The 69,447-nt window shown below is 47.8% G+C and overlaps 7 protein-coding genes across 7 annotated transcripts; 4 read left to right on the top strand and 3 right to left on the bottom strand.

Annotated features, from left to right (window-relative positions):
- Positions 1-10,766: 10,766 nt before the first annotated feature.
- On the top strand, positions 10,767-25,781 carry LOC128726063 (synaptotagmin-5). Its single transcript, XM_053819845.1, has 6 exons — positions 10,767-10,861; positions 22,829-23,084; positions 23,175-23,356; positions 23,462-23,814; positions 23,899-24,019; positions 24,370-25,781. The coding sequence occupies exons 2-6, from the start codon at positions 22,885-22,887 to the stop codon at positions 25,032-25,034; spliced, it is 1,521 nt and encodes a 506-aa protein (XP_053675820.1). The 5' UTR covers positions 10,767-10,861; positions 22,829-22,884; the 3' UTR covers positions 25,035-25,781.
- Positions 15,190-16,199, top strand: LOC128722635 (trypsin-1-like). The gene is given in 3 exon segments (XM_053816310.1): positions 15,190-15,336; positions 15,422-15,446; positions 15,449-16,199. Coding segments are annotated over 3 exon segments (894 nt in total). The 3' UTR covers positions 16,171-16,199.
- Positions 25,782-25,950: 169 nt separating the features above from the next.
- LOC128723502 (cryptochrome-2) lies at positions 25,951-27,678 on the bottom strand. The gene is made up of 2 exons (XM_053817250.1): positions 27,440-27,678; positions 25,951-27,364 (listed from the first exon to the last, which is right to left on the bottom strand). The coding sequence occupies exons 1-2, from the start codon at positions 27,676-27,678 to the stop codon at positions 25,951-25,953; spliced, it is 1,653 nt and encodes a 550-aa protein (XP_053673225.1).
- Positions 27,679-27,885: 207 nt separating this feature from the next.
- On the top strand, positions 27,886-29,082 carry LOC128722632 (serine/threonine-protein phosphatase 2A activator). The gene is made up of 3 exons (XM_053816308.1): positions 27,886-27,898; positions 27,958-28,466; positions 28,545-29,082. The coding sequence occupies exons 1-3, from the start codon at positions 27,886-27,888 to the stop codon at positions 29,064-29,066; spliced, it is 1,044 nt and encodes a 347-aa protein (XP_053672283.1). The 3' UTR covers positions 29,067-29,082.
- Positions 29,083-29,281: 199 nt separating this feature from the next.
- On the top strand, positions 29,282-30,105 carry LOC128727792 (probable NADH dehydrogenase [ubiquinone] 1 alpha subcomplex subunit 12). Its single transcript, XM_053821735.1, has 4 exons — positions 29,282-29,418; positions 29,534-29,711; positions 29,776-29,860; positions 29,943-30,105. The coding sequence occupies exons 1-4, from the start codon at positions 29,324-29,326 to the stop codon at positions 30,014-30,016; spliced, it is 432 nt and encodes a 143-aa protein (XP_053677710.1). The 5' UTR covers positions 29,282-29,323; the 3' UTR covers positions 30,017-30,105.
- Positions 30,106-30,527: 422 nt separating this feature from the next.
- On the bottom strand, positions 30,528-34,938 carry LOC128722629 (thioester-containing protein 1 allele R1-like). Its single transcript, XM_053816305.1, has 8 exons — positions 34,932-34,938; positions 33,307-34,838; positions 33,088-33,240; positions 32,874-32,971; positions 32,518-32,813; positions 30,854-32,448; positions 30,632-30,785; positions 30,528-30,568 (listed from the first exon to the last, which is right to left on the bottom strand). Exons 1-8 carry the CDS (start codon positions 34,936-34,938, stop codon positions 30,528-30,530), a joined length of 3,876 nt encoding a protein of 1,291 aa, XP_053672280.1.
- An 8,038-nt stretch (positions 34,939-42,976) lies between these two features.
- On the bottom strand, positions 42,977-49,955 carry LOC128722944 (protein amalgam). Its single transcript, XM_053816637.1, has 9 exons — positions 48,958-49,955; positions 48,565-48,683; positions 47,295-47,480; positions 46,791-46,989; positions 46,214-46,345; positions 45,681-45,800; positions 45,430-45,600; positions 44,997-45,200; positions 42,977-43,242 (listed from the first exon to the last, which is right to left on the bottom strand). The coding sequence occupies exons 1-9, from the start codon at positions 49,025-49,027 to the stop codon at positions 42,977-42,979; spliced, it is 1,467 nt and encodes a 488-aa protein (XP_053672612.1). The 5' UTR covers positions 49,028-49,955.
- Between the last annotated feature and the right edge of the window lie 19,492 nt (positions 49,956-69,447).

Below are 69,447 nucleotides of genomic sequence, written 5' to 3'. Positions count from 1 at the left end.
CAGCAATAAGCCACCCGGGTCGGTTGGATCGTCCTTGGTGGGTGATGGATTAATTTTCGCCCCACAAGCACAACCGGAAAAGCCGACTCGAGGAAGTTTACGAGCGTCGCATTATTGTGGTCCACTGAGACGGGGCCCGGTGGGATGTGGTAGAAGGAAAATACGCACATATGAAGGAGAAAAAAAAACACCCCTTAGGAACCAATCACCATCGAGACGGGCGCGAGTTAAAATGCCAAATAATACCACCCCTAAATAAGGGGCAAAAAATGGATCGCCCAAAATGGGGGTATTACGCCACAAATAGCGGTGGTGGAGAGAAAAAATAACCACCCCGAAAATAATGATTCCTCCACCCGCGCTAGTGAAACTTAATACCCACCCCCATGGAGGTGAGGGCCGAGTGAAAGGTTGCATCGGGACAGCTATAAATAAACGCGCGCCCCGTGATAAAACGCTCGCTGCAAAGATCACGCGTTCGCGCGAAAGGACGTTTGGACGATTTTGATGAGCGCGGCCAGGGGACCCCCAGCTCAGGCGTCATTAGAAGGCGCTTAGCGGTTGGTTTTCGGTGTCATGGAAGGATGTCGCTTGCCGGGCCGCCAAATTTGCCGAGTAATTGAACCATCTGCCGGCAAGGAGGTAAATATAAACACGCGCACACATACGAAAATAATTCCGAAATTGACCCGCGGAATGTCTCCGCTTGCGATATCGATCCGCATTTCCGGCGTAAGGGCGAATCTGGAACCCGGAACGAGTGTCCCTTTCCTGGTGGTGGCGGAAAATGGAAGACGCACGCGTGACGTCAATTCTCGTCCCCAACGGAACGGGGACAGGGATCACAGAAGGATGGCGATTGGTTGATGGGGTCGAGAAAACTAGATCGCGACTATTACGACTCATCAAAACAGTTTTCGCTGCGATGCGCATTTCGTCGTGACCGTCGATGGACGGGACGAAGCCAAGGTGTCAATAGTGGGGGGGGTGGGCAATAAAATCTAATGCCATTTCCATTTTGCTGAACAACTTCAATTCCAGCACCCCAGAAAGAGGGTGGAATTTTCCGTACACCCGTGGGTACGTGACGCAAGCTGCGGTGGGGGGTGTTGCACGGGTGTGAAGTGCATCCGCACCCTCAAACACTCCTTGCGAGAGTACCCTCTGCGATGGTGTGGGTGCGCTTTTTCGTTGAGCTGAATGCACTCGAGCTGGTTCAATAAAATCCCAACGGAAACGACCAGCGGACGTTGAAGCTGAAACCCCTCAGAGGTTTGACACTATGCACGTGGCCCGGTTGCATTCTTCTCGGACGTGAAAGAGCGAAACAAAAAAACATAAAAATCCCAACAACAAAAACAGTACTAAAGGGTCAACTAGTGGACTGGGACCGAGGACCAACTTTGCGCTGGCTAACTTGTGCTGGCAAGAGTCGAAACAGCAATTAGCTGCTTTTATCATCGCGTGTTTTATTCTTCCTGCGTTTTATTTTATACGAACTACCCAACCCATCTCTAGTTCGCGACGCCATCGTTATTTCGTTGTCTCGTGCCATCGGCACATGTCTGTTTAGTTTAATATGCTTCGTTCTTGCGTGGATAAACACATTTTTTCTCCCTTTTTCTCTCGAGCACGCGCGCGATGCAATTAGATTAATGAAGCGACGACGGACTCGGTCTCGCATCGGGCTTGAAGCAGCTGTTCAAAAGGGCACCGGGGCTGTTGGTGGGTTAGTAAACAATCATTATTACCTCGCAAATAAATCAATCAACCGACAGGGGTCTGGACTGACCGCGTGGTGTGATAAAGCTGGCGATGTAACGTGGCTTCCTCGCGGACGAACTCAGAAGGGGGTGCGTTTTTCTCGCCCCTTGCTAGCGTCTGTTCTGCCTATTGACAGCCTGGAATGAGAACGAAACCGAAGAACGTTTTAGTGAAAGAGTTGCTGATTGGGAAAATGTGTTTATCCATACGAAATTCCCCAACAAATGGGGTAATCTAATCATCTACACTGTCACTCTTTCGCGCTCTCATCCACCCTCAGCTAAGCTTGTGTTCCAATTTTAGCCGAGCTTCGGAGGCATCCAAGTAGGCTGTGTTTTATGTTTTAGCATTCTTGTTCGAAAAGAAAAACACGCACACATCGAAGCAGGCGAATAAAAGGACGCTCGATGCTCAATTTTGACGCTATTAAAATGTGCGCCCTGTTCTGAAGCGCGGTGTGGTTCTGGGAATTTAATCTTTGCTGGAATTATCGGCACGTGAGCACGCAAACAACGGGAAATGAAAGGATCTCGTCAGCGACCTTGTCAACGCAGGAGCGAAAGAAAAATACTAATAAAAATACAACACAGATGCTTCCCGCGGCTGTTGTTGCTCTAATGAAGAAGCGCATTAAGGATCTGCGACAGCCAATTTCCTTCCAAAACACGGGTCTTCCTTTCTCTCTCGTACTCGCTTTCACCACCATTTTGTTGTCGTTTTTTGTGGGTGCAGCCAGGCGCACCTTTCGCGGATTTCCTCTAGGGGTTTCCCGCGAGGGCTTTATCGCGCGAACCACGAGCACGCGCCCATTGATCACGCATTCTCGGAACTCCTGCGACGGAATGGAGATTGATAAAAAGCTCCCAACCGTGCGGGAAGACAGGGAGCAATCGAGTGTCTTCTTATTTAAATTACATTTTTCGTGCGCGAAATGTAACGAAAAATTGAGGCAGCTTCGCCAAGGAGGGGGTTTGATTTGATTTTGCTTGCCACGTTAATAGAGCCATTCAGCGGTTGTTAGCGAGCTCGCATTGGTGGCGTTCTCTCGTTCCTGTAGTTGGCCGCCAGCGGCGGTCCTATGGCTTGCCCACGCGCCCCATCAATTGACAATTAAAATGTCACCCGTCGCCATCAGGGAACATTCGGCCCGCAGGCCATTTAACGGTTTGCCAGCACTCGTCGAGCGAATAAAACCACCTATCGCACCGTCCAGCCGTAAACTATCGGACGAGCCGGGTTTGTGCTGTTTATTTTGAATCTCTACACCCCCTACAGGGTGTGTGCGTGTGTGGCAAAAAGGGATGTGGCCAAAAGCAGACCATGAGCCGGGTGAGGAAGTTTAGCGGCTGCTCAGAATGCGTTCGGTCCATGCGATGTTACGCGCCATTTTGTGCTAACGTCACTGCCGCCCGGCTAAGCCGCCTGCCGCGGGCGTAATTAGCGTGTGTGCGTTAACCTGTCCAATAAAGTTACGTAAAGGACAGGTCCGGTCGTAAGGGTGGGCGCTTCCACAATGGATGCTGACGCGCGTACGCACGCGGACGCTAAGAGAACCGGAACAAGCAGCGGCGTGGATAAACCCAACAGAGGTTAGGTGCGGCTTAGATGAAGGGAATTGATAAATCGGCCACGATCCATTAGGCACTTAGAACGGCTTGAGCCATATTCAATTTTGAGCGGGTGATTCAGCAAACGTGTACGGTGTTTGAATCATAGTGAAATTGTATGCACCGTTGCAAGCTCCAGCACAAAAGGGCGCAATTGTGCATGATTCAGGAAGGCTACGATTACGATACGGGATAATCTCGTATGCACTTTCATAGTGAACCCACTTGAATCTCCTGTTTGAATCTAACAAATTCATTGTGACTAAGCTCAATAGACCTGTTTCATTTCAGAAACATAGAGCAGACGCCATTACCGAATGGGTCCTGATAAGATAAAACGTGCGTCAAAACTCCTGAAGTATTAAACGAATATTGATCGGTTCATTACGTGGGAAGGCTTCCTTCTCTCATGCAACAAAGTACGCTATGACCACGCGGATAGTTACTAGGCAACCGAAGTGCTCTTGAGAGCCAAACTCGAATCGGAAATAGTTACGTGACGCGTGCTTTTTAACGTTTCAGTAGCAAAATTAACGAGCCCACCCAGCCGCAAGGTGGTCAGCGATTATTCACAGCTTTTGCGAATCTCCTCCCCGACAGCGTGGACAGTCTGGTGACCTTTTAGCATTTTGTAACCAAGGCTGGGCTGGCAGAAGAGAAGATAACCCAAACACAGAAGCGATTCGCGCGCAATTCGACGCCAATCGGTGGCCCACACCCGGCTTTTTATGCGGCGGGATTTGCATAAAAACACAATAGCATTCATAACCGATCATCGCTGGCAATGGGCACTGGCACGTACCCCCCCCCCCCACACACACACACCCGCCTGCCTGGCACTCCACTATCATTTGGGTATGGGCAGAAAAATGCCGAAAAAAAATGCTCGATCCTCCAATGTCGTCCCGATCGGTGAAACCACCCCAAGAAGCCCTGGGGGCGGGCTGGGAGTCCTCGGCGCTGGCTTATTTATGCCACCATCCTTGAAAGCCCGGCCCGGGACCCAATCACAACCCCCTACCCCTTTTTGGGGTGCGATTCGGTGGAAGGGAAATAAAAATTGTCTGAAACTTCACGACAATCACCCAAAAACGGTCGAAATCGCGCCGAAGGAGCGCAAAACCTGTTTGCGCTCCGGTCCGGGTTTGCTCGGGCTTGAAACTGGAATTCGGTGGTACCAGTCAATAGTCACTGTCGGGCGGGCGGGCGGGGTGGTCAAATAGGGGTTGGCCAAACGGAGCGGCTGGCCACGAAGCGAAGGGCTCGCACCAGCGAAGATTTAAGGGCTGGCGCGCGATCTAAGGTCATTGCCGTCGGTGTACGGGATCGGGAGAAGCTGAACGGTGCAGCTGTTCTTTCCAACCCTCCTCTCGGTCCCGAGGGTGTAAGAGAACGTACGGCAACCCAAATTGACGCTAATGCACCCCACCCCGTCGAAGGTCAAGAACCGCCTTTATGTGTGTTTAAGGTATGTTTTTTTTTCGGTGAAAGTTGGCCCGTTACCACCTCGCTCGCTGGAGGAGTTAAGGCGAGTGCGTAGTTCTGCGCGGTGTGGTTTTAAAATCTCGGCACCTTAATGCGACCGTTGAGGGACGGCCGGCGTTAACGAGGGTGAATTGGAATGGGGTGGATGAATAAGAGAGTGTGAGGGAAATACACGAAAAAAAAAATGCACAACGAACGATCGTAACGATCTCGCGCGATGTAAAAACACCGCGGAAGGTTGCGTTGTGGGCCTCGGACACGCTGTAAATGGCCTTCACAAAGGTACAGGAGCACTGGAGCTACGAAATAACACCGATTTCGTTTCCGACGATCCGCGGATAAGCGTTGGTTTCGAGCCTTGGATTTTTTTTTCCTGCAAGTCGTTTCTTTGACACTTTGCTCCAGCACAGATTCACTTTTCGCAGCCTACTCGGAGAGCGGTCGGAACAACTGCGCAGTAGGCCGATGGCAGATTCGCAACATTTGCAGGTCAACTATTGGGCGGTGGAGTTGGATCAAATTTACATAATCACCCTCCCACACCACTGAAACCGGAAGATGCTGCTCCGTCTCGACCGTCTGCTGACTCTACTGACCTCGAGAGGCTATATTTAGCAAAGGGCTCGGGAATCGCGACACACCAACAACCGTCGATTGCGTCGTAATGCGCATCTCAGAAGCTGCAACTGACCGTTCCAGGGCATTGCACACCACAACCGCTCGAGGCAGACGAACACGGGATTAGTCCGTTGCACACGAGTGAAACAGCCCCGAGAGGTTTATCAGGATATGGCACGCATTTAGTCCGCTTATCAAAGCGCCATAAAATGGTTTACAATCGCGATAAACACCGTTGGGTGGCAGTAGACAGTAGATAATTGTATGCTTTATCAGCTACAGATAGCTTCTGCATTGGGTTTTCTAATTCCCCAAACGGTCGATTAAAATCTGAATTGGAAGAGCGCGACAGAAGCTGTCGTTGTTTCGGCTTATTATGGATGGTTTAACGAGCCCTTTGGGGAATTCCTCTGCACTGTGGCTGATGATTCGTCGAAGCCATCAACTTTAATTACTCGTGCTCTATCCCCCATCAGCACACTCATACACACATCATCAGCGAGTTTAGCTGACGAGATCAACCACAGCATCATATTACAAAGTAACGGCCACTCTTTCCAACAAAACACCCCACATCATCGCTGCGGTCACTTCCCTGGAAACGAACCCACTCCCGGCGTAAAGCTCCAACAAAGCCAGCCGGTTGTTTATTGGCAAACAGACACGGTGCCGTTCTCAGGTGACGTGCTCGAGACATCCAGCGCACGAATTCGCACACCGGACTGACGTGTTCCGGGTGACGCATGGGACCGGATGGCCACAATTCGCTGGCAACTCGCGACTTCGCATTCAAATTGCTCCAGTCAACAGTTCGGTCAACAAACGATCAGCAAATGGAGAAAAAAAATGAAAACGGAACGAGCTGTAGCTTTAACAACGCGATGAAAGCAGGTCTCGTCGGTAGGCGCGCTACCTTCCTGTTTAAAAAAAAAACACCACAGCTCAAGGGAAAGGCACCTTTCCGGACGTTGGCCATCGATGCGCTCGAGGGCACCCCAATTTCTCGCTCACGTTCTCCACGTGGCCAAACGAGCGATGCACCAAACAATGCTGCCATTAATATCGCTTACCTTCTTTTTTTGGGGATGGCAGAGATGGGGTCTGCTGCAGGCGTGATTTGGGACGAGGTGGAAATTTATTAACGGTTTTTATGTCCACACGCGACACGTGTGTGTGTGTGTGTGGGGGTGTTTTTCTGCCTTCACACAGGACGGTTGACGTTTTCACTCACTGATCGGTCGGGTTGAGCGATCGGTACTGTTTTAGCGCACTAATTTTTGGCACGATCACCTAAGCGTCGTTACATGCGAACGCACACCACCTTATGCCGGTCGGATGGTTCCACCTGATGCCGCCGGATGTGTTCCTGCCATCGAGAAAGACACTCTTTGTTCAGTTTGACTGTTCGGAGGGGGTGTGTTTTTCGTGACACGAGCCGTATCGTAGGTTCGCCACCCTCTGGCGCCATTTCAACCCCCATCGTAAAGGGTGGCCCTCTGACTCATCTCGGCAAACCGTTCGTCGGTCGCCGTAGATGATGAAAGTGATAATGTGGTCAGAGATCGAGTGAAAAAAAAAACAAACTAGAAAACCACGGACCGATGATTAATTCAACCCAACGGGCAAACGAACCTGGCGAGGAGGATGATTCGTTCGAATGCACCCCTCAGGGGGTGAATGATTTTTTAGCTCCTCAGTCTCCGGCAATGGCACCGGTTGTGCAAATAGCAGGGCTCTGTTTACATTCCGCCAAGCCACTTGTCGTCACGCCACGCGTTGTTTAAGCGCGAGATGCACCAACACCAAAGCGCCGGAGGACTAGTCTGATGGATCAGTGCCCAGACCGGCCCATCCGAGACACACTTCAAACACTTGTGATTCTGTCTGTCAGAACCGCGTGGTTTGCTTCCGTTTTTCCGCAGCCACTCGCTCTTGGGAGCGGGATGAAACAAAAGCAAAAAAAGCCCTTACGAAGCAAACCCACAAGAAGACAAACGCCGACTTTCGTGCTCGCTGCCTATTTTACTTTCCACATTTGAGCAAACAATGCGCCGCGCTAGGTTGCGTTTTTCGTTTGTGGTCTGGTTTTTTTTTATTTCGACCCGACACCGAGAGCGCAACAAGACAAGGTGCCACCCTCTTGAGGGGGTGGAATTCAAAAGCGTGGATGGGGAAGCTGCACGCGCCTTTGCTTTTCACCTTTCTTTTCACTGCATCATCACCAAACCACGCCACGTTTCGTGGGGCGAAGGAAACAATCGCACATCGCTCACCTTTGACATAGTTTCGGTTGGTGCTCTTTCGCTCTCTCTCTTTCTCTCTCTTGGGCTTTCTCCCTCCTCCACACACACACACACACACACACACACAATGGCCCTTGATTGAAAATGGCAACGGATGGTTGCGCTTCCGAGCTGCGGAAATGGCACAAACCCCGCTTCAGGCCGGCTCGAAATCAAGAAAAAAAAATAACAGGACGGCGGTGTGGCCTTTGCCTCGTGCCGAGCAATGGCGGAAGAAAAAAAGGGGCGCTAAAGGGCAGCAGCAAGGGGACTGGTGCTTTTCTGTGCCATCGGCCCCCATCGGTGTTGGCTTTTTGTGTGACGGTGTGTGCGATCGCACGTGCGCGGCTTCGGGGTTTGATCGAGCAAACGCAATCAAAATAATAACAATATTCCCAACCCTCTTGCGCACCAATTCAACCCCTGGGTGGGCGCCGGCCACCCCTCCCAGTGGGGTTGCATGGTTTCAACGAACCAACACTCACTTACACGCACTGACACACACACACGCACGCACACTCAATGGCACGAGATAACGACGCGAGATGCAACCCTGCGGCCCTCCGGAACTGACCCACGGGGGTGGCCGTGAAGAGATAGGGGGTGGTTCTTCCCGATTTCGTTTTGACCCACCGTTCGCGTTCCGTGTTTCGTTCGCCTGTTTTGCGGGAGGCAGAGGGTTTTGGTTCCGCGCGTACTTTGGCCACGCGTCCGTTCGAAGCCACGGTTTTGCGATTTATGTCGGTTCCGGTGCCGAGCAGTCGAACGCGCGTCTCCAAGGGAACGAGCGCGACACAACAGCTCGCAGGGGTGAGCAACCACAAGGATGGTCGATGGAGCTTTTAAACATGTATACGCATTTGTTTTCGATCGGTTGGAGGATAACTACCGATGAGAGCTTGTGTTAAAATCTTAAGGTCAAGAGAAAAAGAATGATGTGGGATTATTTTCTACCCTTTAGATGGCGCTTCAATATGAATTATATGCGTAAAGATAGCTCAGTGGTATGAAAATGAGCCAAATGACTTCATATACACCTCACTCACAGCTAAACGAATCATGTTTTATGGTAAAAACGAGTATTATTAATGCAAGTAGTCAAAAGGGAATGTACACAACGTGCGAGTTGATCAGCACTGCACTCGATGCTGCAACGTAGCAAGCGCGGTCTCTGCAACAAGTGCGCGTTGTTTGCATCAACAGCAGGGTTGTTATGTTTTAATTCCCGCATTCAACGCCAAAACGATGCACCGGGATGCAGTGGGACCGATGTGCTATAAAGAAAGGTTCTCGAGACTCGTGTGGGCTCTTCTGAACGCGGCAAAAAAACGTACAAACACGCGCTTTGCCCGCCTTGGTGCATTGGCTGCCCATATTGGATGAGGCTGGATGGAAATTGAGCTCCAACGAACGCGGCGCAGGTTCCCTGAAGAAGCAAGGGTCCTGGTCTAAAGTGAATGGTTTAGGACGCTTCAACTCGAGTGTGGTTGCAGCGCTTGGTTTGAAGAATGCACTCTCTTCAAACGGCATTTTACGAAAGCGGTGCATCTATTAACATCAAGTGGGCCGTCAGCTGGCGACCACTCAATTTACACTCAGAAAATACAATGTAGGGAGGCAAATACATACGGAAGAGAGTGTGATGGTTTGCTTTCCAATAAAATAGCTTCTGACAAGTCATACTAAGCATGTACAAACAAATAAGCCATACTTGTGAAGCAAAAGATTCATACAAAAACATGCATTTCGCTGTAGGGCTTTTGAAAAGGAATCTTTATTGCGAAAAGCAGCTGCGAGAGTTGTTATCACTCGTTTTACCTGTTGCATTGAAGAAGGCTAAAGTGAAAGCTTCTTCAACTTGATTTCGAATGTGCTGTGGAGAAAGCTCACTTCGGAGCTTTCGGAGCAAAGCTTTTCGAATCAATTTGAATGGGATTTTATAGAGACTAAAAGTAATTTGGATGGTGTTTCAATTGTATTACACTTTTAACAGTACTCTTTTACTTTTTTATGAAGGGAAAAATTATGTTTGATATAATTTCAACAAGAGTTAGTCAATGCTTAAAGTGCACGTTAACTTTAGTTTACGTTAACTCATAAAAGAACAAATTTCCAGTTTCATTCCATAGTCCCTAAATGTTTCTTCTTCATCCCTAAGCAAAAAAGAAACAAATCATCCCAAATATCTCCCCAAACCCATTGCTATAGCACAACACGCAGCACGCTCCCTTCTGTGGATGGCATTTCCCAGACAGCATCCATTTGTCCATCCTGGAGAAGTTCATTCCAGCGTACTTGTGCCTTATCGCCGCACGCAAACCATCATTGGAGTTATTACCAACCTGGCTCACTCCCTCTCCGAAGCCACCAATCAATCTACATCTCAGACAGCATCCATCAAGCGTAATGGCGCCCGAAAAACTTTCACCCCCCGACAAAACCGCCCATCGGATAAATGGTCGCGTGTTCCGGCTTCCGGGAGGCTAAAGCTGCACGTAAATGTCCCACTCGTTCGCAATTCCACTGGGAATCGCGCGCGCAAACCGGACACGGCCATAAATTATCGATCACGCCAATCAGACAGCGCGAGCGTGCGATCACCGACCACGTTCACCTGTCAAAGCTTGCGTGATGGAGGCGCCCAGTCGGTTTGAGAGTGGCGCACGTGAGTGACGCACGTGAGTGCCACACAACGATGAATCCCGCGCTCGCCCCGAGGGGAAAATGGCACCGTACTATCAGTGGCGTGCCGATCCTCTCCGCGCCAAGGTGGAAATTGGTGCCGGACCCGTATCCAGCGCACCTTTGGCGTACCTTTGGCGCAAGTGAGGCGCGTGCGGGATACCAGAGTAGGCAAGAGAACGAAGCTGCACAAGGTTATCGATTTTCGGCTCTTACGCTAGCCCTCGAGCACCGGGCATGGTAGCATGATAACAGGTGACCCCACCGGGAGGGTTTCATTTCGGGGAATGATAATACATTGCTCCCTGCAGTTTCGGTGAAACAATCGCGCGCGAGTGAAGTGTGCGCGAGTGGAACGCCGTCCGTGAGTGATATGTGTTTTACTGTCACGACGCATTACCGCCAGGACACGGACACAACAAGGTAGGACACACAGCGTTTGGACAGGACGGGATTCGTTCCGCTTCGCAACCACTTGTTCGGCCACTTGTTGAAGGACCGTCGACGAAGCGGAGACAATCTCGAGAGTCACTGGTTGCAAGTGTGAGCAGTGAGGAAATATTCATCGGCACGCGTCGCATGTCCTTTCGAGTGGGCGCCCACACTTTGGGAAGGAATGGAAAGGAAACCCCGACGGGAAGGACGCGAGTCCAATTAGAGCGTGTGAAGGTTGTTAGTTCTAATGAAAGATTGCGGGCGTTTGTTGGCACCCGAGAGGCACACACGTGCGCGTTCGTCCGTTTGCGGATATTGAAATGAAGCTCATCGGGTGGGAAAAACTCCACCCCTGAAAGGGGAGACACCCGAGCGAGGGAAAGCACACTTTTCCCATTCTAAATTGCCACCTCAACCCCGCATTCTTTCGCACTTTCTCGCACTCACTCTTTCTCATCTCGCTTTGGATTGCTTTTATTTGAAAAGTTTTAAAGCGCCCTTCCAAGCGAGCGTGAAGCCTTTTTCCCGAGCCACGCTCAAAGACGTTCGTTATAAGCGAATGGGTGCTTTTCCGTTTGTGGCGCACGGGAAATTCCCCGTGTTTGGCATGGCAAATGGAACCCGGGTTTTCTTCGCAGCTCGCTACCAGCCAATGGCTGTTCGCTTGAGCAACATATTGTTTTTGACCTTTTTGTGGCCCCGGCATGGCTTTGGCTGCTCCGTCCTCACCGGGTACGGTGTATCTTTCACACTCTGTGGTCATGCTTGCGCGATAGCTTACAATAGCTCGCTATCGGCTATTGGGCGGGTGGCATTAAGCGAAATATTTGCATTTCATTTGCATCCTTCTCCGTGTTGTTTGTGGGGTGCCTTTTTTTAGTGCTCTCTTTTTCTTTTTCACCCAACCACACTGCGGGTCCATTATGATTGTGTACCGAATACACACACCGGCCGCATGTGTACATGTGCTTTTCTTTTCTTTTTATCGTTGTTTCCTGCTATGGAAAACCTTTGCTTTCACACCGTGTATGATGGTCTGCCTTTCCATCGAATCATCCTTGCTTCAAGCGGAACCACCAACCATGATAAGCAAATCATTGAGACCCGCTTTTTCACTACGGCTTTCTTCCGTGTGAGTTATTGAGGTGGAAGTTTGAAAGATAACCCCGGAAAAAGGATATTCGGCAATATACGGCTTCCAGGATGCGAACCAGGATGTTCCAGCGCTTTTCAATTTTCTTTATTAAAACCCCATCACGTATGATTTTCTCGTCGTATCATTCTGCTCATCCTGCTCGATCCGGAGACGAATATCGATCGTGCAATTCATCGGTTTTTTTTGACTCCCACTCCTTCATTAGATGCCATCCGACGTAACTCCAATATCTTTTCAGCCACTAACTACCGCATTAACTGTCCGGAATGTCACTCCTTAGCAATTGGCGTGCCTTTTTTCCTGCTTCTCACATCATTTCCACCCGGTTTGCTTTCGTCCGGTTGGGGGTGGAATCCTTTTCGGATGGAAGGAGCGATTTCCAGCTCCTCCAGGAACCACTCTCCCTGCTCTCCCAACAGAAAGTGTCCCTCGTGGGCCATTTTTCGGTTTTATACGATCCCGAGGTTTCATCTCTGTCGGTGGCACTTTGCGGCAGCAACAGCCTGGCAAATGGCATTAAGATTCATGGCATGAACCATCCGGCCTTCTTTTTCCAGGAGAGCGGTTGATCAGATTTTTTTTCTTGCTCGTCCTCGCGCTACTCCTCGCCGCAACCCGGTGGGCATCTTTGGGGCCATAAAAGAAGGAAAGGAATCAGCACCAGCAGCCGGAGGATAAGACAACCGAACCCGAGCGCGCTCGGTGCGTCCGGGAAAACAATATATACTTGCTCGGATTTCACCGGCGGGACCTGTTTATGTACTCGGCAACTCGCCCAGGCAGAAACTTTGCTAAGCCATTTATGTTGGCAGCATGATTTTTTTTATTCCTTTTTGGATGAGGTATTCCTTTCCTCGGTTTTCGACAAATTAAACTGCACGTTTAATGCGCGTTTCGGTCACAGTAAGCCATGGAGGATTAAACTGTGAGCGGTTTTTTAGAGGCTCGACGACGAGAGAGGTTTTGAAGGGCGATAATTTGAGGCATTGATTTGAATATAAAGTATGGCGTTTCTGTTCATTCTCTTCTTCGGGTCGTAACTTTTCCCCTGGAAAATCTCGAACCACAACGCTCCAGACACACCAAAGGTCACCACGGGCGTCCCTGTGGACTTGTTGTGAGCGGTCCCGAAATTATATTGATATTGATTGCGGTCCCACTCGACAGCGGAAGCGAAAGAAAAAGCCAACACGCCCCACCTGTAACCAGATGCCGCTCGGATGGTTTCTTTTTATCGTTCGTTTTTTTGTTACCTTCTCGGTCATGCCGCTGCGGCTAGAAATTAATTTATTTCTCCAAACTGCGCGGACGCAGCAAACCAACCGTGAGCCTCTCGTGGGAAGACGCTTGTCAGCGATGCTTATCCGTCTCGGTAACCACGAGGATGGCTCGTCGTTACAAAGGATCGGGTTTCGTATGGTGGGTCGAGTTTTCCTCCCAAACACCGCCGGAAAATCGGCTACCTGTGGGGCGTGTGGCACGCGGTTAAACGCTGGCGAGGAAAAGGGGTTTGAATTTAATTTGCTTCACCTCCTGCGGGCCCTGGGAAAATGTCTCCGCTAATGATGCCGCCTTCGGTTTGATGAATGGTGCGACATTTGTAATCCTTGCCGAGAAGCGGCTGGTCTGGTGGTCCTTTTCGGCCTCCCCTGGGGTCGTGTTTGACCGGCGAAAGGAACATTAAAATTCACGGCCACCCTGCCACGGCACAAACGAACTTTTCGCCAATTAGTTGCGAACTTATGTTAATTGAGTTGCCAGTATTGCCAGAGTGTGCGAACGCGTCTCGGACGGAGGATTTAGCGATGGATACACGTGCTGGGACAAGAAGCATCCCTAACCAACGGGTTCGCACAATGGCTACACCGAAAGGATTACATCGAGAGGCGCTGCCAAAAAAAGGGGCTCCGTGATGTAATCGACCGGGATAATGTGTTTTATGTTTTGCTGTGGAACGCGCGGATTAAGCCACAATTTGGCGTGATGAAAATGCACTTAATTTAATGAGCTGGCAACTTCTCGGTGGATGGTGTTGATTGATGGCTTTGGTTGGAAAGAACACCAAGGCGTCAAGTTAACGGGCGATCGTTTGTGGTTGTATTTTATTAACCCCTAAAGCACACACACGAGCGCTCCCTTTTCGAATCTCGGTTGCCATGGAAACGCCCTAAAGTGTAGTAACGTGCGTGCCAATGGTGCACGCAAAACGACACTACCAAAACTGTCCTGCACCCGTGGGGCACATAATTTTCCCCCATGACTTTGTGAAGTTTCGCACCAAACAACATTTGCTGCCCCGTAGAAGGGTGTGCAAGAGAAAAGACGCTGTGCAACCTCCGGTGCAACCAACCCGAGCCAGTGCATGTCTTTTTTCTTTGTGCTTTCGCTGTTTACCCGCAGCTCTGGAAGGGGTACTTTCCACTGACTCCACTCCAACCGACGGCATCCAGCACGCCGAGAAGGTTAAACTGGTTCCGATGAACTATGGAAGTGGATGCGGATTAAAAGTTTTTTACTCACCTTCTGCCCTCGGGGGGATGATGTCAAACAACGCTCGTTGGTACGTAGCAGGCGCTTGGTTTGGGGCACTCCGTTTTGTTCCTTGTTGCCAAGGTTTGGTTTGGGTTGGGATGTCAATGTTGTTAAGCGAACTGTTCGGGTTGTAGCCTTTTCGTTTTGTTCGTGTTTTGGAAACTCATCTCTTCACTTATTGCTACTTCCGTGCAAGCGGTTTGATACGTTACTTTAATCCAGAATGTGATTGAATTTTTTACACGTTTTTTATGTTGTTAATTTTCGGATTTTCTTCAAAATTTCAACGCTCTGTTTTGTGCTTTCAAACCTTTTTTTTTCAAATTATCTGTTCATTTTATTATCCATATTCAGTTCGCCTTTCAGTACATTCCACTCAAAACTATCATCATGTTAGGAAAAATAATTTTGCGACTTATTTTTGCAAATAACCCAAACAAAAGTTGCCCAACAATTTGCACCACCATCCAGGGCACCGTTCCACGCATTCATCAAATCCGCTTGTTTGTGCAATAAATCTGCACATCCCACGACCTGCCCGAGCTCAGCTCACACAGTGTTCGATCATCGAGATCGCATTCCATTCGCGAGAGCAGCAAGAGAAACTGCACTTTCCGTCCCAGTAGCGATGCAACCGGGCATCCGCACGTTGCGGTTTGTCGACAAAAGCATTAAAATGCACCCACTCGATTCATTCGTTCGCCCGTTCACTCTCGGCGTCCTGATGCTGTTGCTGGTGTCCTTGCCGCCCCGGACCGGCGCCGAAGATTGTCCTGTTTGTGGTGCGTATCATCCGGCCGGATATTGAAAGTGTTCACTAAAGCGTGTATGTGTGTGTGACGCTTCGACCTTTCCCGCAGCCTGTGGAATCGGATCGTCCGAGGGTTTGCGCGTGATCGGTGGCAACCAGTCCGACATCACCCGGTTCCCGTGGATGGTGGCGTTATTTTACCGGGAGCGGTTCACCTGCGGTGGCAGCCTGATTAACGATCGCTTCGTCCTGACGGCGGCTCATTGTGTGGTGCGGCAGGATGCGAACGGGTTCGAGGTGTTCCTGCACCGTCCCAGCATCGTCACCGTAGCTGAAGACGCTATCCATCGTCGGGTGGCTCGCATCATCGTCAATCGCTACCAGCAGCTTCGGCAAAACAACGACGTGGCGTTGTTGCAGTTGAAGGAACCGATCCGACCGGAAGATGGGCTCGTGCCGATTTGCCTTCCGGAAAGTGATGGGACGTTTGAAGGACGCATGGGGACAGTGACGGGTTGGGGTACGACGGAATCGGGCGAGCTTTCGGAACTGCTGCAGCAGTTGACCGTACCCATCATGACCAACCAGCAGTGTCGCAGGTCCGGATACTTCCGGTTTCAGATCACCGCAAAAATGCTGTGTGCTGGGTATCTCGAGGGGGGCCGAGATTCCTGCCAGGGGGATAGCGGGGGACCACTGCAGCTGGCAAAGGACGAAAGTGGGCGTCAACAGATCGTGGGTGTTGTGTCGTGGGGCAACGAATGCGCCCAACGGAACTACCCCGGGGTGTATGCGAGGGTGTCGCGGTTCGTGGGGTGGATCCGGACCCAGTGCCGAGGGGCATGCTGGTGTGCGTGAGGAAAATATCGATGAGAAAAAGCGGGAAAAGGATTGCCTAATGGGTGTTTGTTAGTCGATTGAAAATGTCGCTCCTTTGCTGCCACGAGCAACGTTGAGTGACAGTCGAAGGACGCTGAAGAATGGGACGGTAATTAATGTTAATTTTTACAACAGGTTAAGGCCTCACTCGTCCCCCCAAACCGTCAATCACAGTTCCAGGGAGGAAGGCAAGCTAAAACAAACCCGCTTGATTGATTGGATCTCTTCCTGAAGGATTGTTATCGAAGATGGTTGCATTGGCAGGATGTCTTTGACGAACGTTGTTGCATCAGATCTTTTGCTCGGGGTTTTCCGCTTGAAGTGCTGTTTGAAATGCTCACTAAGGGGTTAAATTTGTAGCAGAGATTTTCCTAAACACTCGCCCAGCGAGCATCTAGTGGCGTGCTCGAGATGGATCGTGAATTTAGAAATTAATTATGTACCGACTGCTGAATAAATGATGGAATTTATCTTCATGCTTTTATTCGTGATACAATCTTTGCGCTCGAAACTCGCGGGGTGGATGCTATAAATACGCACACAAAAATGTGATAGAATTCAATTTTACAGACAGCTGGATGGAAGCTATTCAAGCAACTCAGTCGAAATCAGGCACCCGTAGGTTAGACATGACGTTTTTCGAGGTGCCTTCTGGACGTAAATATTAAATTAATTCGTACAACTTCTCTCAACGTTTTAAACAGCATTTGTACTTCACTAATTATTGCTATTTATGTTTTGGATTAATATGAAACTTACTTCTCGTTTTAATCATAATTGTTTGTGGCTTTTGAATTCCCCCGGTCGCACTATGCAAATCGAATCGACCCGTCGCATCGAGATGAGAAACCAATTTCAAGCAGCAATCCCAAAGTCGCCTTCCGAAAGTTTTTCCTCAAACGAGCAGCCACCCCAAGCCGGGGCGCAAACAAAACCGCCACAAACCGCAAACGTCCTGATTTGAACCATTACCGACCCGCAACTTAACCGGATGTTCACCCCAACGCTTGCCCGAGGGCTTTCCAATCGCTACTCGATTGGCATTTGTGTGAAAAGCTCAACTGCGAATTACGCGGAATGAGCACACACAGACACATACACGTGTACAAGAGCACGCCACCCCCATCATGATTTCGCGTGCGGCATTAAAAGCCCGCTGTGTGGGCCACTCCACTCGAAAAAGGACGCTCCAACACAATGCGTACTCCCCGTCCGGGGAATTCCGCGGAAGCTTAATTTTCTGACAACCCCACCCCACCGTCAAGCATGGCGGGAGCTTTAATCTTACCGTTCCCAGGACGTGTATCCGCACCGGGATGCGCGTTATTGGCGCGGCCGCTCGCTTGTTCCTTGGAGGTTTGTTTTTGTTTAGGATCTGCAGCCAGTCCGGCGATGGCCATCAAGGAGGCTCGTTTAGACCCTGCCCGTTTGTGGCTGGATGAAGCGCATGCTCCGTGAGTGCCACGCGTGAGTTCCAGACTCCTGGGGCTCATTCAGGGGAAAAGCTTGAGTGGTCGCGTCCACCAGAACAAGTACGGCCGTGTGGCTCATTACGGTTTCAGTCGGACTGTGGCGTGGTAACGTTCGCGATTAGTGCCACTCTGACTGGCCAAACGGTTTCCGTGCTTGAAAAGCTACGTTCCGCGTGCGCGATAGTTCGTGCTTGCGTTTGCAATTTCCTACGCCTGCTTTGATGAAGCTTTTTTTTGGGGAGACGAATCGTGCGTGAAGTGTTTTAGTCCTTGTGCGCGTGGTGCAGAAACCCATGAAGTGTGCAACTATTTCATCGATTTTCGTACGCGACGGGCTATCGGAAACGCAAGTGCATTAGAAGGGACGAGAGTTTTGTGTGCAAAGTATCGCTCGTAGTAACGGTCAATACTCGACGGAAGGACCATCGCCGTGGCGAACGTGGCTCATCGTAAAAATGTATTGAAAGTGGGTCGCAAATTGGTCGCATATTCGCCTCCTTTCCAGCATATTGTTTGCTCTCGTCCGGAGCTGCCAGAAGGATCCATCGAAGTCTGCTGCTGCTGCTGTTGCAACGCACTGGTGCATTAATGGCACTCGCAGGACGATGAAATGGAACGCCTCCACGTTGCCGCGTGTCGTGCGGCGACGATCGGGCGAACGTTTTAACGACTTCGCGCTATCGATGTAATTGATCATTTCGACGTGTATACAATCGGCGAACGGAAGGTGAGCACCGTAGCATCCGGCCAACGGGTGGAAAGGGCGCCAGCCTGGCTGGAGGATGAGAAATGGGATTAAATATTTATGGCCACTACGATCCAAAGCGTCCATTGCGCGAAAAGCGAAGGATGTAATGGTTTGCTGTCGGCCACACGCGAGAAGGACATAGTGGGGTGTTCCTCTTTTTTTGTGCTGATGGAGATTAAACACTTTCCAGTGTGGAACAGATTTCCTCGAGTGCAGCGAGTACAGCACACTGTATGCTAATGCTTATTTGCACAGCGCTCGAAAGCCCCGGGTTGCATTTGAATCGTTTTTCCAACTCTGCAAAGGACTACTCCATCTGTTCGTTTGCGTACCGCAAACTCGAATGTAACACAGGGCGGACAGCTTCTCAATGTTGTTAAAAATGCTGCTTATCAGGGTGATTCCATTATCAGCACCCACTCAAGGGTACCAACCATATGGTTTTCATTAGCACGGGCTTCCTTTTCCAAGCGCACCCGTGGGCCCGTGTGTCAGGGGCAATCTGTCAAGTTGTCAGTAAAACCGGCGCTTGCTATGATTAGCGTCAGGACGGCTCAGGAAGGTAACAGGTGTTTCTGTTTTGTAGCTGTCGTCTAGCCCTGCAACCTTGCCTTGCGGGAACAATTTATGGACCGGAGCCAGACGACAATGTGGAGGACCATATCCATCAAATAATGTATACAAAGTGACACTTTCTAAGGGATAATCTTCGGAAGGGTCATAGTTATCGCTTTTTATCGATTGCATTACATAAAACTGTTCGTACGTTCTCAGTTCGATGAAATAATCCACTTTCCTTTGCTGCGGCTGGTTGTTTGAGATGATTCTTCTTAGAGAAGATTTTTCCAGCTTCATTGTATCGATGTTCGTTGGAACAGCTGCTCTTGATTGCTTGATGACGTATCGCTCGTACCGTCGTGTCCTAGGATCTGAATTCGATTATCCGAAACGTGGTACAAAAGCTCGTGAATTTCTTTAGTAATCTCAAAAAGATTTCCTCGCTTTATCCCAGAAGAAATCAACCCTGGCACTCTCAACACCCTCCAGCTGCTGATATACGCGACCCATGAGATATTGTGCCGAATGGCTTCCTCGTAGCCGTGGAAAAACCTCTTCTTCGCGTTGTTGCTGTTGCGACCCATCGTTACGCAGCGCAAGGATTGTGTGCATCCACTGCAGCCACTCGTGCGCGTGTCAGCGCTTCAGCGAGCGCTTAGCCATGTACTGTTTGCTTCTCCGGATGATGTTTTCTCACCGCAAGGCGATGGACCGTGCCTCGCCAACACACGCCAGCACTAGAAACCATTTCGAAGCGCACACACATCCTGCAGCAGCTGGCCCGGGCTTCGAGTGGTGCAAGGCCGAGGAGGACCACCGGGCAGCATTGTGCTGTCACATGTCTCAAGTAACCTTTGCCTTGGCGTCACGTAGCGCGTTCTTGCTTGTGCGAAAAATATGATGGAGTGTAAAAAAAAGCAAGACGACCCTACTCCATCTTGGAGAAGCAAAGCGCCCACCAACTGGGACCTCCGCAGGACCCGGATGGATGCGGTCGAGATATTTCATCGGACGAAGGAAGGATTTACATCGGGAAATGTAATATAATATTTTCTTGTTGGATTTCTTTGGTTCACATGTTTTTTTTTCGCACTTTTGGCTCTCCCGCTGAGCCATGCATTAGACGCCCCGGCCAAGGTCGTTATTTATCGAGAAGGAAATAAAATTCCACCATAAATCACCCCCAAAACTGGCGATAATTTCGGTGATAATAAATTCTGGCCAGAAAAGATCACCAGCAGATGTCCCAAGAAGGTCGCAAATGGATGGGCCCAACGTGCTATGTAAAGCATTAGCGCCAAATCGTGCACGCGTTATGTACAAGTGTGTAACAATGCATCGATTTTTTTTCTCTCACGAAATAGCCTACTATAATTCAACTCATCAACTAGTGGGTATAGCAACGCTAGTACAGTTTGTGCGTGTGTATCGTTTACCATATCCGCTACCCAATGCATGCGAAAAGTTGCGCTCTCGCAACAGTCGAGCAACAGGACCAACTTGTAAGCCCCTGTTGGCCCTGCTTTTTAATCGAATGTGTTGAGAAAATTTTTCTCCACCAGCCTCTGGAAATGGCACGCTACGAGGAGGCAGCAAAGTCACCCTCAGTAAACGTAAGGTTAAGTGATGTTTAATGGTATATGGAGGAAAGCTGAGAGCAAAAAAAAAAAAAGGTCCAACGCCACGGTAGCATATTGCAGGCTACGGAAAATGGTAATTACGTTGGGAGGGAAAATTTAACGTGCGCCCGTTCGCGGTGGGTATGCAATATCGGCATTCAGGTACGTCGATAAAGTTTTAGACGGTGTACTGAACGCTTGATTGATTTTTTATGCAGGTTTAGGTTGGTTGTGGAAATTTATCGTATTTACTAGGCTTCACTTTACTTTGAGAAAAATGTGTCCAGAAATACAGAATGCAATTAGATTATGTATTTTACAATATTCCGGAAAATTTTCTTGAAGTTGCTTACTTGTGTGTAGAAAATATCAAGCCTAAATTACACATCAAGCCTGTTTCTTAGTACCACCAGCTATATCGATTCAAAAAGGATCTTTTAAGTGATTCTACACATTTTTCCATGTTGCTACATCCGTTGATCGCGTAGCTTAAAGTCCTTTGATAACATTTTCTAGGACCAGCAGCGCGATAAAAAGGACGCGGACGGACGAGCAGTAGGAAAAGCGAGATGAATTTTCTTCCTGCAGCCCACTTACTGATGCCTACGATACAAACCCACTAATTGGGATTCGGCCCATGTTGGCGGCTTATATGCGGCTCGTGCCATGTCTATGATGTGTTGTCGTGTGGTCTGGTCTGAACGCCATCGTACACGCAACAGCACGGAAGTTCACTACAAGGAAGTAAAGTGAATAAAAACAGCCAAGCGAAAGGGAGCAAGAAAAATGCCTTAACCATTGCAATGCCGGCTGGCATCCCGACGAGCGCGAAAGCAAAAAAAAAGGCGATAATGGTCAGTGAAACATTCCTCTCGGTCTTGCCATTTCCCGGGTTTTCGCAACCAGGACGCGTCCGTCAGCGGTTTGGCGTGAACGGAGGATCACATTAAAGCATTCCGGACCGAAAGTTGAGCTCCGGATGAAATCATTAGCGATGCCGATCACGTTAGAAATATGCTTTTGGATTCAATTATGCCTCTCGGGGGGAATGAAATATTGAACGGTGACGTTGGAAGAAGCTCGAGCATCCGCTGGCTGGTCGTTCCGCGAAAAGACAGTACGTAATTACGGTTTTGGGAAAGTTTAGCGGAAAAAGTAATCCTGTAGTGGCTTATAATTAAATTTCTGAACTTGTACATCAAATATATCGAACGCAAGATATGTCGCGATGGCTGCACGGAACAAAAATCTATGCTGTTTCACCTTTCATAAGATTCACTACATGCGTGTATTCTGGTGGAGTTAATCGGTCTTTTGTTGAGCACTAATGGCTCATAGTACGAAAGCTTCTTATGGCAGAAAATTTGAATGGCTCCATTTATCCGACCGATCATAGCAAATACATGCCGGAATGGTAGGAATTTTCCCCGCTCTTGTGAGATAAAATTCAGGCCGTCTGTTGACACAGCACATTCGAGGACCCTTTCACGAGCCAGTATGTTCCCTCGAATCGCAAGCATGGATCATATTTCCTCTCGTAAACAAAAGAGGAACCAAATGAAATTCTTCGAGTTGAATTGAAATTCATCCTGCCATTGCAATGACATGAAAGAGTATACCGAGAACTCACTCGGTGAAGATGGCCCACGTTATCTACTCGTGGGCCTCAAACTCGCCTCGCCAACTCGATGAAAACGATAATACATTTCACACCACAATGTTACCTTGGCAACGTATATCGAATTTCGTCTCGCTTTTATGTATTTTTCCCCTACGTTTCGATCATGTTTAACACCTTGAGTGCTACATCACCCAAAAAGTGGGTGATGTAAATTTTTACAAAACGCCATGTCACCCATTTTTGGGTTACGGCAAAAACGCATCATTTTAAAATGCAATTTTTGAATATTTATAACAGCTATTATTCTCACTTATCGCATTTGTGACCGAATAAAAATACGAATGAATGCAAAGAAAACCAAAAATTCATCACAAACGTAGAACGTTAAGAATTAGAGCCAGTGCAACCGAGGCTCTGACGTATGAGCAAGAATCGCTTGAATCGTGGCATTTTGTGCACTTTCCTAAAAAAACGCTTGGCACGCAAGGTGTTAAAGCGAACGATAAGCCAGTTTCTAAAATACATGACCTATAGATCAACCTTTGACATGCTCCTGGCTCTTGTCTACACTTGCCCTTTGATTCGAGCAAGCTAATCAACGTCCATATGTACTCCTCAGATCCGTGAATCGATAAGTTAATTGAAAGGACACGCTTGCAAGCTGCTTCTGTCACAATGAAGACTTCACTCGTCAGTTGGTTTAACCAGCAGGAGGGCGCGAACCCGGCGCAGATAGCCATCTACGGATCGGTTTCGTTCCTGGTCGTATCCTTGCTGGGTTTACTGATTTATATCACCTGCTCGAAGCGTTACCGGCTCAACTGGTTCGAAAAGAACCTCCTGGAATCGGCCAAGGAGCGCGAGGATGCTCGCAGGTGAGAGGACGCTTCGTGCGAAAGCCGTCTGTTCCTGTTGCTTTATCGATGTCCTGTTTCTGTCACTCGTTTTCGCACTCTTTGCTAAAGCCACGAAGGACACATAACCTGCCCGATTGCGTATGACGTAGACGCTGTCGCCGGGACGTCTCGTTATCTGACGCGAGTCAATGGCAGTCCGCTTGCAAGAGCTGACCATCCACCCTTCTGGGCTTCGCAGGGTCTGTACCGGAAGAGCGACAGCCGGGGCCAGTTGATTGACACGTCGGACGGTAAGACTGTGCCATCGTCCTGTGCGCCATGGTTTACATCGCCATTTACCATCGTTCCCATCGCGTTACTTTCTTTCCGGTCTGCGCTCGACACGATCCGTCCAGAGGAGACCACGGGCGATGACAGCGGTGACTCGGCGTGCAGCAGCAGTAGGTCAGTTATTGCAGCTCCCTGTGGTGCGGTGGCCATCGCCAGCACAGGCAAACATGTCGTGCTCGTTACGTCAAGTCCGGCCAAACCCACCACGTCTACGGTGTCGGCGGCTTCGGGAGCGGCCAGTAGTGGTCCAGCGGGAGCGACCAAGGCCGACCCGGCAAGGATCGATATGCTCGACTCGGTTAGCACGTGCAGTACGGCCAGCAGGGATGAACTGGCCGGTGAGGACGCCCGGGGTGCGGTTCATCTGACGTTGAGCTACGATCCGGCCGCGGGAATTCTGACCGTGAAGCTCGTCGAGGTAATGGCGACGGGAACCGACCATGGGTTCTTCGCTAACACACACATGCACACCCACACACGTTTTTTTTTCTTCTCCCAAAAGGCCCAGGATTTGCAGCCGCAGGATTTTAGTGGGACGGCGGATCCGTACGCTAAGATACGGCTACTGCCGGATCGGAACAACATGTGGCAAACGAGAATTCACAAGAAAACACTCAACCCCGGTGAGTAGGCAGGAACGAGTGGACCTTGCGTTAACATAAACATAAAAACCAACGAGATCGAAATGGCCGAACAATGGCGTCGGCAGTTTAAGGCCGAGAGGCCATTTTACGAAAGCATTCGTACTGAATGAAGGATTTGTGGTTGAATTATGCATTAGAATTCAAACGAGATCCAATCCTGCTCGACCACATGGCGTTGCTTTTAACGGTGTCTCCTTAATGTCCTTTTTCTCGTCCTTTTTTGGGGTGGGTTTATCATTGGAGCTATTTTTTTTTGGCGGGAAAGCGAAACGAATTTTCTTTCAAACGATGCTTTTGGTAGGGTAATTCATTCTCTTTTCCAATTTCAGTATTCGACGAGGACTTTGTATTCGAGGTGCGTTCGGCCACCATCGGCCGACGAACTCTCGAAATACTGCTGTTCGACTTTGACGCGTACTCACGCCACGTGTGCATCGGTGGCGTGCAATTCCCGCTGGCGCAAGTGTGTCTGGCCGAGCGGATAGACATCTGGCGGCCGTTGCTACCGTACAGCGAGCAGGATAACAAGCAGGACCTGGGGGATCTGATGGTGTCGCTGTCGTACCTGCCTGCGGCCGAGAAGCTAACCGTCGTCATCATCAAGGCGCGTAATCTACGCGTCATCGACGGCACGCGGAATTCCTCCGATCCGTACGTGAAGGTGTGCCTGTACAATGCGGATGGACGACGAATCAAGAAGCGCAAGACTACGGTAGCTCGCAACACGACCGCGCCCGTTTACAACGAGGCACTGACGTTCGACATCAGTCGTGAAACGCTGCGGGACTGCTCGATTGAGTTCCAGGTGCTGCACGATAGCCTGCTGGGCAAGAACGAAACGCTCGGCCGGGCGACGGTTGGCAGTGGGCCGGAGTTCCGGCAGGAAAACCGGAAGTTCTTTGACGAGCTGTTCCGCACTCGAGCCGCCACGGCCCAGTGGATATCGCTGTGCGAGCTGAAGCTGAAATCGGACGGAGCGTCGAAGAAGAAGTGAGAAGTCGTTGGACACAGCGCACGACGCACGTGGGCTGAATAATAGCTAACCGATCCTTCAAACACTTACAGCACGCGTGTGCTCTATCCTCGTGGCCACTCCGTGGGCTCTATTGCTATCCCACAAATGCAGGTTTTAGCAGCAAAAGCACGGAACCGGGTTGAATTTTGGATTGCGCCCAAGAAACGATATAAATGCTACGATGTACACTTGCAAACAGACATGGAAACGGGTCGTCCTTCCACGTGTACCAATTATTGTTTTCTGTTCCACGTTCGAGAAGCCACCGTGTTAGACGGAGCTGCAACGATATTTGCGTATGTTCGTGTTGCAAAGAATGCCCTATTTGACGACATTATTTACTCTTACTCTCCGGCACCGTTAAACGCCTTCCTGGAAGCACACGGATTCTGGAGCGCCACATATCATGTTGGCTTCTGTGGCGCCTCCACCTGCACCATCCTTTTTACAACACACATGTTGAATATTTATATATACATGTATACATACATATATCAGGCCCGAAAGAAGATAAACAATACAGTGAGAGCGATTCAAAGAGCCACCAATCTGTTTGGTAACGAAGGACTATCAACAAGTGCGTATATAAGGATACTTAGCACCGGAAGAAGTATGGCGGGAACCATATTAAAAGAAACATATTTATACAACCACAGAGAGAGAGAGAGATATAGAGAGGTGTATTTAGTAGATGTGATCATGTACCAAATAAATATTGTGTATCTATTCCAATGAAAACATTTAATACGTCGATTTTTATCTTTAGCGAGCGATGAGGCTTTACTTTTTATTTCGAAATTTATAATACTGCGGCAGTGCTTTGCATTAGCCGATAATTCATACGCCTCAAGAGAGTCAAACGATAGTTGTTACGAATATGAGAGGTAGTTTTGCTTCATTTTTTCTTCAGAAACTTCTTAATTGTGTTTTCGAGTTTTTGTTTCTTTGCCGGTGGTTTCGCCGAAGACGAGGAAGATGATGCCCGTTTCTTTGGATCAGGACTGAAGGTGGCACTATCTCCATCCAAACCGTCGTCTTTCTTTAGTTTGTTCCGTTTGTAGGCAGCGGCCATACGCTGAATGTTCGTCTTCGAAATTTCCTCGTGGACTACTATTCTGTGCGGATAATCCTTGCCAATTATGCAGCCGTACTTTCGCTGCGCTTCTAGATTCGCCTTCCACGGTTCGTAGATGATGCCGGCGGGAAACCGTGCCACTTCCGGAACGTACTTGCGTATGAATTTGCCTTCCGGGTCGGTCTTTTTACCAAACGCCACCGGGCTGTACACGCGGAAGTACTGATGGAAAAATGCGGACGCCGACAACCACATCCAGTTGCCGGCGTTCAGCGCCCAGTCGGCATCCAACAGTAGCTCTTCAAACACGCGCTGGCCCTCTTCCCATGATATCCAGAGGTCACCACGTGTTAGAAAGCAAGCCACGGCATGCCGAGCCAGATGATGGATCCAGCCTTCCTGGCGCAACTGACGCATGATCGCATCGATAAACGGGTAGCCCGTGCGACCGTGAGTCCACGCCTCGAGGTGCTCCTTATTCGTGTCCCAGTCGATCTGTATGCACACGCTGTTACCGACCATTTTATCAAAGTTGGGGGTCGCAGCGCCCACGCAGTAGTAAAACTCGCGCCACATTATCTGTCCTATCAGCGATACTGGCGGCTGTGAATGCTTTTGTCCTTTGATGATTTCGTTTACTCGACTGTAGAACAGCCGAACGCTTAAGCAACCAAATTTTAGATACGGACTGAGCACGGTAGTCGACGGTTCCAGTGAGTTCGGTGACGTATTTGGCTTTTCAAATTTACACACCCAGGACTTTTGACTAAGGGATTCATTCATTCTACGTAGAGCCTCGCTTTCACCGCCGGGAAATTTGCATTCTTCCATCGCCCTTTCATCCACTGCTAGCTCCTTAAGTGTTGGCGGATCATAACAGCATGCATCCTTCCGCTCTTGTTTGTCAGCTTCGGGTGATTTGTATTTTGAAGGCAGCTTCTGTGGAGCTGGTATGGGTTGAGGTGTTTTGAGCGACGAGGCAAGCGATAAGTACTTTTGGTAGGTAAGCGGGGGTTTGCCACAGTTAAGCCTCACAATGGTTTCAGGGTCAAACAATGTGAGAGAATTCTTGATTTGTACTTCCACGCGGTGCTGTTTCGCTTGTTCCTCGACTTTTTTGTCACGCCGTACGGAGTATGGCTCGATGTCATGCTCGAACGTTAGTAGTGTTACGTTCCATTCATCGAAAAGCGTGGGAAATATTTCTTCCGGATTTCCCCGCACGACGTAGAGTCTGTAAAGTAGCAAAAAAAAAAAAAAATAACATGCTTAAACACAACTGTACTCCGCATGCGTGTTGTGTATTTACCTAGAATTTAAAGATCGAAGATTTTGGTCCAAGTCGGTCAGTGTTTGCTGCAGGAAACGCCATCGATTTGGTCCTACGCGCAACCATTTGCGTATACCAGGATCGAGTACAAACACCGGTCGAAGGCAGTACTTTGAAGGATTTTCACACACTTTGTCCACCGCAAGGGTAAGGGCCGGGTTATCATGGATGCGCAATCCTTTGCGGAACCAGTGGACGATTGTTTCTCGCTTGGCCATTTCAATAATACGGCACAACAAAGATTCAGTTTTACACGAGGGCTTTCAACATGTTTAAAAATATTGCGAAATGTTCATTAGTTGCCGCCAGCTGCCACTCATTTGACAGCTGTCACACCAGAAACAATAATAAACATGATTAAGAACGAAAAAAGTTAGAACCCAAGCCATCTTTTCATCGTACATCTCATATTTTAGCCTCAAATCATGTCGGAAGAAGGTATGTACATGCGAAAGTTGCACTTAAAGTGGTTTTAAACGGCCCTGGTTGGTTTTCAGGTGCAGAAAGCGCACCGAAGCGCGAATTTGTTGTTCCACAAAAGCTTATCAAATCTCCCACCGATATGGAGGTGTGGAGGATGTCGGAAGCATATTACGATCTGCTGGGATTCATCAGTAGCATGTCCGTGGCGTTGCAGGGAACTCGCAATAGCCAAAATGTAACGATGCCAGCTGTGGTTGAAAAGTTGCTGAAAGCATTGGAACGGCTTGAGCAGCTGGCAATTGAAACGCCACCAGTTGACCAGCCGGCACGATTCGGTAATGTTGCCTACAAGAGTTGGTTTCAAAAAATGCAATCAGAGAGTACGCAATTGATAAACGATGCATTGCCCGAGTCCTTGCAAGACGCAACGAAAGAGCTATTGGTTTACTTCGTTGATTGCTTCGGTAATCCTACGCGTATTGACTACGGCACTGGTCATGAATTGGCGTTTATCATGTTTCTGATGTGTCTGTTCAAAATCGGTGCCGTTGAACGGAAGGATGAAGTTGTAATTGGTCTCAAGGTAAACGTCGATCTTCGAGGTCAAATTACAATCCACCAGACGTATAGTTTTATATTTCGTTTTGTGCTTATCTTGCAGCTCTTTCACCAATACATCATACTCGTACGTAAGTTGCAAGTGACCTATCGAATGGAACCAGCTGGCAGTCATGGAGTGTGGAGTTTGGATGATTTTCAGTTTGTCCCTTTTATATGGGGCAGTGCACAACTGTCCGTCAACAGTCCAATCGAGCCGGTACAGTTTGTTGAGGAGAAAACGATCGAGAAATACAAAAAGGAGTTGATGTTTGTTGGATGCATCGACTACATTCAGCAGGTGAAAACTGGTCACTTTGCCGAGCACTCAAATCAACTGTGGAGCATTAGTGCCGTTCCGCAGTGGTCAAAGATCTGTACCGGGCTGATAAAAATGTATCAAAAAGAGGTACTTTCTAAATTCCCCGTCATGCAGCATGTCTACTTCGGATCGGTGCTCACATTGAAGACGGTAAAACCAGGCACTGTGTTGCCTAGCCCTAGGCTAGGGATGATTCCTCGTCAACATGGTTCTGTGCCATTGGTACCAGCGCCACCGAAGTTTGCTGGTGGCGATGGAATGTGATAAAACTGTGTATTATACACCCTGTTAGTTTGTGATCGTTCAAAGAATAAACATAAAAATAATTTCAGAAATAATTGTATGAAGTCGCTGTAAACGACAATTTTATAAATTCTATTTCGAAAATAAATGGAAAAAGTATTTGACGACGTTCGAATTACTAGTGTCACTTTGACAGTTTATCATCAAAACATCGGTGCGATCGGGCTATCGGCAATTCAGTGATAAATCGGTGAATTTGTAGGTTTTCAGGGCCCAAAATGTCCCGCTACGTTGGTTTGGACAAGTTGGGTAAACTATTCAGCTATGTCCGCGACAACGGAGGTATTCGAGCCAGTTTGTACAAGCTGTACAGGTACGTAAACGTTCAAAAACCCAATTATGTAATAGAGCCAGCCAGTGCGTCTGGCCAGGGGGCAGAATCCGATAGCGATTGTTCATCAAAACAATGCCACTTACTTTACTTTTAGAATGGATGAAATGAAATCTGGCCGGCTGGTTGGTGAAGACAAGTACGGTAACAAATACTACGAGGACCCTTCGCAGTTTTACGGCCGAAATCGTTGGGTAGAATATGCACCACATTTCAACATGGAGTACGACGGATCGCAAATCCCGTCCGATTGGTTTGGTTGGATGCATTACAAGGCAAGGATTGGTGGCGTTATGATGGGATAGGCTTCCTAAGTGATGTTTTGAATGTAATTTTCAGACTGATCTGCCGCCAAATCGTGATGGAAATCGTCCTCACTACGCGTGGATGTGTGATCACAGTGAAAACACTTCAGGAACTAAGGGTATAGATAAGATGCGATTCAATGCGTTTCCCAGACTCAAACCGTAATATTGATGATTTAATTGAATTATTTCGCTTTTCAGACGCTTATATGCCGTACTCAACAACTCGCCCTAAAATTGAAGCGTGGGATCCAAAAAAATCCCAGACTAAGTAAGATGTTGGGTTTGTTTCGGATGTCAATATAAATGCCTGTAGAAGAATGTATATAAGTTCTTTTGGAATCGATACGATCGTGAATACATTCGTCCGAAAGTAACAAAGCACTGGTTTTTACGTTTCGATTCGGCAGAATGTCTTATTATTCTTTTTTTGTTTTTTTTTGCATTATTATCCTTGTAGGTATCTTGACAATCAAAATCAGTCGAAGTAAATATTATGATTAGGAGCACGTGGATTGTCAAAGCATTGATTAGTGCATTGATTACTTGTTGTTTGTTTCCAAGCCTTATTACAGAAAATTGATTAGTGTTAAGTGCAGTTTCCCGTACTACAGGGGTTGAAACGGTAAATACGCATTTTTTACTCCATTTTTGTACAAACTTGAGAACCAATTCAGTTGCCGGATTATACTGTTTAATGTCTTAATTTATTATTTGCAACGATTGTTGAGAAGTTGGACACATATCGCGATGTCTATCACTGGGTTGAAGATCATCTGAATTTGGTTACCTGTGTTTGGTATCTAATTGCTTAAATGCAAAATTATCTGCAAAGAATAATAGATCAGTAAATTGGCTGCTAACATGGCGAGGCTCCATGATGTACATACTTTTGTCGGTTATGTCATACACTTTGATTGTGCCTGGTTGTAAACGAGTTTCCACGTTCCGGCGGAATCCGGTCACATTGAAACATCTCTGCTGCACACTGATCTCTTCGAAAGTGATCAATAGCTGGGTTTCGCGGTTCTTCAAGGTGGTTGTCTAGCGAATAGGATGATCAATCGATAATTGAGCGTGTGCAGTTACATCACCGTAAACGGGCTACTTACGACTACGTCCTGAAGTTCATTCAGCTCGTCCACACTGTCGTCTAGGGCGATGTACCCGGTCGGAAAAGAAATCTCGCACGTAACCATGTTTGTCTTGTCGAACGATCCCTTTGGGATGAACCGCAAGCATATGCGCCAGTCGGTGTAGTCATCGTTAGACGAGTCGTATCGTATCAGGTCGATTTCAAACTTTTGCACCTGCTCCGTAACAGCCTCCATGTAGCTGTAGACGATCTCAAACGCGCCCGCTATTGTTCCATTGATTGATAAGCTCAAGGAACGTGTGGTTGATGGCAGGTTGAGAACACGATTGTTGCTACCATCGTTCAGCTCAGATCGCCATATTTCACCGTTTCTGTCATTAGCTACAACTTCGGCATTGTACTGTTTATCAAGCAACGTTGTCCGTTTTGCATACTCGATCAGTGCCCGGAGCGCGACGTGCGAATCAGGCGAGATTGGTTGGGGTGCTAGCCGGTATGGTTGATCTTTGATCCAGTTAACTATAGGCGCTGCTTGAAGGAGGAATTTTTTTGAGGTTAACATTATAAGCGCATACGCCGTATTTTCTAGATTTCGCTTTGAAGTAGGAGAACCCCACCATAGCTTCAGTCCCGTGGGGCTTTGGTTTTTGTTCGAAAGAAGTTCGGCCAGAATATTTCTAACTCTTTCTTCTATTGCTGCCTGATTGTTGGTACCCGTCGCATGTTGTTGCGAGAACTGCAACACGTGTCCAACTAAGGCGAGTTGATACGAATCGGTTAACTTCCCGATACTAGATAGGAGATGATTTTTTGCTCTTTCAATAACCGTAACAAAGCGCCATGTGTAGCTTTCCATATTGAAGTACGACATCAATACATGAGAGGTTAATTCCACGTGTTCGGTATCGTTAGCATTTTCCTCACCAGCGCAAAAATGACCATCTCTAGCCTGTTTATCCTTCAACCAGTTAAGTGATTTTAAAATAGAATCTTCATGATGTTTGTTTTTTAGATGCCTGTTGGCATTGGTTAACGCCTGAACAGCTATGACCGTGTCCCAACACGGCGACGAGGGAGAATGGCTTTGGGAGATGGTGAACGAGCCGTCTCCATTTGCAAGAGCCTCGATCATATGGGCTGATGTATTGACCATGTCGGCAGCTGCGGCCCTTCGTTCTATCCTTTCCACATTTCCCAGCGTCAGGACGTCTAAGTATAGGGACGCCTTTATGGCCATCGTGAACGGGTCCGCCTCGACGAGCTTGTCCAACAGAAGGCTCACCGGAAGTGAAGCAATTTGAAGCTGCTCCTGGTGCAGAGATAGGGTTATTTTCTCCGATCCTTTTTCCGCGGTGCGTGGAATTGGAATCTTAAGTCTATCAAACCGCTGCACGGATTTATCGACGTTGAACAGACGCACTATGCTCTGCGTTCGTTGAACGCTTTCCGGCACGGTTCTAAGTATAGTTTCAGCCGTGGCTATCTGGATGTTACCCTTTATGTAAGCGTTTGCCTTTAGTGTAATTGATCCGAGTTTTCTGGGTTGGATGAGAAATTCGGCCCTTTCCACCTGATATGGATCCAGTCGACCGTAGACTAATTTCTTTGTGGCTATGTGACAAAAAAACAAATGTGAAGGAATTTTTTTGATGTTTGAAACTACTTTAGATTTGCGCTCACCGTCAGTGTGGCCCGAGTTGTTGAGAAAGATAAATTCGTTTGCTGTGTTCAACAGTTCCAGGAGCATAAAGTTAACAGGGTGATTTCGATTGTTGACGATGTATACATCGACCGAAATCGTTTCCATCTTTCTTGCCCAGTATGGGATGTGTACATAAATTTCAACCTCTTGCTGGCGATCTCCCTGAACAGGACGCCCAATGCCGAGGCCTTCCGTGGCGCTAAACGCGAATGCACTCACTATCCAGTGGTTTACGTACGGTGGAGCGTTAAAATTAAGCATTGCAAAGCCATTTCTAATTTTTAAAAGAAGGTCATTATGAGAGCTTACATTCAAATTAAAGAGCACCACTTACTTGACATTCACTTCTTTCCACAGAAGTAAATGATTTAGCCGCGACGATCCCAACGACTGCTTTTGTTCCGTTTCTATGTGACCCAATCCCGGTAGATTCTGCGATGGCGTTTTAAGAATATCGTTTACGGACAATGCAAATACATCTTCGCCCTGGGGGAAACCATCGTGAGGTGTCAAAGCTGGTAAAAACTAAGCGTGCTCCAAATGCTTACCTCCGGGAACACGGACCCGTTGAACATTGAGTGCGTGTAGATGCTATCAAAGTGTTCCTCGTCCAGGACACCTTCGTAAATAGCGATACCAACCTGAGCAACGTCTTGTTTCGTTCGTACACGCACTTCCGTGCCCGTAACCTCAATGTCCACCTAGTCAGAATCCGTCAGGGGTTTAGAGGATTAAAGAAATAGGATTCACAAGACTTCATGACTTACCTGATGGGACACAGGAGGTTCCCTGTCAAGTGTCGCAGTTTGCACCAACGTACCGTCGAATCTCCCAAATATGTACACACGCTTGACATCCGTTGGACGAACTAGGTCATGCACGAGATGATCGTAATAATTGCGGTGATAGCAGTTAATGAACAGTGGGATATTTTCACCGTCATGTTTGCGAATGACGGCCACAATTCCATCCATTGGGTGAGAGGACGCTATCGCCAGTTTAATGGTCTCCCTTGCCCGAATGGAACCATTCGTCAACCGATCACGAGTGGTTGCAGCGATGTTGCTTGAAGGCACTGCACGGATTGAAAGCTGAGGGTTGTAGGTTGCTTCCAATGTGAGGGAAAAGCTGGCCTTTTGAAACGCTACACGGACTTTTACAAGTTCTGTGGATTGGTGAGTTGGTATGGAGAGAATCGCAGTACCGTCGGGCTCCAGTGCCTGCTCAAACTGTACACTTGGCACGTTGTCTTCGCTTTCGAAATCCACCACAATGGACACGCTGTCACTCATGTATTTCCATCCATCGTAGGGCTTTCCGGTAGGCGTCGTAATTTCGACCAGCAGAGTTGCATTGTGGCCAGGAAAGAAATCAACTAGCCTGTGCAGCACAACCTTGTACGGGAGTGGGTAGATTGGTACGGCTATACTCTCACGGTACGTCCGATCGGTTATGCCATTTGAAGTCAGCACTGATGCCTGTATGTAGATGAGATTCGCCTCGGATTCTTCGTTTCTCAGCGCTTCCAGCAGCTCTGAAACCTTAACATTTACGTTCTGGTTGCCATCGATCGGCAGCGGATCTGCATCGATCGAACGATCGCCACCAGTAACGCTCACCATCAACGTTCCGCGGATGGGTTTTCCGAATGTATACGTCGCTTGCACGTTAATTTCGAGCTGCTCGTAATCTTGCGTAATCAATTCACCCGGGTTGATGGTAATGCTGTGAATCGGAGCCGTGTACGGTGCCACTTTGAATGGTTTCGTTGTGGTTTGTCCAGCGAGCGTCACGGTGATGTTCCAGTTTCCGATGTCGCGATCGTCAGCAAACAGGTATTGATCGCTAAAAATCTCGTCCGGATATAGCTGCGCCTCCCAGGATGTCACAGTGTGCTGTGTTTCATGGAGCAACGTTATCGTTACGTTGAATGGCGTTTCCGTTCTGGCCAATGGTCTGTTCAACTCGTCCGTCAGCAGAATGCGAAACTTCATGAAGTCCCCAGGAGTGTGCAGAGTGTGGCTTAGTTGGATAAGCACTTTTGGTAGATTTGCCAGCTGAATTTGGCCAGTCAAGCGTGTCATTTCCTTCAGTTCCGTTACAACGATGATGTCTAGCTCTAGCTCTTGACGTCCGCCGTGCGTCCATTCGGAAGGAATCGTGTAGAGTTGTACATTCCTTTGATCGACCTTGGTTGTGATGATCATATCCTCTTCCTCACCGAGGTTCGCTATCTCGAACGTATTGTTTGCCGTGTCCAGGTTTGCCAACACGATGCTTACATCATGTTTCGGCAACGCTCGTGAAGTGAATATTGAAAAGAAAAGACTGGAACATAACGCCCGATCAGTATGAATTGGTTGTTTTTTCCCTCTTACGAACCGTTACTTACCTATCATCGGCGTGTACTTTTCCGAAATTTATGCCGCAAAACAGCAGAAAAACTGCCAACAGGGAGCGCATTCTGGATACGCTTATTAGCTCTCGATCGTGCAACGAAGAATAACTGACGCTGAGTGGAAGTGAATCTGCTAGCTACGGTACGGTAAGATCATCCGTAAGCTGGCACGGGATTCCCTGGAGTTGACGGGAAGGTTATCAGTAATAGCTGATATTATTGCTTGACACGATCGGGCTAGTGTTCGCAGACGATTACATTTGTGTGTAAAACATGGAATACACATCGATTTGCATCGTTTTACGGACTACTGCAGCCGAAGATATCATGTCTGTGATTCATTCAGGACGAAGTACAATGTTTTTAGTATGTTTTTATTGGTGTTTTTTAATGCTACACGTTACTGTAGCTATTGATTTTATTAGTATACTGAGGATACTTTGCATATTTGTACTCTACATACCTAATTTCCACTACAAACATGTATCCGTTTGTGAAGGTTTTTTTTATTTTCGGCCCAATTATGTTAAATGTATGAAACTAAAAACAGCCAATCATTTAAGTTCAAACCTAACAAAGTATGAAATAACCTGTTTGAGAGAATTTAGGGAAGGCAAAAAGAAAAAAATGTTAAAAAAAGGTTTTCTTTCAATCAACCGCCTTCACAAGAGCAGTCCTGTGAAAAGAAGCTAAGATGGTATCGAATCAATGCTCACTTACTCGGGATTCGAACTCATCGTGACTCGTCAGCAGCGTCCCCGTGGAAACTTAAGTCGAAAAGCGTTGGACAGTGAAAGACATGTCGTATTTGCTGACAGCTCCCATTAGCCTCTCAAACAATAAATCACGCACGCACCCTCGTCGATCGTCGAGGGTGGACGATTTCTCGAGGGTGGAAACTGCGAAATGGTCTGCGATGAAAAACCGTTAAGTTTCGCCGATTCAGCACCGAGAAGTCCGGGGAAACGAGCAAACGAGGAGTGTGGCCTTAAGGCCAGCTGCAACATGCGCGTGTAGAACATTGCCACTTGTGGGATAGAATTGCCGGGAGAATTGTAAAACAAGTAGCAAATATTTGCCCATCTTAAGATGTTTGCAAGGAAAGGAGCAATCGTCTCAAACCCCTGTCTGTCTGTCGAGTTTTATTTGCTTTCCTTTGGAGAAGTAACACTAATCCGTATCTATTCCGATTACATTGGAGGAAGGTTCTCATTGGCACTTAAAGGTAATAATCTGTTGGTTGTAGTTGAATCTTCAGTTTTAGGAATTTGGCATCTCAACAGCGTCTGATATGGCGGATGAATTTTTCTTTGTTTTATGGCCGAAGCATGTTCGATAGTTCGTTCCCGTGTACGAGCAGAATGGTTCCACTGAGGCAAATAAATGCACCCCAAGAGAAACTGTATCATCGAAGGCAAACATACCGAGCATCACAATCGTTTCCTGCCCCAGAATGCGTTGAGACTGGGACTCGTATCCGCAAGGCTCGCCTGGAAGCCAAATCCCACTGTCCGTGGCTTACCGTGCCGCCATGTCGCGACCGACTATGAGGCCTTTTTGCGTATTTTTTTTTTGGTTACGCTTTTCACCCGTCCATTGCTGAAAATGGATTTTCCCGGCTCGAGAACGCGTGAAAACAAAACACCCGAAGCGCATCGGCGTTCCGGTGCAGCCGGTACCGCTGTTTGCTGCGGTTGTGCAAAGTGCAAGTGCAACATGCGGCCGTACTTAGGCGCGTTCAAAGCTCCAGTGTTCGCGTGTCCGATCCCGCACAGGGAAGCCGCCTGCGAGCGGGTTTACGTGTTTGTTTGAACAAACCCACAACCGCTGGGGACGAAAGATTTTTCACCCAAACAACGGCACCGGGATCGAGGCCCGAGAGTTGAGTTTTGCCAGCACGCGGTGCTGATGTTGTGGCCGGTATGGCTTTAACGCTACACGGGGATGATTTTAATTTGTAGCGGATATGACGTTAACGTCGAGAGATCGACGGTGGTAGAAAGCTTCGTAAACAATGGCAGCGTACTGGGGATTGATCGTGGCGCGGCTTTGTCTAGCTTGGGTGGTTTAGTAAACCTCCAACACCGGTCGCATACGAGTGTAATATTCTGGGTGTGATTGGGAAGGTTTCTCTGCGCGTGGTTTCGTATCGCGTATCGAAGCTACGTCACGATAATGTTTCGAAGCAGCCCGTGCATATCCGTGCACCGAATAGTCGCGTTTAAGAAGCCAACTTTCCCAGTGGATCCTTTGGGAGACTGCTTGTCGAACCTGAACGTAGCGAGTGAAACCGGGCAATCCGCATTGTGAGCGGATGCTTATTATGTGGGAGCAACCGAACACAGTCGTGCGAAACGTATGCGACGAAGTGGAATATGGGTGAGATTTTATTGTTACCAGAATACGCAAGCATAAGTGCCCCACCAGCTGTCGTGGCGTGAAATTCAAGCGAATATCTCACCGACTCGTACTCTTAAAGGTGCAGGGCTATAAGGAAGGAATCTACGTTAAACCGATATCCATCCATCCATCTTTGGTCGCTGATTGAAGCTGGCAGAAAATGGGTACAGTATAGAAGGATTTGCATCTATCGGTATGATCCAATGAGAATCGGTGTGCGGTTTTCTATCTTTCTTGATTGTGATCGCCTTAATTTGAATAAGAAATTGTATCGGAGGATCGAAGATTACCCTTCCTTTCAGATGCTATTTCATTGCTCACCAGACTAACGACACCCGTTTTTATTACTTCGAGGTTTCATCGAAAGCAAATTAGCATTTCCGTGGAACGTTTTATTAAACACCAACAGTTGGGAATAATTAATATATGCAATCTCATTTTGTTCGATTCGAATTCAGCGGATGCAGTTTTCAAAGGGAATAAAAAAATTGAGAAATATTCAAATTCCATTACAAGCTGTTATAGAAAGCCGAACAATGAAAGAACTACAGGAACGTTTAAGAGACGTATTTTGTAAAAAAAAGGTTTGATTGCTTTCCATATATACCAGAAGTATATCGTATAGATAAAAAGGATATATAAAGTTTTAAGCTTCTTTCTTTTTTCATTTTTCAGATAATTGTGCATGTTTACGACACTTATTCTACCGCTGTGTGCTTCCGATGCGAGTTTCTTCGAGCTGCAGGTCTGAGCAAGGTAAGTGCTTTGAAATTATTGTAATTACTCTGTTTAAGAAATGCTTTTAATGCATCCCTTGACGTCATAAAGTCGTGCAGATGCAATGGAAACTTTGTACCATATATACATCGTGATGAATTAATGGAACGGTTTGAGGGATGAATGGGATAAGAATTATGCTCTTGCTTGTATGCATCCTCGAAGAAGATAATTTTGATGTGCATTATGAGTATGTTAAGCAAGGAAATTTTCGTCATTGTGTGTAGAAAGAGGAATAGAGGAGAAGTCTGAAGATAATTAAGTCCTTTATTCTATTTAATTCTTAGCAGACTTCACTGTAGCTATTTTGAAAGCTCTCGAAATCGGAAAATAATACAACTTACCTGATGCATGCTAAGGGATCTTTTTCTCATGCAAATACTCGATTCAAATTCGATTGACTGTTTTTTACATTTTCTTATGAATATTTTTATTTCATCGGTAGGCTATATATATGTATGTATATATAGATCGTTTAAGTACTTTCAATTAACTATTCCTCACGTACACGGCCCCGCTACACCTTCCTCTGCATCATTTCCTATCAATTAGCAACCGGCTATAATTCCACATCATATTGTATGCTAGCTTTAAATTATTTATTGTCTTGTTATTTTATTACTCAATGAGATGGTAGATAGACTACTATGTGTGTGTGTGTCTATGTGTTTTTGTCGTTCCCGTATCGTTCCGATCCATTGAACATAGCATTTGTTTTTGATTTGCTGATTTTGCAAGTTGCATCGTTTATATTATCCATCTCGAGCAGCTCGTTGGCTTGCAGTTATGCTAGAGGAATTTGTGAACTGGCTGTTAAGAGTAGAGTTTTAAACCTTCGTTTTATGCTTGCTATCGAGTGTCGTGTTTCGAGTTCTTGCTGTTTTCCTCTTCGTCTTTTCTCACGAATATTTTGAAAACTTAATCAACCCTGTTAAAATGTATGTTTTGTTTGCGGATCGTTGAAGCCATCCCATCACATCTGAAGAAAAACACAATAGCTGATTTTAGAGTTTTTTTAGCTAGTCGGACCCGAACGTATGGCTAAAGAAGTAAACTGTTGTAGAACGTGGGTGGGTGAACGTTTGCGTGTTTGCTTTGAACGATACAAATTTGATTTTAGCATGAACCGGCTGATCCTTTGTTCGATTTAAGCGTATTGATGATTGTTGTATGTATGCTGCTTTATAAATTCTAACTATACTCAAAATGAACTGTACACAATGAACTCATCAAGCTGTTGTTCCAAAACGGTATCACCTGATGATGTATGAAATTCATATAAAAAAATCAACACTGGTATGGCTCACGCTCTTGGCGTCTTTCTCACCGCTTCCGTTCCGTTTTTCTTTTATATACAGTTAATCTTTCATAATTTTTGTTAATTTAATTTGTTTTTTGTTGTTGTTTAATATCCATGTTTACATTATGTAGCCTGATGTGTTCCACGTGTTTCGCTCGCTAAACATTGCTCTAGTACTGAATTGTATTCATGTAATGTTGTTTTTTTTTAAACTTTATTTCCTCTCTCATCCATGCCAGCAACGGTGGAACAATTTTTGGTTAAATATTCTTGGAAATGTTCTTAAATTCCTTCGTTTACAGTGCGCTATGGCGCGCTTTCCCTATAAACGGTTTAACAACTTTAGCTACACAGAACCGTTGCAGGTCGGCGTGTGTCTATTTGCTACGATTTATGCGTTTCATCCTTTGACTTCTTTGAGCTTTATGCTGTTTGGTTTTGTTATCATAATGCTACACGGAAGACAACCACTTTCTGACACGATCTTTTGCGCAATTCCTGTTTTGCACTTCATTTCCATTGCATACAGTTGGGTTCGCGTGTTTGTGATTAATGTCCTTTTGTTTGCGCTATTGGTTTGTTAAACAGCTCATATAAACTGGATAAGGTCAGCTTTAATATACGAGGAAGTAATCATTGAATACCGAAGCGCAGCGAACGGTGATGCAGGTTGTCCTTGAACGGAAGCATAATGCAGCGATTTGAAACCGTTTCAAGCAATGCATTTTTTTTGAAAAACGGGAAAAGGATCGACATTGTGTCACGTTTGGATATGGTTCTGTTTGTATTCTGTTCACTTCTTGTTAGCAGCTGCCATTAGTTGGACACGTTTCATTTCGGTTCAAGAGCTCGAACGAAGCTATTGCTTCATAGAGCTTGGTGTTTTTTGTACGAGAAAAGAGAACCCGTGACATTCCGTGGGCTGGGGAAAGCAGAAAACCGTAAAAATTTGAACGTCTGTTGCAATCGTGGTTTGAAAGAAACCCGTACGTTAAAGTTACGTGATATTTATGATGCGTGAAATAAATTTACTTCCACCATTAGCCGCCTTCCGAGGTGGACCAACGCTCGGTGAAATGTGCTTTTAATGTGGACTGGCAAGAGTGGAAAACGGCGGCACAACAACACATCCATGTGTGTGTATACCGGGGCAAAGGGTTCTCGCGAAATGGGTTTTCAATGGGATTCTTGGGCAGGGGTTTAACGGTTCGTCACAAAAAAGAGGGAAAGCAAGTGTGTGCTGTGGATCATTTGTTGGGGAAGGGTTGACGCTCGGAAGGGCAGCAGCCACCGGTATAAACCCTGTCAAAGAATTAATTGAGTTTTAATAAGTTCTAAAATAACTTCCAAATTATTTGACAACATGACGCGCGGGCCGTAACAAACACGCCGTACGCCGTTGCCGGCAACATTTCGTGAACGTTGAATCCCGGGAAGGTGTTTTACGTTTGGAATACTTCTACTCGGAAGGAAAACGAAAGCCCACATGTGGCTGATGTGTCGGACCGGCTCTGGGTCGGGAAGGATTTGAAGGATTAACGTGTTGCAAACGATCGTGAAAAACGTGAAAATGTGCACATTTTAATAAGTAGCAATTTAAGAGAAACCGAGTCCCGAGTGCGCCCCACGAAACATGGCCTACATCCAGGCGCTTAGGCGCACCTCGCGAGGACACGTGGGATAGTATAAAGATCTCAATTATCGACCGCACACGTTGGTTGCCAAACCGCAGGCAAGCCGCTGGTGGGCGTGGATTACAGCGAAAGCTGATGCATAAACATTAATTAAAATTATATCGTAAACCATGACGCGCGACAAGCAGGAAAATTAAGACCCTCAACTTCATTCAAACCCCACTCCTCGCGGACAGTACGCGGATCAAATGACCTCCATCCTTGCGTGTATATGCGCACACGTGTGTGTGTGTAAGGGGGGCGCGTATCAGTTTGGATGTTCGCTTTCATTAACGGGCTGGCGGGTTTGCGTTACATGTCTGTCTGGCCTACGGTTTTGAACCTGCCTGTCCAGGAAGTCGTGGTCGTCCTGTTTTTGTTTTGCTTACAGCGGAAAATCTCGAGAGGTAAACATTGGGGGTGTCCTTGGTGTTGAATATGAATGATGCCACGGATGAATACTCTCAAATATGAGCATCGCGTGGTTTGGGAAAAGTGGGAACTTAAAACCTGCTCCCGGGAAAAGATACAAGACAAGGTTGACGGAGGTTTGTTCCGGACTAAAATGCGTCCCGAATGAATTAATGTTTTAGGCGGAATAATGTTACCCTTTGGCTTTTTATGATGAATTCATGTTTTTATAAGTGTGCTATTAACCATGGAAAAACACACCTGGGAAATTGATTAGGTTAGCATCAATTCCTTAGCTAAACATTTATAACGTATTGAAAATCAGCTTCCTGTTATCTCTAATGAGATCTAAATATGGTTCATGCTATGAATTATTGAAATTTTCTTTAACGCTCAGCAAAAAGAAATTGATAAAAAAGTTGATCAAAGAACACGACAGGCATTGGTTAAATAAACTTCTGGGAAAGCGACTTTGGAAAGCATCTGGAAACGTTTGGCATGCTGCCATCTTGCTTTTGTAGCAAACTGTCCCATAAAGCCAGCGCCTACTCTGCTTCACCGGCTCGCAGCAACACTCGGTATTCAACTATGGCTTCCATTTAACATTTTTATGTACACAGTAACTAACACGACACGTGGTTTGGGTTGTTTTCCTCTCCGGGGCCTTTTTTTTTGCTGTGTTCGCTTTCGTTTTGTACAAGCTCTCTTATGCATGATTAAACTATTCACTTTGACACTTTATAAATTTCCCGCCACTCACCGGTCGCCTTCTCGCAGAACCTTTCCACTCCGATCGGAGGTCGGTCTGTCCTTCCGGTTTTGTCCATCAATTTATGCTAACGCCCCTTCGGGCGTTTTTGTAGTGTTTATTATAAAGTGCACTTATAATTGTAACAAATTCGCCTTCCAGCGTCTGGCACTCCGGAGGAGTTGAGCCGGACCGATTATTTTTTCTCCCTCACCACTAACCACCCAGTTTTGATGTCACCATCACTAGCCTCCTACCCTGGCTTGTTAAAACACTCTCCCGCAACACACGACACACGACACATGCACACGAAAACATCCACGCACACACATACGGCGGATCGCACTACCGGGGTAGCACACGTGGGGGTGGTTTTTTAGGGGAGGCTGAAGTTGGGTTGATACACCCGAACACCCGAATGGGCGGCCTGGGTTTGCCTGCGTGTAAATGATTGTAAGTAGTTTATTTAACAGCTGTTTTAATTTGCGCTAATCGCGCCCGGGTTCCCTTGAGGACCCCACGGCAAATCACGGCCAAACCCACAGGCTCATGCCATCGGCAGCAGTTCTCGAACGTTTTACTTTTTGTGTTGTGTGTTGCCTCGACACCGGTCAGGGATCTCGTGCGGGTAAACGACAGGATGTTCCGGCCGCACGGTTCTGCGGCTAATTTCGATCGTGCGCTCACCAACCGAGCCTGTCCGGGGCGCTAGGCATCCGCGCGTACGGCTTCATGTAAATGTCAGCAGCATCAACAGACTATAAATCATCAGCAAACAACAACTAACGAACGCGACCGTGCGCCTGCGGCTGAAGATGGCCGCCGAGCGGGATTTGATGTTCAGGATCCAGTGCGGTTGCTGTGACGGGATCGGTGCCGGCATCTGCGTGTTGCGGGGCTTTTCCAGCCCACCGTTGGTGCCTCCCGGACCACCCAGTCCGTTGCCCGTACCGGCCGTTGCACCGTTCACGCCTGTCATCCCGTGTCCGGTGTTACCTGCGGAAAAAGGCACGAACTGTAAGTGAAAAGCGCGTGTGCATAAATTGTGGGATCGGCATTTGCATCCGTGCCGCAAAGAATTTCGAGCCTGCCAGACACGGTCGTGGTGAAGGGAAATTTGATGGTTTTAAAAAAGAAATTCTCGACGATTTTATTGCATTTTTAAAAGCGCACTAATTTTCAGCCCTCAGGGAACACACATTTTCGGTGTGCCGAGGTCGGGATTTTTCGCGTTTTTCGCATCCACCGGGCTGGCGTGAAAAACGTCATTCGCTCGACCGACCGTGGCCGTGGCGCCTGTTCGAGCCGTGTTTTGTCGCGAATGTCGCGATGGACGCGTGTGGGGATGCATTATTTCCCGCCGTATCGCTGTTACGCCCGTTTTGCCGCCGATGGGCGCTGTTTAACATTATCGCAACGCCATCGGGGCCGGAGTAGAGCACACGCAAATAATTAATAACGAGCCGAGCGAGCGCTCAGCGTGGGGTAGATTTTTGTTTCACTCCACGGAGTTGCTTCCCAGCGCTTGTGTCATTAAATATGAATAAATTCATGCGTGGCTCCGTTGGTGTGTTTCGAACGACGAAACCGGCCCGTTTTTCTTCAACCCCACTCCCGAGGGTGAGTGATAACTGGCCTTTTTATTTTGCTTTTGCTCTCCGAGCTGTTCTCCTTCGTCCTGAAACGCGACATAAAAGATCACCCACCGGTAACGAAGTGGTGAGGAGGGTGGCAGGCTTGGGAAAGCGCTCATCACCACCACCATCGGGACCAGGTAGCCCGGGGGGGGGGGTACAAAATGCGCCATGAGCTGATAATCACATCAATTAATTTATTGTTATGGGGTGTTTCATTGTGACGCAATAAAAATTAATTGAGCCTCCGCATAAACCCGGTGCGGCGGGTTTTTCAATTACGATCAATTGATGCGTAGTGAGAGAGGTGTGGGTGGGCGTTTTCCTGGGGCCGGAAGCGGGCTTTTGGAGATGAATAAATACCACCCCCTAAAAGTGGGGGGGAAAACGCACGAGTGGCAGAGATTAAAAGACACAAATATTTAAATGCATCGGGACCCTGCGGGGAAAATCTGCGAGCAGAAAGGGAGATACAAATCGCTGGCGGGTGTTTATGCTTGTGTTGAAAACAACCCCATCCAATCACACCCCCAAATGTTAGGGTGATTATGGGCCGCCGGTCAACCGGTTTGTGATCGTTGGGTTCAGGATTTGTTTCGAGTTTTATTTTTTTCGCTCTCATTTCAAACATGCTGTCGCATCGAATCAGTTCATTAGTGTTTTGTGTTGGGCCGTTTGCGCCGGCTTTGCGCTCATTTAATGCAAACGCAGCTATGTGTGGGTGTGTGGGTGTTTTTTCCGCTGATCAGAGGATGCGATCGGGATTTATTGGGAAATAATTGTTCCGCCATGTTTGCACAGCGCTAGTGCATTTCCCCCATTCGGTGGTCGATGTTAGTTGAGATTGTTATTTAGATCAAATTTTTTTTGTGTGTGTGCGTGTGGCCATGCGTCAATTAAAAATGAATTTATAAACGATTAAAACCAAACGGAGCGCAAACTGCGCAGCTTTTTTGCGTTAGCGGCGTTAATTTCCTGCGTATGGCGATTGATTTTGTTTTATAGTTTTACGAAACGCCAAGCTGAAATAGAACATATGTCGCCAGAAAACCCCCACCGGAAGTCCAGCATAAATCATGAGTTAAGCCTCTTCCCACGAAAGCCCGCGCAACATACCGTCGTGCACTACCAGGCTGCCGAGATAGTCGTTCTCCTGGATGTGGTGGATGATGTACGTGTCCCGGTTGAAGGTGTTGGCGCCCTTGCTAGGATCGTGCCCCTTGCCGTGGGTGTTGTAGTGCTGCTTTCGGCGCGGTTGTTTCACCGTCGACGGCACGTAAGGCGTGGGCGTTGTCGTCGGTTTCGGTGGCAGGTGAAGCTCTACGGGCGAACGGAAACCGCGCAAGCGGAGAAGCAAAATTAATCGTTAAAGTTCACCCCTAAATCAAAACATCCGTAAATTCGTGTAGTCTTTGCAGAAGCAGCAGAAGCAGCAGCAGCAGTGGCAACAAAAAAAACCCCAGAGCCAACCCGGGGCGCGATAACGAGCTCTCGCGTGCCCGCCGGAAACCACGGTGGTTTGTCGGTTGTAGTTTTCCCAACAACTGACCTTGCAGCCGTATCCGGGCGTCCGATTTTCCCAGCGCGTTGATGCTGGAGCAAATGTACGGCCCAAAGTCGCCCTTGTGGAGGTTCTTCACGGTTAAGTTCAGCTGCCAGGTGTACGCGTTCAGCTTTTCCTCGTTGATCGTGTACTTTTCGCCTTCGTACAGCTTCATGCCTGGGATTAAATGAACGAAGAAGAACGATTCTGCAACGAACCTGTCTGTTTTTGGTGTGTTTTGGATGGTGCAAAATTACCGTCATGCTTGTGCCAGCCATTCAGTGGGGTTGGGAACGCCTCCACGATGCACTGCAGCAGTACATGGCTCTCGACCGGTGCCGCTACCAGTTGGTTGCCCGCTTTCACGTTCGGAGGAACTAAGAAGCACATTAAATGGGTTAGTCTATTAGTGTGTGAAAAGGTTCGTGCGCAAACAATTTGATGGCATTTCATGACAAGCGCTCTAACGCCCTCCATCGTAAAGGGCTGGTTAGATGGATGGTTCTTTTGTTTTTTTTTTTGGAGCTGACGTTTAAACGTAAAAACAAACACCGTTCAAAGTCAATCGAATCGCACTGAGCAAAAACCAGGAAATGAATTACATTCCCTTTGAAAACAAATAAAATCTTCCCTGCTCTAGCGCTTCTCCCTACACCACCGAGTGGCGCATTTAAACAGTGTCTGTAAAAAAAAGGAGCGATGTAAAATAATCCAGCTTCCGCCTGCCACCGATGGGGGGAGGGCTAATGCTCGAGGGCTAATAAGAAAGGAAAACAAATAAAGTACTCACAGTTAACTTGCACGTCGAACCGCTTGCTCACGGTGGGTGGAACGCCGTTCGACGCTATGCAGAGATATCCGCCCATGTCGGTCCGCTGCACCTGATTCAGGACGAGCCGTTCGCCCTCGACGAATTTTACGACTGGCGATGGCAAGAACGCACACAGAAAAGGACGAGAGAGAGAGAGAAGAAGAAAGAAAAAAAGCAAAGTGCCGCGGTTTAAAATCGATTTAAACTCGCGAATAGGAAGGCGAACGTGCGCAAGATCTCAGCAAAAAGAAAAACAAAAACCGACGGTCGACAGAACTTAACGGTAACCATTTTTCAGCGCTGCTTTTCTCGGCGCTTCCGAGGCTGGTTTAAAGTACGCCGAGGAAAAAACCCCCCCATGGGAGGAACAAAAAATGAAACGCCAATTTAAGGCAGCCCGCTCTGCAGGTCTCCGCATTGTTCGGTAATTAACTGGCGTTGGATCTAACCTTGCGCGGGGTCAGCTGAAGTAGTTAGTAAATCAAACGCCGTGACAGAAACTAGCAGAGAGGCCGCGTAGGGATAAAAAAGTTCCCTGTCTGGGATGAGGGCTTACCTTGCTTCTCGCGGCCCTCCGTTCGCACGACGATGTCCTTGCCGTTCTCGCGTCTCCATTGCACTCCCGGTTCCGGAACGCCTGTCGCCTGGCACACGAGCTGCACGTTGCCGCCTTCGTTGGCCACACCGCCCTCGAGCGTGTTCGGTTCGTTTTCGTTCAAAATGTCCGGCGGCACGACGACGTCCAGGCTACCCGACTGTAATTACAACGTCTCGGTTAGTACTCGGCAACCCGGTCGACCCGGCAAGCAACAATTGGTGAACGTGAACGTTTGGTGCATTTTTGGTTCCCCCTTTTTTTTTCTTCCACCTTCAATGCGCCACGGGGGATCACCACCATGACTAATAACCTGTGTGGGACTTATTTTACGGTGGCCCCTTAGGGTAGCTTGCATCAGTCACATGGCATTCATGCGCCCATCGCTCTTGCCTCGACCTCGAAGATATGGTCCCGGACGAACCCGGAGTTTTGTCGCATAAACGAGTGCCCTCGTATACTCACCTGGTGGCGCATGGGATCCGTGTTCACCTGGCACATGTAGCTGCCGGAGTCGTTGAGCTGCACGTGCGAGATGTGCAGCTTCCACGTGTTGTGCCCGTTGTGGGTGACGGAGAGCCGCGGGTTTAGGGCGACCATGTGCGTGTGGATGGCAAGGATGGCCTTCGAGTCGGATTTTATCCACGCCACCTGTACCGCAAGGATTGAACCAGGGAAGAGCGTGTTAGTGCGTGATCTAACCAACCGAACTGAACCCGATCCCGATCCCAACCGGGCGCATGCATTTGCACTTTGCGGGAAGCATGTGACAGATGGCTTTAAAACCACCAGGCGTCTGCGTTTATATCCGTAGGTCATGTGATTCAAGGTGCGTTTCGATGGAGCTGCACAGAATTGAACACAGCAACGGTAGAGAGATGATTTAGACAATGGTTTAATTTCACGCTAAGAAACTCGATAGGATCACGCAAAGCTCACGTCGGACGGAGAATCCATTCGTCATGCTATTGAAAATGATTGCCAGTGCTGTGAAATAAATTTGCGAAAAAAGCCTTACGAAGACCGAAAAGTAGAGAACATAAAGGAGCTGGTGGTGGTGCTTTTTGGTCTGTTATTTTCCAACTTTTATGCCCGCCCGTTTCATTAGGCTGTGATTTTCCGCGCTCCACCCGCGAGAGAAGGGGATTAGACCCGGGAAGCGCGTGCACAAAGTGCTGCGTGTCAATAAAAGTTGGCCTTTGTTTTCAATAAATTTCCCAAATGAGATCATCAATAACGCGCGCGGCACACGAAGGCGAGTGCGAGCGAGGGCCACTTGCAAAGCGGCATTAAATACGGGTGCGCGCTTGCTATTTTGTGTTCCCGTGCGCGGGAGTCGAGGAAAAAGTCAGACTTTTATTGTGTGTGCATACAACCGCGGGGGAAGCAAAATTGCAGCAGCAAAAGAAAAAAGAAACACTGGATCTGGGTGGCGAAAATGGGGAAAAATTAATTTCAACTCATCCAAGTGCCGTTTTCGTCGCGGACGTCGTGCAAGCCTCTGCACGCAGGTCCATTTATAATTTCGCTCTCCACGAACCCGAACAGCCGAACCGACAGTTTTCGGAACATTATTTATGCTCGAAAGCCGAAAATGGAAATTATTTAACTGCAGAAACACCAGCATCAACAAGAAGAAAAAAAATACACCTCAACTTTCGATCAAATGCATGCCCGTTTGAATGATGGATCGATGGGCGTAATTAGCACACACACACAAACACCCGATACTTACCCTGTACTGGCCGAGATTGTTCACGACGCACGTGAACGAGATGTCGCGGCCCTGCGTCATCGTGAGATTGTCCAGCGGGGCCAGAAACTCGGGCTGAAGCTCCGTCTGAGTGCCATGTCCTTTCGTGGGTGGTGTGGAAAAGCAGAGAAAAGAGCGAAATAAATAAAAACCACAAACACACGCACAAAACAATAAGAAAAGAAGGAAAATTTTGCACAATGAAGCGCGCACCGGAAATGGGAACACTCCGTGAACGGAACGGAATAATTTCCATCGCTCGTGGCAGCTCCTGGTCGTTCCGCCGAGCGCCGTTTATGTCATCCATTATGATTATTTACCGTCGCGCATAAATCATACTAATTCGAGAAATTAAATTTCGAATCCAAAACTTACCGCTTACCAGCAGCACGACTAATGATATATTTAACAAAAGCTTTAGTTCGAGCAGATTTATGTATCCCATCGCGGTGGCGCTTTCTTGCCGTGGTGCATTCGGTTTGGTTGTCCTTTCCACTGCCTTTTCCTGCTGCTGTTGCTGTTGTTGTGCTTTTCTTTTTTTCCCTACACCACCACAAGGATTCGGTTCTCGCTTTTCCACGAACGATTTTGTTTTGTTTTTCCTTTTCCTTCTTTTTTCTTTGCTCACTCTTGTTTCCTTCTCGTCTTCAGCACGCCATTCGCGCTAATGTTTTGGGCGCGCTTCGACACCGGCTGCCGTAATCCCTTTTTGACGGCGGGTTTGGCTCGCCCTGGTCGAGCGAGTTCCTGCACACTTCCACTTCTGCGTGGAAGCAAGGTGGAGGCTTAGCTTAAGCCGCTTCGCACTCGCAACTCGCCCGCTTATTGCACTTGCTGCCCCGGAACGGTGCTTCGCGTGGAAAACACTTCACTTGCGTTCACTTATGCCGCGCTCGCCGTTCACCGCTTCACGTTCTCGCGGATGGCGTGGCTTTATTGTACCGTGTTGGTCGCCTCGCTGGCGCTGAAGGACCTGGTCCTGGCCGCAGCTGCAGCTGTGCATCGCCGCCACACCACACACCATACCACACCACACCGTCGTGCAGTCGTGGGTGGGTTTCACTTCAGCTTCAGGTTCCACGCGCCACACGGGCAGTCCCACTTCAGCGCGGCTGATGCGTGAACCGTGGGCGGATGGTCGCTTTATTCATCCGCGTAACGTGCACCGAAACAAATGCACTCACGCCCGGCAATGCATATGGATCCGCGCGCGGTGCATTGGTTTTTGGAGTGGACATTAAAATGTTGATTGCCGCCGAGAAATATACTTTCGCCAGCGGGTGTTTTGTGAGGGTGCCTTCCTTTTTTTTCTCTTTTCAACCACCACCCACACTCCAATACACTATTCACACACTTTTCCTCGCGCGATGATGCTTTCCGTTCTCGATTGTGCGGTTTGCAAAGATGTAACCTGTGAATGTTGCTAGGTGTGAGAGAACGAGAACGAACGTGGGGAGTTTTTATGATGTGTTTTTGCTTCCAAATGGTTATAGGCAAGCGAGTGAGGCAGAATAAAAAAAAATGCCAAACTGGACGACGAGAAACGAGCCCGCGATGACAAATGGCGCGGTGTAAGTGAAAGGTTGTTAATTTGAAAATATGTGCAGCTGCATGCGCTTTTAGCGATTGCTAACGGCCGGGGGAGGCACAATTTGCCAACCGTTTTGACGCATTGTTTAAAAAGGAAATTTACGATTCGACACAGCTCTCTACCGAGGGTTGTGTGGTTGTGAGCTTTCCTTTCAGTTTTCCTTCGAGCTGCGGGGTGCACATGTTGCATGTTAGTCGCGAGGGTGGAACCGTATGCGTGTGTGTGTCGTCTTCGAAGGAAGCGTGGGTGACGTGTTCTCGTGGCGCCTCGTGCCGCGCATATGAATATGAAATCTATTCTCCCAAACCAGGCACCCGTACGTTTAATGGGCCCCGGGTGTGCCGAATGTCGGGTGTGCCTTATTACGGATCCATCGGCACCAGCTGGTGGGCTTGATTTTAATTAGACCATTCAATTGATTGGGCCCCACCGTGGCGCGGTTGATCGTGCATAACGTGCCGATTGTGTGCATGTGTGCTAATGTGGTCAAAATTTCGCGTGCCAGCTTGGAACGTTGGGTGTTATTTGAGGTGGAAATTTGATGCGAAATTTGAACATTTTAATATGAGAAAATAAGCTTAAAAAAATTATTTGTCCCAGACACAAGATCGCTTCATTGAGCTGGCAATAAAATGCAACCGAAATGAATGGTGGAGCATATAAAACCGTGTCGTATGAAAGAAAAGGCTCGTGAAAAATCGGATTATCACGGACATTAAATTAATCCATTCACAATAATTCATTGCCATCGATCGATTGGCCCCTGCGGAGAAATATTTTGACCCCCCGCGTGACTCTTCGACACGTGATGCAGATGGCATTTTCTGGCGTGCGTGTGTGTGCGTAATTGTTTCGATGCCGGCTGCCAGGGTTTGCACATCCGTCGGAGGATCTTGTTTTAATCCTATTATATTCGGTGTCTCGGCTTCATCCGAGTTGCCCTCGGTGCACTTTTGGTACATTTCGGGTGGTGAATTTAAGCACGATTTATTTCGTTTACAGGCCACTTTGTGACATCTCTTCGATTGGGATTTTACGAAGGGAGAATCAAAAATGAGTGCCCTCGCTTTCATCGCCCGTACGGGCGCATATTGTTAATGAATTTTAATCGCACGGATTGATGTTTCCAGTGTGATTGATTTCCATCTCATTCGGTGTACAATCGAAATAATTAATTGTGTCATAATCTGTTACCAACAATCATTCATTTTCTCAGAATGTATCTCTCAGTATCGTTGTTTTGTGAATTTAAATGCCTTGTCGATTGCCACTGTGCCGATTCGTATCATGTTCCATTAAATCTTCACCACAGCCTGCGCTTGCAATTGCATCCGGTGGTGTGGATTAGATGCATGCATTATGCAGCACCAGTTGTATGTAAATTACGACCCAATAGCTGTACCAATCGAGCTTTGGTTTACTGGTGGCGTGGGTGGTTGCACCATTTTTTGCGTGTGTTTAGAATAGACCTATTGGCCTCCTCTCCCAGCAACACAAGCCCAACGGTTTATCGTGCGGCAAACCCGTACCTATTTATTGACTTATTCTAGCTTATTTGGTCAATTTGGTTCGGGTATGTTTGAGGAGTCGGTTATTATCCGGTAGACTCGTACCGGTGTGTAAATCATGGTAAATTAATTCTTTCCTTCGTGCCGCATTCCGGCAAATTCGAAGCAAACAAGTCAACAGATTCGGTGCATGCGGTAGCCCTTGGTGGTGGTGTTTTCATGCAAAAGCGACCAGCATATTGCCGGTGTGTTTGATCAGCAGTTTTGTGTACTCACGTTACAACATTCGATCGTTACAGGCGTACAGAAAAAAACAAGCTCTCATAAAAGCGTTACAAAATCCGGTCAATTTAGAGGCCAATATATGGCTTGTTAATTCTGGTGGTTTCGACATATTTTGATTGGTTTTTCAGGAAAATGGTTCCATGGTAGCGGTGTTTAAACACACCACTGATAAGCCTACCTGCATTCATTCGGTGCACTTGAGCTGGTGTTAAATTGAATCGAATTCATATTCAAGTGAAAAAATATTACCATAGGGGTTAAATTAATCGCTGCGTTTTATCAGAAACTGAGGCACTGGGTTTTATTTCATAGTTTTAACGAGCGGTACTTATCCGTTTTGTGGTTCATGGTTCGGTCGAATGGTGTGCGTATCATTCATTAGCGTATGACAATTTTGCAGCCCATTCTCAGTACGCAATTAATGGTACATTTTCCATTCGTTCTGGGGGGGCGAATCTCGTTGGAATATTCCGCCACAAGTGCTACACGTGCTCAAAATTCATAAAACACAGTTAACGCGCCCACGTCGGTCACGTCGCGTATGAAATAATATACGCAACCCGGGGAAACCCACGTGAAGGCTTGCTTTCGCGTTCGACGCAGAACACACCATAAAACTTTATCACCAATCATCACCGGCGGTCGGACCGAATCGACCCAAAAGGGCTCCCGGAGTGCCGGAGTTTATTGCAATGCCCTGGTGGATCGCCATTATGATGCCGCCTGGTCCGCGCCTGGTCTGGTGGTGGTAGATTTAGATTCGATTATGGCAGAAAAGTAGCCATGGCGAAGGGCAACAACATAAACATCTTCGATACGCTTGACAAGCCACCGGGAACGGGAAATTTGTCCCGGAAAAAGGGGCAACCACCATTTTTTTTCTCACCTCCCACCACATTCACTCCTGGCACGGGGCCGGGTCTTCGTTTCACTTCATGTTTCACTTGCTTGTTGGTCCTTTTTTTTTCGCTTTCCCCACACTCCGGTCTCGCTCGTGTCTGATCGAGTGTAAAAGCCCTTTCCTGGTCATTTTTCTCGCGCTTTATGATCCGCCGGGTCGTGTTGTAGACCGATGTTCCGATTTTTTTTTAGCTGGCCCCATCGATATCGATAACTTTCTCGCCGATACGGTCTCGAATGATAATGCGGTTGTTATGGTGAGGACATTATTCAACGTGTTCAACTTGGAAAATTGGAATTGTTATGACGGATTAATGGGAGGGTTTCGCGGGATGTGAGGGAGAGTGGCCCACATCTGCATTAGCATTCGGGCGTGCGACCGAACGGCGACAGTGGCCAAGAGTGGATCAGGGTGTGCTGAAATAGCGAGCAATAAATGTGAATTATAACTACACCCGGCTACGCTACTTTGTGGCCTTTTTTCTCGTCCTTCCGGTTAGTGCATCGATCATCGTTAGGGGTCACGAGATCGCAATGAGGTGATCGAGCCGGCATTTATTTATGGCGTGCCGTAGTGGGATGATTTAAAATATTAGATTTTTAAATAATAAATTTTGCATAGTGTCTGGGGAAAGAAACACTGTTATTGAGATTATAACAATGAGCTCTATTCGAATTATGTTATCGAAATTTCTTAAACGCGTACCAACAAAATTGGATTGTGAATTACTTCAAAAGACAGTATAAATTACCATCATTATGGAGCTCGAAGAAATAATATCTGAAGTCATTATCAAATCAATCTGCCTACGATACATCATCGCTTTTGGCGGCCAAAAATACTCATTTCATGAGCAGTGATTATTATAGAACACAAGTCAATAATTCCACCCATTAGTGTGCTTGCCGTGCAGATGGAACCGTTTCGGCTATAATAAAGCTCACAAAAAGGCATTCCAATGCCATCACAATAGTTAAAGTTGTACTCCATCACCTGCCATTCATATCAAACCATCGATGGTGATCATCGCGTTCAATTTCGATCACTATTTGACGCCAGTTCACAAAGTCACGGAACGTGGCATGTTGGCGGAACGGCTCAGACAAAACAAAACCCCTGTAGGCCTATCAAAAACACGGGCTCACGCAAAGTTTATTACTCGTTGGGCGATTAATTATCGAGTTCACCGCGATGATACCGCGAATAATGAACCACACTGGCCGCAGGAAAAAAAAACACGTACGATTGTGTTCAGAAAAGCTCACCCATTCGAAGGGGCGTTTAATCATTTATTTGTGTGGCATTTTCTGGCAGGCATATCTAATGGTTTTGTTTTGTCCACCCACTAAAGCGATCACATCGCAGCTAGTAATTATGGTTTGTCACAGGATGTTGACATTTACACCCACAAATGCGCCTTAAGCTAGACCAGCAGAAAGGTATCATGCCTGCGTCATCAGATCGATCGGTAGCGCGGAAGAATTGTTCTGTTTTTTTTTTCGTTTGTTTGTTTGTTTTTAATTAACCAGGTGTCTTTTACTCCAACTCTCGGTGAGTTGGAAAACTCATTTCTACCTCCACCCAGGCACGCAATCCCGACCGGAGTTAGGTGTTTCCATTCCACCTGAAGAGGCCTCCGTCGGAGGCTTACTCTCGGTTCCATTTCAGCCGGCCTGTCACGCCAACAATCATCGCCTGCACATGGCATTTATGCTTCGCAAAACTTTGCACTGCAGAAAATCGAGGTCACCTTTTCTTACGCCCCCTTTATTCCACCCAATCCCTGTCGGATGCGCCGTGCGCTGATTATTTGTGCCCGATTCCATGCTCTCATTATTGCACCGGGTGTGCGTCCGCTTCGGTTCCGATTGTCCGTCGTCGGTTGGCTGGGTGGCCTTTTGTCGTGCTAATTTTGTGCCCCAGTGCCGAGCTTCAATCACGCTTCACAACCCCCGAACCAAAGCCCACCGCTGGGTGGGTGGGATGTGCGATTTCCCGCCTGGAATAACATGTTGCTCACCATCCCGGTGGAATTCTTGTTTCACCTGCAGTATTATTGCACCTTTTGCTCGAGAACTACAACCACACATTCGGCGAACAGCTACTTCTAATATCGAAAGCACAGTCACACACATACACACACACACACACACGTGATCGTAGGGTGGGGTGGGAGAGAGCGAAAAGGATCCCTGGTGGAAAGGATTCCTGTCGTAACGCGCTCGCGTTCTGATAAGAAGCGCCACCCGTGATTGACCTTTCGATCTGGTTGATGTTTTTTTTTGTTTTTTTTTGCTGTTGTTTTTTTCTTCACTCTTCCCACGCACAACCTCCTTCCCCCCCCCCCCCCCCAACATCCTTTGCACTACCTTCGAAACCGTGTGTGCCACGTTTGATGACAGTTGATCCGGGCACATAAATTTCCGCACAAACCACGCGGAAAAAAAACCGTACTGCACCTTCTTCGCGCAAGCCAGGCGTCGCGTTGCTCGTAAAACTTGGGAAATCACACGGAAACGTGGGCGCGGGCGTTACGAGGCGAGCACGTGATTACGCGCCGCGATTGATACTCCTCGCGACAGGATAAGCCGTCGTTCGGTTACGGGGCCGTGAAGCATCCGTGCGTACTGCAGCGTCAGAGCGAACTGGAGCGCTCGTTGGACGTTTTCCAGCCGGTGCTACGAGCGGCCACGAAGCCACCGACGTCGGGACGAACGTTCGCGTCGTGTCTGGCTCGAGGAACCGAACCATCGTGGAAGCTTTTCCGACGGAATCAGCTCCGGGTGGGTGGCATTTTCGCCCGACCGAACTGTGTGGTTGGTGTTTTCCCCGCGTGGGGAGTTTCGGTGAAGTGTCCTGCTGGGAGGACCGTTCTGATCATCGGAGCTTTCGCTGGTACACGAAGGAGCGCTTGATCGAACGTTGTGGATGAGTGGTGCGGGAGGTTGATACGTTTGTCTCATTTCTTCTTATTTGGTGGTCGCACCACCGGTACGGAAGAGTTTGATCTTGAACGAAAGATTGATTTAAGGCGTTTACAAGCGGTCGGTCGGCATGTGAGATGCGTTGGGAAAAACAAACCCCAACAAATAAGGGACTTGATAGAGATCTTTCACTGCGCGGGTGGTGAATGATTTGTTGGGTTGTGATTTGATGGGTTTTATGCAACTAAAAACTGCGATTAACTTTATTAAATGACGTACGGGTTTCAAATATAATCGTAAGAAACAAAAAGCATAAAACTTGCTAGCATGAAAAGCTAGTATAAAACTTGCAGATTTGAAGATCGCTATTTATTTTTATTTTCGATAGCATAAATGAGCGAATTTCTTTTGAGCTTTAATCAGTGATGCTATGAATGCTACTAAAATTGCGTTATCCACCTATATACGTTTGTTAGCTCTATTTAAAAAGGTGCCAAACATCGAACTTGTTTAAATCTCGCCTCTGTCAAAAAGGGGCTTTTACGCATCCATGCCAAATTGAAACACAGATAGTGAAATGAAGCAAAACCAAAAAAAAATCCATCTAGATTACGTTTTCATCGTGGCGTAACGGTTTTCATCAACTCCCGCGGAAAACTATTTGTAACGCATACTTGTGGCATTCGGCGGTCGCATCCGGGCACATCCCCGGCCCAATGCGCGCTGCATTCCCCGAGGCAGTTTTTAACGAGATATTTTAGTTTGTCATATTTTCGCTCGGTGGCATTTATTCGCTCGGTCCCGGGTACACCAAACCCCATAATTTCCACCTCCCTCGGAAAGCTTGGGCGCCGGCTTTCGGTAAAAGTCCTGTGTGCATGCTCGAAGGCTTTCGCCACGTGGTTTTGCGCGCCCGCGCGTACAGCGAAGCGAATGTCTCAGGCGCACAAGTATGCGGCAAACAATTCCTTACCATTGTCTTCTCAGGTTCCTTTCAGCATCCGCGTCAAAATGCGATCCGTTGGGTGGGGCCCGGGTGGGCTCATATAATTCGGCCGAGCTTGACAAAATTCGACACTGGTCGCAATGAGTTCTCGTGTCCTTGCGTGTGGACGCTTTACGTTTCATTTTTATGCATCGTTCACAATTGATATAGGTGTGTGTTAAAATTAACCGCGTTCAAAAAATTGGCGCGCTTCATACCATGTGCCGCGTGACACATTTTGATAAGAAAATTGCCACCAAAAACACAGCCCAACAAATCCTCGCGGCACTAAACAGCTGCTGCACGGATGCAACCCCGGGCTCGTAGGAGGATAGATCGTTTATTATGCCACTTTCAACACGTTCGCGCCGCTCGTACGCGATCTGCAAGGGAGATATTTGTGCTCGTTTTGTGCAATGGCCTGCAGGGCTATAAAAGCCGCCAGAACAGAATGCAGCGGAGATGAAACAAGGGCGGCCCCGGTGCTCATATTCGGCTTCCCGTGGTGGGGAGCTCGCGCAAAAGTATTTCGCTTGGAGAGAAATTGTTCTTCCGAGCGCAACCATTCCATCCTTCACCGGCTCGATCCCTCGATTGGGGCTCGTCCGGGAAAAGCCTTTGAAATGACTGGTATTTGGCTGGGGCTTTTAGGGGGTGGTGAACGCCTGCTGGCCCATCCGCAGGATTACCTAATAATGTACCGTACGCTGGTGGGTCAGAACGCGCGTACTCAATGATGCTGCGGAATCGCACGTAATCGAGTGAATTTATTTAACGTGTGCACATTTCACGTACCGCCACGCTATCTTTATTGACACGAACTAACGCCCTTCTTTGGCCCACCCATCATAAGGGGATAATTTCCAATAATGCATCCGAAAGATGGGGTGAGTCGATAGCCGACCACAGTCTAATCGGTACCACCAGTTCGGCCGCAATATTGAGTGGTGTAATATGGCCCTTCGGGGGAGTGCTAAGGCATGCTTTCTTCTCTCCCAGAAGGTTCACGTCCCGGAAGCGAGAAGTGTTGGGTTTTATCTGCTATTCAATAACGCAATCGCTGCCACGGTGTAACACACATTCCATGCCACACTTGCCAATATGCGCATACCCGGAGCGAGCTTTTCTCCCCGTGAGGCCCCCAACGGTTCACACAATCACGGATCGGTTTGTGACAGCGCGTTCAATATTGTTCGTTTGCCAGGTCCTGTGCCTGCTCGGGAATTTGCTCGGGCGTTTGCATGCTGGCATATGTGTGCGATGATCGAGCCACGGAAAGGACGACCAGACGTCGCTCTCGCATAAACAGGCAATTCGGGAAGCCGGCGGCAAACGAAGCAAAAAAAAAACAGTCCTTGCTCTCCCACTCGAATGACGGCTCGGAACGATCGGGTATCGGAACTCGGACGAGTCGCACGCATTCCAACCACGCTGGCATCTCGGAAGTCGAGCTGCATTAGCATACGCGGGTTGGCGGAAAAGCTATGTCGGTTCACATTCTCCCGTTTGCCACATTTTCCCCGATCACATTCGCAAACGCGTGGCTGGCGTTATTTGTAATTTGCGCGATGGCCACACTGACCGGGGCTTCTCGTCCATTAGTATCCGCTCGATGTTTTACCCGATCGTTTCTTCGGGCTGTGGGCTCTCGGAAATGGGAAACTCCAACTTACTTTTCCGCCTGGAAGGATCCTTCGCTTCATCCGTGGTGGTTCTCGCTTTCTTCTCCATCCACGGAATGCACGTGTCGAGAATAAAGTGACGTTCGATGAATTCGTATCTGATTTTGATGCCCTCTCAAGAACTGGCTGCCGAGCGTTGCCGGGTTTTCCACTGGCACGGACACGCACCCGAACGACCCCGCCGGCCAACCAAACAGTCTGTCTCCCTCGGGGACACAATGGAACTTTTGATTAAATTCCCCCTTTTCTCGCCACCATGCGGTACCGTCTGGTTAACAACTTCCGGCAGCCGCGAGCTTCCTCGGACCGGAACTCTATCTCTCTTTCGTCCTTCGGCCGGTGCCCAACAATGGTGGTCCGTAATAAACTATCAATGGATATCTTTTTATTCGTTCCGTTTGCGCTAACTTTTGCCCGCAAAGTTTCGGTCGCGTTGCGGGATTTTTTGCTCGCTTTCCTTTCTTTTTTCTTTCGTGCTGTCGGTCGCTTGTTTGTGTGTGTGTGTGTACGTGGCCTCGAGGGTTGGTTGGAATGAGCAGTGAGAAAAAAACTCACTCGTAAAGCTCGAGAGCTGTCGGACGGGAGGTAATCCGATTTTAGTTTCGATCAACACAGTAATATGCATTAGGATCGGATTTCTGTCACGATGCTGGTGTTCTAGGTGCCGGGGGATGGAATTAAGTAGAATGAAATAGAAAGTGGTCCTTGAGAAGCTAATAACATGGCTAATAAGATGGTGCCATTTTTGGGTGAATTATCGTAAAAGTAAAAGGTACTGTCGACTGATACGTTCAATGTGAATATATATTTGAATTTTAATCAACTTTGAAACCATCAAAGATGGTATGAATCTGCTATCGTAAGCATTTCTTTAAAATTTGTCTCAAACACTATAAGAAAAGGGCTTTTTTCTGTTCTCTAAGGGCTAAAGACCCTCAAAGAAATGGATATGGATCGTAGCCCTTCCTTCACACAATGATGTCGATTGACGGAATCAAAGCGAAACGGCGAAAAGAAGTCCATTACATCGGAGTCGCATGTGTGGTGGCTGGTCCTGTAATATCCGACACCTAAACCGGCGGTCCCTCCCTGCAAGCCGCTTGTCCTCACAGCAAGGACGTCTTCGTTTCTCCCGTAGCATAATCTTGCGAAGAGAAGCTCCCGATGGACAGGGAGGGCTTCCCTTTTTTGTCCGAGTGGGCTAATGGATCTCGCAAATGATAGCAATTTTCTCTGAAGAACCGACCAGCGGCTCTCGAGGATGCAGAATCCGCTTGGTGCATTGCTTTTATCCCAAATGGACACCCATATATCAGTGCGCGGGTGTGTCCCCGATCCACAGATGTTTCCTCGACCAGCAGCTCCGAAAGGCAGTCGGTTTGGTGACGGTGGAATGTTTCTTTCCTTCATCGCTACTGCGACGTCACAATCGCCGAGACATCCGCTCGCCGACGGACACGCAGCGTGGCCAGAGAATGGCGAGCTAAACTGCATTAGAATAATTGAATTTTCAAACAAAATTTTCCATTTTCCAGCGTCGGAAAGTGTTACATTCGAAGCGACATCCGGTGGCGCATTGGTGTGCGATACTGGCTACTGGCTGAATGGTATCGGTGGCCATTGTTGGTCGGAAAAATGGTGATTTCGGAAGCGATCGTGTCGGTCTTTGGGTCCCGGGAAAGTGTTGCTTACATTTCATAACCGACGTTGGGGGTTTCGGGCAGGCGTGTGGTTAGACGATGAGACGGGGCTTATTCGAAATTCGTGTTATAAAAAAGCAATAACGTTTTTTTTGGGACTTTATGTTGAAATGGCGATATTTTTTCAGACTCAAAATTGGTTTCTTTATATTAAGAAACCATGTTCCGTTCGGTTAGCAACTGTTGCTATCCTTTAGCAACGCATCCAGGTGTATTAGTAGGCTGGGAAAATGTCACAAATTAAGCTCAATTGCGGGAAAACAACAGCTTTGCGGAGTCAGCACGAACGCACGGATAAAAACTCGAACGATCATGCCCCCTACTAAAGTCATAAGAGTCATCGATGACCTGCTGGGATTTCGGTTCCGAAGAACAAATTAGAGCGTTTGCCGAAAAAAAAACGGTCAGCTCATTCTCCTAAACGATCCGCTCGTTACCATTGTCTTCAACGGATGCGCGTGCGTTTTTTGTTGTCTCTCTCCCAACTGCCTGTCAAGATGGCCACCGGTTTGCCAAATAGATTTCAGGAAACGGTTCGGTTGCGTCAGAGAGTAGGATTTTAAAAATATCCCCGTGCCAGACCGCATCATCGTCAATAGATGAAATGGAACTGTTACGTAATTATGTATCGCCTTCCGAGCGACCGACCCGGTAGAGATGATTCTGCGAAACAATGGCTCTATTGGTGCGTGTCCTCGGGCCCGTTGGGGGAAGGTGGCAATCGGTGGACCCAAGGTCTGCTCGATTAATCCCCAACCCCCCGAGTACGAGAAAATCGGATACGACCATCTCCCGGGAGCCCCATCAAAGACGAGGCTCCTGGCACACTCGAAATCACTCGACATATTGTTTCCGACGGGAGGGAAATGGATTTTTGCCCATAATGGCGTGGGCTTTGTATGCGTGTGTGTTTGTGAGTAGGAAGGGAAAGACAATGGGGTGCGGGTGGGGAGGTCACGCCGTTTGGCAGCGAAAAGGTAAAGCACCAAACGGTTTGCGCCGCTAGAGCGCATTATCCGTGGTGAATTGTTTTCAATTGCCATTTCGCTTGACAGATTAAACATGGCCGCCGCCACCGCCGACGACGTCATCTGCTCTGGCAGGACATCTCGTCCTGGCAGGCGGGGTTCCGAAGGGCGGAAGGAATTATCGCATGGCGGCAGAACGCGCGTCGCCTCACCAAATGCCGGTAATTGTGGTCTATTGTGTGTGTACCGTCTCGTTTCGAGAGGGTCGGATTGCTCGGCTTTACGTTCGCGTCGGTTTCCTGTCAAACTCATCCTCGCGTGTGCCTCACACACCTACCCCCTGCACTGGCCAAGTCGCTGGGCAAATAAACCCGTCACCTTGGACGCCTCCGTTCGGGCCATGCCTTTGCCGCAACGCTCAACAACGTCGAAGCAACAAGCGCAACCGCTCTGGGGCGGAATGTTTGAAAAATTATCCGCTACACCACCGGTATCGGCAGCAGGCGGCCATGTTCCCGTGTGGCTTGTAAACCGGCTGGCTCCGCTCACACCCTCACACACAAACACATACGCATTGCAGCATCATCGGTGTTGCCGGAGCGCGGCAGGGAAAGTGAAATTCCGATGGGCAGGCAAGATTAATGGTCGCTCTGACAACTGACGATACAAAATAGATAAATTATCCGGTTCGTTTCTTTCGATAATCAAACGCATCCGCAGCCCGTTTCGGGAACACGCAAAACCGCCGGTGTTGTGACGAGGGCAAGGACATTCGGAGATCTTACGGATCGACACCCACGCGGAGGTGCACGCGGAGTCCTTCCCTTCGACCGGCCCGCCCGTCCACGGAGGTTGACAGCCGACAAGATCAACATGTGTGCCACAAGGATCCGTCGTGTCCCTTTTTGTCGGTGGAGAACGACCGGGTGGGTGGTTGATGGGGTGATGTGGCCCGAAAAAGGGGACGTTTGTGTTGTCGTTGTGGTGGTTTGGGGGTGTCTTTTTTTTGCTGCTCACTCCCACCAGAAGACGCTATGGCAGGGTATGAAAAATATTGTTCTAGTGGTGAATGTTAGCTGTCAGTTGCATATTGAAGGGAGAGAAATAGGGCCACCAGGACACTTGGGCTTGGGTCGGGCAATGAAAAGGTGCAATTTGTACAAACGGGTTCGAGGTTCAAAGCTTTGGTGGAAGTCTGTGCAGTTTGGCAGTGACGTGGAGCTGCATTTAAGTTCTTGAAGGCAATTTCAAAGGGTCTGGTTTCAAAATATTGTGTTTGGTTTATTCGTTATTGTCGATTGTAAATAATCAGTAAAGTTTAGTTTGATTTGAAATGTTTCAAAACGGCTTGCATTGCATTGTTGTATTGAAATCAATTTATGAAATTTTTCATGGGGCTCAATATCGTGGCTTACTTCGATTGATTCGGCATTTATGTGAACGTAATGGAGGACGTGAGCCCGAAGGGCCATAGATTAACGGGCAATATCAATAACGAAACATCATTATTGAAATTGGCAAATTCTCTTCGCTGACGTTCTTCGTCAGTCGCCCCCCGGGAATAAAGGCCATTCTTCAAATGCAATGTACATTTTTTGCGCACATATTTTCGTGCTCTTCTAAATTCAAACCTAAACGTACAATCTGTCAGATTGCCGAAGAATAATAACCAACGGGAGTTTTTCGTCGGAGCTTATTTAAATATTTGCAACCGCCTCCCCCCGTCGACCCCTCTTATCCCTTGGTGTGCCGTTTTTTCTTCTCTCAAACAAAGCGGCACCCTCGTCGTTTGATTTTCGAGCGAAATCGTCCTGAACCTTCGAACAATGATGAAATATTTAGCTTTTATCGGGAAACGGCGAAAACTACGCCACGTCTAGCGAGTGCGTGTGTTTTTCGCCTCCGTTCATGCAGAAATAGATTGGACTTTGGAGTGGAAAAAGAACAAATAAAAAAACACACCATCTTTTTGTGCGGGAGGATGTTGCCACGACGTATGCTGCCGATTGCTTCCGCCCATGCTCGAGATACGACTGACAAATGGATGTTCGCCGAAGTCGGATAAAAGTTCAATCACATTCACTTCTAAAGCATTCCAATTAAGATGCACAATGGAGCCCAGGGTGGTGGGAAGAAAGGAAAAGGAAAACTTTCTCCTCCAAAGCGATTTACATCTGAAGTGAAGCTAGCTTTTGCGTAATCACAATAACGGTTGCCGCGAGGCTCTCCCGCACCGGGGACCGCGATTTAGAGCCGGTGGTGTGAGCCCGAAATCCGCAACAATCAAGCAGAATAATGAATTAGAAATTACTAGGCACTGGTGGCAGCGAGGATTACACTTGCCGGTTGCGGCAAACCGAGCCTTGGGATCCGTTTCGTTTCGCGGAGCGGGAAAATGAAACAAATTCCCGCTAAATAGAATATCGTTCGGGTGGTGTTGGTTTTTTTTTGTTGAGTGCTTTTTGTCCACCCGCCTCCGTTGGCTGCTCGATCACGGTCCTTCCAAAAATCTTCCTTCGATGCTCTTCCTGCCATGGCTCAGGCGCCGATTCCCTCGAGCGCGGTGCTTCCTAATTGAATGAAATCAAACATCGCCTGATTGGATCGGGATCGCTGCGCCCGTTCAGGCGTACGGTGACGTGCCGGTTTCTTTTTTGCTTGCCTTCCCGGACTCCCAAAGATTGCGAAAAGTCACGCGCTTTTCGCGGCCCAACCCTCCCGGGAAGTGATCAGTGGCTGTGGGTGATTTTTGGGTGAAGTTTCCGATTCGATTCCCACGGGTTTTTTCCAGCGCCGCCGGCAAGAAGCCGCTTTTGGTGCTAAGGCAAGTCATTAAATGTATGGTCGGAATGGCGGATGGGCACGATCTTCCAACCGGACGGGCTGATGATAATGCACAGTGCAGAAAAAGCGTCGAAGCCGAATTGAGCCAGAGTAAAATAAGCAACTCATTTGGGCAATGTCAGGGAAATTAATCTAATTTAGGATAAAAGTTTGTTTTGAAGAATTAAAAACTATCAAAGTTTAATGTTAAATGTTTCATGCCCTATAGATAGATCCAGCCTGCACTATTTCACTTTTTCATTGTTTCATTTTCTGCAAGCCACTTGAAACGTTCTTTCAGCAGATCTTTGTTTCGTCTATTCAAGCCCCCTTTCGAGAACTGCAACAATCCATATTTTACGCATTTGCTCCACCGCTCTTAAATCCGTCGCCTTTAGAATGAGAGTTTTTTTTTGCTCTACAATTTTTCCACTTTCACGTCTCTTTTTTGTGCACTGTTGCCCATTTTTTTGAATCCTCGCGCGAGCCACTGCCTGCTGGCTGGCGTGTTTGCCCGTGAAGAGGGAGTGCGTTATTATTCGCGTCACATACTTCGCACATGAGTGCTTCCGGGAAAATCCGGATAATATGCGGACTCGGGATTAAATAGAGCGAGGCGCTAAAAGCAACGAGTGGCAGGATTTGGTGAAAGATGCAAAAAAAAAAAACCACGTTTCTCAGCGGCACAAGTACAAGGCTATGTGAATTTTGAACCCCTCATATGCCTGAGTATTGAGCGACCTGGGAAAAGGAATCGACGTGCTTTTTAGCCGCCAGCGAAAGGAAAGAGGATAATAATGGCATGAGATAAAACTTTGATTGAAGAAATAGTTCTTATAATTGAAATGGAATGGTCGACCGTCTTTCAGGCTAGGTACGCCGGGTATTTCTAAGAGGATATTTTATCCATTTCCCTCGGTAAATCCTCACTCTCTTATATCCCTGCCATCAGCATTAAGGGGGCCACATTTCGGCTTCCGTCGTGTCGATTGGCCGCTTATTGATTGTGTGCATGTGCCACAAGCAGGCCTCTCGTTGCTTGCATTTTCTGTCTCCCGATTTCCCTTTTTTTCGCGTATTTCCATCACCCGAAAAACTCCATCCGATTCCGGTTTCGCTCGGGTGCGATCGCTAATGAAGCCGTGGCGCAATATTCAAAGTCACCGGAGAAAACGCTCCGTCACGACGAAAGGCGCGAAGAGGAGGGATAAACACAATCCACTAGGCCGTAAATTTCACACCCAAACTTTTTTCAATTTTCTTGAGCATCCGCGCTCCCCATCGCATCAGTTCCTAGGTCGTTCCGGTCGCGTTCCAGTGGTGGATTGTGGCACGCTAAATTAAGCGATGCTGGGTTGCTATTGTTTCGATTAGGGAAATCCCCTCCACGGAGCACTCGCTCGCAGTGCATTGGAAAGCCATCGGAATTGGGCTTAAGACTGGTTCGCTTCTTCACTTAACGTCGCGTGAGGGTACGCGAATTGGGAAGCGAAGCCGACGATAATTGAATTAAAAAACATTAACACAAAAAGGCTGCGAAGACCGCGACTCCGATGCCTTCCGGAAAAGTGTGGTGGAACTTCTTTTACGCCACCGTTGATATGCTTGCTTTATGGGTGCTCTTTTTCCATCCCTGATCGTTCGCTCGTTGATTTTGGTGTTTTCGATTAAGCCCATTTCTTATCGCGCTTGGTGCTTGGTTCGTATATCGTAGGAGATTGGTGGTGCTTTAAAGAAAAAGGCGACATTTTTGTTTCACAGCGCTCGGTAGCCATTTCCTGCATGATGCATTAATGTAAATCGTGCTCATTACATCAAATAATTGCCATGAAACGCACATTGGTAATTAAAATTTAAAATGAATAAATCCCCCACGGTCGTGCGAGAGCGTCCACGCAGAGATAAAGTTCTGAAAAATGTTTCCTACCACCTCGGTCACCAGATAACAGATAATCGACGGCGATGCTTCATCATTATTCACCGCCAATTGGCTGCTCGCAAATACACTCACTCATTTCATTACGAACGTTCGCTCGTGCGTGACCGTTCGCACATAACAGGAGACTCGCTGGGGGAAATTAATAATTTTCCCAATACGCTCACAATGGCAGGCTCGTGATCGTGCTTGGGAATAAATTTCGTCACATAAAGCGCGCAGTTGTCCATTAAACATCAACAGGCGTCATTTTTCTGTTTTCTCCGTAGCTCAATCATGCAGAAGTTAAGCAGAAGAGTATGGTTTGATGAATCCGGGCTCCTCTCAAACACACACGACAATTCCTGGCGCGGTTTTGTCATGCTGCAGAAGGATTGCTAAATTCCATCATTCCAGCGCTCACTGGGCTGCGTGCAAGTGCGTTCTACTCTCATTAAATCCGTCCGAGATGGGTCGGTTTCGCTGGGTCGCGTCGCTGAATATGATAGCTACGATGACCGAAACCACCCCGCCGGAATGGGACCAGTCGCGGCGCACACAATTAATTAGTGCTAATGATTAGGAAATCCACATTTCAATCGGTGCATAATGGACTCGGGTCGCCACGCGCTCTCTGGAACTGGATGCGCTGACCGCAAGTATTAACCGTGTTAGTGTCTCCGGTGTCGCCGACGGTTGACGACGACGCATGCGATGGTGGCCGTCGCCGTAATGGGTGGCGTGGTTTAGGTGGAGCCGGTGGGGTAGTTTTCCTCCCTTATTTTCCCCTTGGAGAATAGCCAACCTTTGGGGCTGAGGTTGGGTTGGGGCTTTCCAACGGACGCACATCGCATGATTGAGTGGTAATTCGCATCGGCTAAACATTCGATGACAACGTAGCGCACTGATGATAGGTCCTGGGCCTGGGGTTTGCCCGGCGCGATATCCGTACCGTGGCCTGGGAGTAGTAAATTTGAATAAACCATGCGGACCGTGACCGTACGGTGGTGGTTGGGCGATTTTATCAAATCTCCATTAAACTAATTGGTGCGGTTCCACCTGCACTTAAAATGAGTTCCAAAGAACCAGTTGGCCCGTCGGTGGGAAAGGAAAATCGCTCCATTTCAGGCTAATAATGTCCTGGCTTTTAATATGATTTTCCACCGTGGGCTCACATATCAAAAGGAATGAGTTATTTGCCAAATAGGATTATATTAATTCGTTCCCCGAAAAGCTCGCAGCAGCTTTGCAGTTTGCACAAATCCTTGCGTGGTAACGAATCATAGTGTGCCATACTTTGCCGTCTGATCCCATGTTATAAACCCGTCAGAATGTTTAGAAAATCGGGTTTTTAACTTGTTTGGTATTAATATTATCCCGATTAGGATTAAACAGTTTGTGCACGGGCTTAAAGCGAGTTCATTAGACACCTTTCACAGCTGCCTCGTGTAAACCCGGGCAAACGCTGGGTGTAATGAGAACTGGAACTACTGAAAAGCTTTTTTTTCTAGAATGCAATTCGTAGTGAATGCACAAGTAAATGTTGTTGTTTATCCAACCGATCGTTCTAGATGGCAGATTTATGTTTTTTGTTTGTTGAGCAAGCATTTCCCTACAGTGTGATTCGTTCAAGAATAGTTTGCTGTGAGAAATAAATCATATGAAGTGGTGGTTTTTGTTTGACTGCTAAGGGTGTATTCCCATTCAACAACACACCTTGCACATCTTCTATTCAGACGGCTTCTATGCGCTTCATTGAGTCACGCTGAAATCCAACAATTGAGCGACTGAAGCGAATGCAAAAAGACACACGTACGCTCAAAAGGAGCTATTTATGTGATTGGGAAAATATGCTCGAGTAGCTTTAAAACCCCCCTTTGTGCGGTGCTGTGTGGTGGTATTGAACATTAAACAAGAATCATGCACCACTCGCGCGGTGTCAATCGGTCGTGAAAAATGGAAATGCATTACAACTGCGACGTGCGCACGTTCACGGCCCAAAGTTAGCCGGTGAGCGTGAAAAACGAGTAAGAAAACTCAAAACAGACCCCCTTTTCCCTGAAAAAAGACGCGACGGACGATGTCACCCAGTTCTGTTCCCGAAAAGCTCACGCCCGTTCTGCTGTTGTGCGGGGAGTGTATTTCCTAGTGCTTTACTTTTTTCGTTTGGGCTTGGCTTCATTCCTCCGCACCGAACGCGGCGTCCGATGGTGGGTGCGTTTTTATGATTTCAACGTACGGAACTTCCGCGGCATCGTCGGAACCGTCGTGCCGAGCTGCAGCTGTTCCCACGCCCGTGGTGGTCTCGTAATTTTGACGGTGCAATATTTCGCCCCAGCACCGGGCCAGGATCCGGCACTCCACACTAACAGCGAAATGATCGCCGACACCGTGACTAACGCTGCCTGCATAACAATAAACCAAGAAATGATTTGCATTCAGCCAGCTCGAGTCAGCACGGGACGCTATCACTGGCGCTGCGAACGACCGTAGCAGCCGTTCTGGGGGGAGTTGCATCCGGGAAAATGGTTGCATATCCACCCCAACCGAGGCCACTCACGGGCGGCGCAGACGAGCGGGCGCGCTTTTTTATGATGTTTCATAAACCATTTTTCGTTAGATATTCTTCCAGGCGCTTCCCGGTTCGGAATGCCATTTCATTAAGCTGCATTTGTGCTGGGGTTTGTTCGTTGATTCCTCGTCATCGTCGTCGGTTGTCTTATTTCTACGATGCTCGGTTCCGATTGTTGATTGTTGAAAGTTGCTTAAAATTAAACCTCGTTCTCTGGTGGAGGAACTTTTCTTTCGCTTGCAACTTTGTTTTTGTTTGCAAAAAAAATCGCTGAAAACGTTTGCAGTTTAATTTTTTCGCCGCTTTCACATGGCAGGGAAGATGAAAAGGATTAAATAGATCTGTTGCAATCTGATCGAGGATATTTTTTCGTCTTCTTCAAGCATGCATGAACATTTTCTTATGCGCGCTTTTTTTCCCACAAAACAATGAGTAAAGTGCTAATGATTGTGAGGTAGCATAAATTCGAGTGCCATTCGGTTTCACGACAAACGGGTAAGCAGTAAAGCTGCATGAACGCGCCCCATAAAGTAAAATGATTTAGCGTAATGTGTACACATTACGCACACCGCACGCCGCGAGTGCTCAACCTTTGGATGGGTCGGTTTTAATTAAATCCTAGCCCACCGAAACGACTCCAACAAACTTCCGCTTCGCTTCTGCATGAGCATTAGCGTGAGAGATGAGGCCTGGTTTTTTTTTCTTCTTTTGTCCCCCATTTCACGTGCCCGGTTTATGCAGCTTAAAATATCACTAAGCACACGTTATCATTCCTCGCGCAATCAGCGCCGGCACCGCAGAAGCGCCCTTTTGCGGTTGATTAACGCACTCGTCTCATTAGCAGAAGGAAATTAAAGGCCTCGGTGTTCGCACTAAAAATGCCTGCGGTGAAGCCTCATTTCCCGTTTTGCGTGGTGGCGTGGTTTTGTTTTTTTTTCTCCTACTTTCTACTGCGCCGGAATCCGGGAATCCTCAGTTCCACATGGCGCAACGTTTTCCCGGCCACACACA

Source organism: Anopheles nili, chromosome 3 (assembly GCF_943737925.1).
Source record: "Anopheles nili chromosome 3, idAnoNiliSN_F5_01, whole genome shotgun sequence".
Classification (NCBI taxonomy): domain Eukaryota; kingdom Metazoa; phylum Arthropoda; class Insecta; order Diptera; family Culicidae; genus Anopheles; species Anopheles nili.
The sequence above is the reverse complement of the archived record's forward strand: the minus strand, read 5'-3'. Positions and strand labels throughout refer to the sequence as shown.

What these genes read in the sequence shown, in the direction of transcription:
- LOC128726063 (XM_053819845.1), top strand. Translation starts at nt 22,885, where the DNA reads ATGAAGACTTCACTCGTCAGTTGGTTTAACCAGCAGGAGGGCGCGAAC. An exon ending in TGACCGTGAAGCTCGTCGAG is followed by an intron (nt 23,815 to 23,898) that starts GTAATGGCGACG and finishes TTCTCCCAAAAG; the next exon opens with GCCCAGGATTTGCAGCCGCA. An exon ending in CAAGAAAACACTCAACCCCG is followed by an intron (nt 24,020 to 24,369) that starts GTGAGTAGGCAG and finishes TTCCAATTTCAG; the next exon opens with TATTCGACGAGGACTTTGTA.
- LOC128723502 (XM_053817250.1), bottom strand. Translation starts at nt 27,678, where the DNA reads ATGGCCAAGCGAGAAACAATCGTCCACTGGTTCCGCAAAGGATTGCGC. An exon ending in CTTCGATCTTTAAATTCTAG is followed by an intron (nt 27,365 to 27,439) that starts GTAAATACACAA and finishes GCTACTTTACAG; the next exon opens with ACTCTACGTCGTGCGGGGAA.
- LOC128722629 (XM_053816305.1), bottom strand. An exon ending in ATGAACTTCAGGACGTAGTC is followed by an intron (nt 30,786 to 30,853) that starts GTAAGTAGCCCG and finishes CCTATTCGCTAG; the next exon opens with ACAACCACCTTGAAGAACCG. An exon ending in GTATGACATAACCGACAAAA is followed by an intron (nt 30,569 to 30,631) that starts GTATGTACATCA and finishes TATTCTTTGCAG; the next exon opens with ATAATTTTGCATTTAAGCAA.
- LOC128727792 (XM_053821735.1), top strand. Translation starts at nt 29,324, where the DNA reads ATGTCCCGCTACGTTGGTTTGGACAAGTTGGGTAAACTATTCAGCTAT. An exon ending in AGTTTGTACAAGCTGTACAG is followed by an intron (nt 29,419 to 29,533) that starts GTACGTAAACGT and finishes CTTTACTTTTAG; the next exon opens with AATGGATGAAATGAAATCTG. An exon ending in AAACACTTCAGGAACTAAGG is followed by an intron (nt 29,861 to 29,942) that starts GTATAGATAAGA and finishes TTCGCTTTTCAG; the next exon opens with ACGCTTATATGCCGTACTCA.
- LOC128722632 (XM_053816308.1), top strand. An exon ending in AAGTTGTAATTGGTCTCAAG is followed by an intron (nt 28,467 to 28,544) that starts GTAAACGTCGAT and finishes CTTATCTTGCAG; the next exon opens with CTCTTTCACCAATACATCAT.
- LOC128722944 (XM_053816637.1), bottom strand. Translation starts at nt 49,027, where the DNA reads ATGGGATACATAAATCTGCTCGAACTAAAGCTTTTGTTAAATATATCA. An exon ending in CGGATCCCATGCGCCACCAG is followed by an intron (nt 46,990 to 47,294) that starts GTGAGTATACGA and finishes TTGTAATTACAG; the next exon opens with TCGGGTAGCCTGGACGTCGT. An exon ending in TGGCTGGCACAAGCATGACG is followed by an intron (nt 45,601 to 45,680) that starts GTAATTTTGCAC and finishes ATTTAATCCCAG; the next exon opens with GCATGAAGCTGTACGAAGGC.